We start from the raw sequence: 72,089 nt of genomic DNA, 5'->3' as shown, positions 1-72,089 counted from the left end.
GCTTTCATATATTTTGACCGCTTTACAAAGTGGGGGGGGGGGGGGTGGGGGGGGGGGGCAGAACGAAAATATAGGGAATTGAAAGTTAACAACTTAACAGTGTAATCCTACCAAATGTTTAGTTTTATATCTTGCGTAGGATTTCTTATTCTGGTAGAAAATAGTATTTCATGAAGGTACAATGTCAAACATTACGTGTATGCAAAAATAAGTGTAAAATTCGAATACTTTACAATATTTATTTTTTGTTATTTTACCAAGGGACCATACGGCACAATATGTTTTGAACGCCCATTGTTGCTCAGGTGAGCGATGTGGCCCCATGGGCCTCTTGTTTATGTTTACAGATGGTCCAGAACAACTCATTTTCACACCAAAGCCAAACGTGAATAAATATGATAAATTAACAGTAAAGGAAGGCGATGTAGTCGGTCCGATCTTTTGTTCAGCTGACTGTAATCCACCCTGCAACGTAACGTGGAAATATAAGGAATCAAACGGTCTTAAAGATGCCTTGTCACAAAATGGGATATTACTATTACAAAGCATCAACAGGAATGTAACCCAAATCATTTGCTCATCTAGATGGAAAAATGAATCAGTGGAGAAAGACTTTACACTTGACGTTCAATGTTTGTACCTCTATGCCGTAACGTTGAATTTTGGTTTTCTTTTTTAAATTTATTCGTCCAATATATTGCTTTTAGAGGTTTTTTAAAAATCTTTTTTGAATGCAGATTTTGATGACTCAATTATTTATGTAAATGACGAATGGGTGTCAGATCGAATAACGGTAGACATCCAAGAGAAAAACCCGTTACAACTATCGTGTCTCGTTAATGGAAACCCAATCCCAACTGTACGACTCGGTAAAACACAGAACGGAGGGACTGTCATTTTGTCTGAGGCTAGGGACCACTGGTCGAACTACAGCTTTGGTACAGGAGCTCAGTGTTCTGACACAGGGACATATGTTTGTTATGGACAGTCTACACATCTGAAAACCAGCACAAAGGCCATTGACGTAAACATTTTGTGTAAGAGTTTTACTTTATATGTCATCAACCCCTGTATCATTAATATTTGTTTTGCTTTATTAATACATCAATGTAATTCCTCATGCCTCTTAACGCGTCTGTTCGTCGTTTGCTTGCTGGAGTGTACATGCTAAAGAGTTGAATTCACGCTCCTTTTGTTGAATGATAGGTGAGCCAAGGTTGGATAAAGAGGTTCAAATGAAAACTATTACTGAATCGGTAAAAACCAGGATTGTAATCATACCTGTTATTGCTTATCCATCTCCTGTCCTGTCAAAGATGATATGGCTAGGACCTGATGATTTTCCGACAAACATCACCACCAGTGTTGTATTACAGCTTAATTGCGTCATCTACAAGCACCGTGTAATAAGCATCATTTCTGGTTTGGAAGACGAAACATTCGGGGAATATAAGCTTTTATACGAAGGAAAAGTACTAACAAATTTTTTCATCAGAAGAGAAGGTAAATAGTTTTAATGTTATTATTTATCATTAAATCATCTACTGAACAAACAATCACAAAGCTATACAAAACTGCCCTGAAACAGATCAGAGCGTTGATCGTGAAAAGGTTATTGCAGCCTATGAAAATATATTTTGAAGTTAACAATTTTAGCATTAATCCAACTCTTTAATTTTTTTGTTTAGAAACTTCACGTAAGTACCAATTTGAACCTTAATTGTTAATTTAGATTGAACATGCAATTACCAAAAGTACTTTGGTATTTGTTCATTGAAATATTAAATTGACAATATATAATGTTTTGTGTTTTCAGAGTATGAGATGTCAAGAGGACACAAGGTTGTTATTGCCGTTCTTTCTACAATTTTGGGAATTACGTGGCTTTTCATAATAATATATTTACTCTTTAAAAAGCAGTTTCTGCTTTTTCATAAAATTGATAAACGTAAGGACGAAAATCATCAATTAGAGACCAAAAGTATGGCACAACATTATGACGATTTGCAAGATACTGATGTAGATAAAAACTACACAGCTCTGGACCGCACAAACCAGGAATCTCCATACGAGGAGACACACTAGAATTGATACAATTCAAAACTGAGTTTATGTTATGAAACACGTGATCTAATCTTATATCTATTTGAAAGAGAACAGCAACCTTATATCTTGTCATTTTGAAAAGAATTTTATATGCTAGTATATGTAACTAATCAAAGAATTTCAAAGTCCTTGTCTGTTCAGATTCGATTTGCTTACGTTTTTTAAGCATGCCACTAGTTTTAGATCTCGATTTTAAGGGATAAATATCCAATATTTTAAAGCAATCAGTGTTTGCTTCCTTGTTGCTATTTATATAGTCTTTGTTTGAGCGTATGACATCTTGCCAAAATCTTGATTTTAATCTTTCTGTAATCAAATTCACAGTTGCTTTAGTCATGTCATTTTCATCATATAATTGCTTTCATTATTTGATAATTTATGTATTACTTGTAAATTAGATCACCTTAAATATCTTAATCTTAAGAAGAATCACCAAGTGTATATAAAGGAAAAACCAGGATTATCTTTCTCATAATCTTTATCATCATTTTATTGAGATTGATATACTTTATTATGTAAAAGCACCATTAAGGTGTAAAAAAAATTGTTGCTTTTCATTATTTATTGTTTTTCCTTGAGCTACACATTTTACTTGAGTCCATAATTTCATGGGCTGTGTTTTACAAAAGGACTTATAACCTACGACCAAATTAAAGATTGCTTTTTAATCAGAAACTAATGTTTGAATTAAAGTATTTAGAATTTAATTGTAGGAATTAAAATAAGGGCATATTATTGGTTTAATGCAAATATTGTTCGTCAAAGATCATTCTTCGAGACAGCAAATAATTGTGACTGTGTTGCCAAAAATTATTAACGCTCACTCAAAATATACGTACTACTTTCCTGGATATTCAAATAACTTAAATCACCCCGTAAAATATATCTTTATCATAAACAAAATTAAGAGTCGTGGGCATCAGAATTCAAGCTTTGTCCGACTTCCACTGAATGGAGCCTGTAACTTAAGCTAGTAAATAAGGGTTAATATTGAAAATTGGAACTATAAAATATAGTTCATATCATGAAGTGTTTGAAATAATCGTCCGTTCTTATCCAACGAAATGTCAATATTAAATAGATTGAATGGACTGGTACATGGCAGTCCAGATGGTGATAACACTTTAGTACAAAAACGTGTTCCTCTATAACACCCCTGCGAATGTGTTCGGAATGTTTTCATTATCATTGCTAAGTATGAAATAAATCTAGAGGTGCTCAAATGAAAGCTCACGATCCTTCGCCGAGATTTATTCAGTTCCTGTGAAAGTTTGGGCGGAAGTATAAGTGTTCGGATAACATTCTCAAAATACGTAAGTACTGTTCGTTTTTTGTTCATATGATATCCTACTTTGATTTGTGTAAAACATGAAAAAAATATTAGGATACATGACTTTTTTATCAGCTAGCGGTTATTTAAACTAAAGGATGAAATTCAGAATTATCGTTCGTGTTCAACTACTTTTCACGTGGTTAAAATATAAACATTATTTTTGCTCAATAAAATCATAGCCATGTTTGTTGCTTTTGGTGTGTATTACCATGCTTTCTAAAAAATAAATGGGTTTCTGTTTTGAATTAAATCAACTTGGTATTGTGTACGAGTTGGTCTGTGTACGACTTGACCGGACTCCAGTAGTACAGTCTGTTTCACTATTAATGCTATTAATACCTCAGGCGCGGATCGAAAATTATCCATTAGGAAGGATCGCTACCAAGCATATTAATTATTGCATGAGCAGAAAAACCTTTATTTTTATTATTACATTTATTTTTAGAATTCATTTTATCCACCGATTAATGAATATAAAGTTTAAAATCAATAAAAGTCTAGATTTTATATTTGACGACAAGTACCATGATTCTAGGATAGTGGATATCAGAACTTGAAAAACAAATTTTTAAAAAATTATTTTGAATGGAAAAAATGATAAGGTGTCAAAAACATTATTGATTCAGAAAAATACTGACAGGTGACTCCAAATGAAACACATAGAATTATATATTAAATCCCTCAGATTATCATAGTTCAGAAGAATTTTACATTGTACAGATGATCTACTGAAATCTCTCTTTGGTGTAATTACAAAAAGTAAAGTCTCAAAGTTTTTGGAGATAGGATCTGATTACTCAAGAATATTTCAAAAATACTCATAACTTTTTTTTGGAAAGAATTATTACTGACATTTAGTGAATACATTGACATTGTACATTGACATAGTACAAAAACCATCAAATACAGTAAGCTGCTATGACTGGATTATTGCATACTGTATTGGTCTTTATTTAGTTTCTATTTGTTGTTCAATTTTTCTCCTTAATTCATCATCTAAACACAACTAACATATATGTATTGCTAAGAATGAAAATACTTTCAAAATGATTACTAGTGTATGATTTTCTAGACTTTGTACATTTTGAATGAGTATGTGAGTGAATGAGTGTGTATATGTTTGTCTTTGTATCTTCATATTTTGTTCAATAATTAATAAAATGTGAAAAAAATGATTCTTGGATATAGACTATAAACGATTTTTACTGCAAAACTGAAAAGATCAAATAAAACCACGTGGTCTTAATTTGAATGACAATAACATTCGCAAAAACTATCGAAATATAACGAAAGCCGCCAGCCCAATGTTGTATAAAGTATCTCCGACTTCCGCACCACGATGCGCCGGTAGACAAAGCACACATCGCGACCAAGTATTTGGAGGCAGAAAAGGTCACTGTCTTACCAAAGCCCACCCCCTCCCCCATCTCTGGTGGGTTTTTTTTAGATTTAGCCAAGTGAGACTTCTGTCTGTTCCTTAAACTAAAATTCCACCTACATGGATCTGGAAAAAGAAACAAATCACGAAAATCCCTTGGGTCTGCAATTTATCAGTAAATGTTGGGAAAAACGCCTATCAAGGAGTTTGAAAAATATTTCCAGAACTAGATTGATCGCCTAAAAACTCTTGGCCAAAGGTTAGTACTTTTAATGGAAAGAAAGAATTAAAGTATCAACGATTAATAAATGTAGGTAAAAAACCAAGTGTAATTATTATTCTTTTTAAATCCCTTGTTTATAGAGGTTTTTGGTGTAAAACGACTTTTTCGGTCGACGATTTGGACGCTGTTTAAGCATTAAGAAGAAGTGAATTGTAGAAAACACTCCCCTTATTGCGTTTCCCGTAAAAGCGGAAATAATTGCATTTTACTAAAGAGAAGTAGGTGTGTACTCTCCACGTAATTTGAAGTTAGATGTCATGTGGTTTCAATATACTAAAAGTTGAGCTTTAACTATACTCTGCTTCAGTATATGAGTAAGGCAAATTTTGTGGATTTTTGATTAGTTATAAATACTTTAGGGTTTATACAATAATATGAAAAATCAAAAGAGGTCTCCTCTAGAACACTTCTTCTTGTTGCCAGGTCTCAATACATGGCTAAAAATCTACAAGGACTTTTGCATTGCTAAAATATGAATGTATCTCGGGTGTTTACTTAAAACAGTTATCTGAGATGTCCAGAGTGCCTTAGAACGGAAAAAAAATCAACATTTCCCACTTTAAAATTTATTTTCGAACTTGTGAGTTTCTTGTTAAACACAATCGACATGTCAATGAAAAATATCTTCATTTGGACAAACTTCACAAGTATGTTTAATTCTTTGTTAAGGATTTTCAACAAGTGAAGCTAACTATTACCAGACTATACAGAAACAAGCGTCTGTACTTCGTACACCCAGAACAGCATCATTTTACGTTCATCCACAGGAAACAAATTATTCTTTTTATAAGTAGGACACAAATAGGAAAGTTTTTGTCATAATCTAATTGGTTGATAAGTTAAGTAGCAGATAAGATGAATTTATATTTTTAAATGATTCACTAAAAACTGAAATTGATGTACATTTGTTATTGATGAGTTGTATATGAATCGTTTCTAAAATGCCGCTATTTATAGCTCTATATATTGTAAATTGTGGAATAATGAGTCTTATTCAAGGTAAGGTTTGATGCTTTTAATATAGGAGCTCGCAGGTCAGAGTTCTTGTAAGTATAATGTGTTTTATTGGCAGTATACAGTAACAAGAGACCCAAGGGCTACATCGTTTACCTTTGCATCTTCAGCCACAATTCTGGTCAAATCAATTTCATGGCATCAAATACCAATATATTGAAAAGGAATGTCTTGTTTAAAAATATCTTTTAATTTTTCTGAGCGTTTACTTATATAAAACATCAGACCCCATTTGTTGGAAGATTTTCATAAATCTCTATTTACTATTATATAAACATTCAATTAGCGCAATTGTGGCCAACCCTATTCCGCGGGAATCATCATTTAAATTAACTTGAATCTAAATTATCTATGACATGCTTTCAGACAGATTTCAGTTTTTTCTGGCCAAATTAAACTTGTAAAGAATATTTTTAAAGATTTTTCACTATTTATAACAATGTAAAAATGCAACCCCTACTAGTAGCTTCACTCTATTCTAGGAATCATGAGTTGAACATCCTTGAATCTACACTACTTGGGATTACTTCCATTGAGGTTTCAACTATTCTGGTCAAATTAAAAATGCCTCACAAAAATTTCAATAATTCTAAATTATCCCCCTTGAAAGATTGTGGCCCTTCAGTTTTTAGATTATATCCCCCTATATAGTATTGCTTTGTGTCAAGTTTTCTTAAATTAAGTCCTAGAAAAGTAAAAAATGTTAAAAGTCCTTGAAAAGTAAAAAATATATGAAAAGGTTTTCAAAAAAAAAAAACCAGAGAAAAAGAAAGACAAACGCCGCACAAAAAGTGAGCAGAAAAGCTCATTCGAGCTGTGAACTAAAGATCGTGAATTTTCTACCAATGACAAAAGTTATCTTTGGAATGAATTGACAATGGTATTCTAGTTTGATTTCAATATTTGACTTTACATATACTAAGTTATTTGTTGTGTTCATTATAAACATGTATTCTTCGAACTACATGGTATTTCTGATGTTCATTATTACATTTTTTTTATTTAAAGGTCAAATCCTACCAACATCAACCATGTTCATTTCGGGCAATGTGATATTTAAATGGACATCGTCAAACTGCTCTTCGTATGCGGTCTTCGTTACCAGAGACCACACAAGGGATTCCAACTGGACACTTGTGTCTGATACACAGTACACTGTGAAGGATGTGATGTTATATGAATTCATCAGAATATATATCTACACGAGAGCATCCGTATCATCTGAATACAAAATAATGTCTTACAATGGTTTGGTTTTTTTTCTTTCACATAAATTTTCCTGTACTTTTTTAACCGACACAAAGATGTTACAAGTTTGATATTTTTTTTCGCACAAATGATTTAGAACTTTAAACTAACAACCTCCCTTTTTCAAATACTCTTTTTTGATATTCATGGACCGGTGTTATCAATATTGTCATGTAAATATTCTTTTCACTGTCAGATTCCCATAAACGTATTGCTTTTAATTCAAATAAGCGATGGCTTTAGATAGTAGCGTACATTTAATAAATAAATGATGAATTTCATCAGTGCAACATTTTTAGTAGCGTTTGTTTTTCCACTTGTAAATTAAATGTTGTCATTACATGGATTGACATTTCAAGATATTATTACATATACTGGTAGCACCTTTGGTTCTACGTTCTACGCATTTACGCATGTTTGGAATTACGAATAGGAATAGGAATTTTGTGAAATATTCACTTGAATTCTAGTCAAGTCATACATGTATATTTGTCATCGTGCAGCCCATCTGGCACTATACGTATGTTTAATTTCAATCACACCCCTGCCGTTTAACATGGACATAATGCAGAGCAGGTTTTGTTTTTTCCATGAACAATAATGTTGCACCATCTTTGATGAAAATGCCTTTGCAGTTTATTGTACTATTCCGGCAGAGCTCAGTTTTTTGTTTTTAATTTTGTTGGAAAGACGAAAGGAATTGCATTTGGTGATCTCTTTTTATATTTCTGTTGACTTTACACAACAACATGTTAAACGAACCTTTATGATCACTGGCTTTATGCAGAATATATTATATATGTAAGGTTTTGGTCCTCAGCGAAAAGGATGACTGCTCTTAAGGACATGCGATATTTGCGAGAAAATAAACTTTTAAAAGAATATTTTTCCTTTACATTGCAGAAACGTTCAACATCTGAACTGCAACATTACGTAATTGCGTTAAAAAAAAGTTTCTTGTTACCAAGTATGAATTTATTTTTCAAAGGCGGGGGTCATTACGATATCTCCAATCTCCATACGATAATGAGGAGACTCACTTTTTTACCGACTTCATACATAGTCACCGCATGTTTGTTTATTGTCCTCCGTTTAACAGTAGTTATATATTTGCATTATCAAATTTATGTCAAATGGAGATTAATAGACTCTCATGCGCTCATGGCTCAAATGAGAAAAAATGCTTCTTCTTACTTTCGCTTTCTTTGTTGTAACCAAAAGCTGATACATGTTAAATATCATAATTCACTACGTGATTTCTCATCTCAGGTAACTTTGCGAATACAAAATTCTATCACATGTTATGTGCTAACGAGGACAATTTTTTTCGGCAGGGGGGGGTTTTCTTAGAACAACAATTTTTTTTTGATTTACATATAAAAAATTGAAATATCATGGAGTTGCCTCCCCCCGCCCCCTTTTTTGGGAGTATGTAAAAAATTGATATAAAAGTATGGAAATGAGGAGTGAAATTGAAGATACATACTACGCCCCCCCCCCGGATTAGGATTTTGATTTATGGAAACTAAATTTCCTTTTTTTTTCTTTTCTTTTTTTTTTTGCTTGTCAAGATTTTTTGGATGAGTCTGCCCCCCCCCCCACTTTCAAAAACGATGCTACGTGCCTGTAGAATAGAGAGGGTTATGGTGAAAGAGTGATCACATAAATTTTATACATGGCATTGTTATTCATGCTGGTCTAATTATAGTACCATTCTGATAATGCCAACTCCACCTCTTATGCATATTGATATCTATCTTTTGTTTGATCAGGGGCAGAAAAACGAATAGTCTATTGTATCGCAGTCTCAGATCTTAACTGATGTTGAAATTGTCTAGACTTTTTAAAAAATTAAACAAAAGTGATATTAGGTTAAGAAGTAAACGAATAGAGCGATCGAAAGGACTCAAAACCCGGCGCTAAGTGCAGTCTTCCTTTTAAATTTTATTTCGCCTTACTTTATATAGGATTTGATAACAAGACAACCTTTAATGTTACAACTTTCTCACAATTCCAAAACTGGTTAAAACAAACTTTTTATTTTAATTTCTTGGGATGTACTGTCATGATTGCGTAACGTTTAGACAAACATTACTTAGGCATATCAAAATCAACTATTAATCAACTTTTAATTATTTATAGCCAACTGCACTGGGTCCCTAATCTTTTTTCAGAAAAGAAGCTTGTATCAAAGTAGAGCGATTCTTGTTTTCTTGAAATCGACGTATTACATCGCTGCAAATATGTAGCAGAAAAATTCGGACCTGTTATTAACAGATAGAGCGCTCGCCAAAATTTGTGCTGCAGGTACAGGGAATTTTGGCAGCGCTCATGAGCGCTCCCTCTCTCTCTCTGTTGAATGAGCCTCAAGTCCATACTTGCAAATTATGGCGCCCAAAAAGCTATGTCGTGTTGATAAACATAATTTTCTGCTGTATTCTGTATAAATTGCAACACCATGACATTTGGGTATACTCTGTCCCAAGATATCCTGGATTCACATTTTGCCTAATTGCTTGATATATATAAATACCTCAGGGTCCAAATGATGTTCAAAAGTATGACAAATTTCCAAAATGTCTCAGTCAAAACGCCCCTGTCAGCTTATCAGGAACCAATACAATGCTAAAAATGTGATGTCTACGGGGGTTTTGTATTGCAGCAAGCCCGGATGATAACGTTGAAAAATTGCCCGATGTATTCCGAGTGTATTCCGAATGGGTAAATGCAGAATCGCTCCAAAACTACATGTATTTTGGAGAAAATTAATAAAGTTGCATTGTAAATAACAGTCAAATTGTTCAAAACAAACAATTTTGAAGCTGTAAATACCTTTCTTCGAAAAGATTAACTGTTATATTGCAGCAAAGGTATAATGAAGTTTAAGTGAATTGTACATATTCTATTAGTAATTGTTTGAACAAGAGCTACTGATATAAAGTTCTAACAGTCGTAATGTGTTTTAGTAATGTTAATATTCAGTGTGTTCCATAAAGATTTTCTGAAAAACAATTCATTTCATTCATAATATATCTAACATTATATCATATTTTTAGTTTCCAAAGTTAAAGCTCAGATAGGAGAAAGCGCGATTATGAGATGGACAGCTTCATCTTTTCCATCTATCGGACAATACCACGTCTATCACACATATAAAGAAAACAGAACAATATTGAGTATAAGCAGCAGCGGAGTAAACTTTGGAGATAAGACACAAACAAGTAAATACGCTTACACCTCCAGACAGTTTAATTCCACTAACATCGTGTTTGAGATAAGGGACATAACTCTGGACGATGCTGGATATTACAATGGTGGGATGTCTGCTGATGCTGCGTGGGCAGGTGGGGGTGTTGTATTGATTGTATCAGGTAAAATATTTTATTAACATCACTAGATATGTTTTCATCTCCCGTTAAAGCATTTTTAACACTCTTGAAGCTCACTATATGTTTCCACAAGCTACATAACCTTACTTGCAAAATGCCTATCAGGGTACTTCAAGTTCAGGTTCGTATACACTTCACTCCTTGGCATATTTTTTTTTAACATTTCTTACGTCATGTTATTTGGACATACATACTATTTTAAATGACTATTAATAACAACATTTTGAGCTAGATACATAAATTCATGTATGTGTGTATCTTATTTAAGGAACTTCCGTGTCTTCTTCAAAGCATCACTAGGGTACAAAAGATATTGAACTTGTTAATCATGAATCATGCTTATAGAATCAAAGATAACAAAATTTGAAGGTATAAAAAGGTTTATTCTGGGGGTTTTTAAAACCCTAAGTGTTATTTGTTACTATCAAATTATTAAATAATGCGATTTTGTTTTAGCCAAACCCGATAAGCCAGAAATTAAAGGAAACCTTACCACACTGGTAGATACATACTTAAAACTGTCATGTATCAGTAAATCAACTTCAACCCCTGACTATTACTATAAGTTTCGATCCTTGTCCTACACATGGTATATCAACGACACTAAAATAAAAGGGGAATTCGAGGAGACCATAAGATTAAGTGTTACTAGATGGCACAGGTACAACAGTTATTCGTGTACAGCGACAGAAGAAGGTCTGGAGTCTGATCGCAGTAATGCAGTACAGATTAATCCTTTATGTGAATATTTTTTTTTACAATTGCAGTTATATCATATTTTATTATATGGTTATTTAAAAGTTATTATGAACAAATACAGTTCATTATCTAAGTACGTTCATTATCCTATTTCTAGTATTTCATTTTGTTAACAGATGGACCAGAAAAACTCACTTTCACACCAAAGCCAACATTTGATAAAGGTTATAAATTCACAGTAAAGGAAGGCGATGAAGTCGGTCCAATCTTTTGTTCAGCTGATTGTAATCCACCCTGTAACGTTTCGTGGAAATATAAGGAATCAAACGGGCTTAAAGATGCCTTGTCAGAAAATGGGATATTACTACTACAAAGCGTCAACAGGAATGTAACCCAAATCATTTGCTTATCTAGATGGAAAACTGAATCAATGGAGAAAGACATTGCACTTGATGTTCAATGTTTGTACTTTTATGCCATAACGTTGAATTTTGGTATTCGTTTTAAATTTATTCGTGCAAAGTATTGCTTTTAATTTTTTTCATCCTTTTGTATGCAGATATTGATGACCCAATTATTAATGTAAATGGCGAATGGGTGTCAGATCGAATATCTGTAGACATCCAAGAGAGAAAACCGTTACATCTGTCTTGTTTTGTTAATGGAAACCCGACTCCTTCTGTACGACTTGGTAAATCACAGAACGGAAGGACGACCATTTTGTCTGAGGCCATGGATCACTGGTCAAACTATAGCTTTAGTACGGGGGCCAAGTGTTCCGATACACGCACATATGTTTGTTATGGAAAGTCGCAGTCTACGAATCTGAAAACCAACAAGTCAATCGGAGTTAACATTTTGTGTGAGGGTACTTCAAGTTCAGGTTTGTATACACTTCACTCCTTGGAAATTTTTTTTCAACCTTTCCTCCGTCATGTTTTTTGGACATACATTCTATTTTAAATGACTATTTATTACAACATTTAGAGCTAGATACATTAATACATGTACATGTATATGTGCATCTAATTTAAGGAGCTTCCGAGTCTTCTTGAAAGCATCATTAGGGTACAAAAGATATTTTAACTTGTTAATCATGAATCTTGCTTATAGAATCAAAGATAACAAAATCTGAAGGTATAAACAAGTTTATTCTTCTTTTTTTTAAAACAAAAACCTAGAGTGCCATTTGTTACTATCAAATTATTAAATAATGCGATTTTGTTTTAGCCAAACCCGAAAAGCCAGAAATTAAAGGAAACCTTACCACACTGGTAGATACATACTTAAAACTGTCATGTATCAGTAAATCAACTTCAACCCCTGACTATTACTATAAGTTTCGATCCTTGTCCTACACATGGTATATCAACGACACTAAAATAAAAGGGGAATTCGAGGAGACCATAAGATTAAGTGTTACTAGATGGCACAGGTACAACAGGTATTCGTGTACAGCGACAGAAGAAGAACTGGAGTCTGATCGCAGTAATGCAGTACAGATTAATCCTTTATGTAAATATTCTTTTTTTACAATTGCAGTTATATCATATTTTATTATATGGTTATTTAAAAGTTATTATGAACAAATACAGTTCATTATCTAAGTACGTTCATTATCCTATTTCTAGTATTTCATTTGTTAACAGATGGACCAGAAAAACTCACTTTCACACCAAAGCCAACATTTGATAAAGGTTATAAATTCACAGTAAAGGAAGGCGATGAAGTCGGTCCAATCTTTTGTTCAGCTGATTGTAATCCACCCTGTAACGTTTCGTGGAAATATAAGGAATCAAACGGGCTTAAAGATGCCTTGTCAGAAAATGGGATATTACTACTACAAAGCGTCAACAGGAATGTAACCCAAATCATTTGCTTATCTAGATGGAAAACTAAATCAATGGAGAAAGACATTGCACTTGATGTTCAATGTTTGTACTTTTATGCCATAACGTTGAATTTTGGTATTCGTTTTAAATTTATTCGTGCAAAGTATTGCTTTTAATTTTTTTCATCCTTTTGTATGCAGATATTGATGACCCAATTATTAATGTAAATGGCGAATGGGTGTCAGATCGAATATCTGTAGACATCCAAGAGAGAAAACCGTTTCATCTGTCTTGTTTTGTTAATGGAAACCCGACTCCTTCTGTACGACTTGGTAAATCACAGAACGGAAGGACGACCATTTTGTCTGAGGCCATGGATCACTGGTCAAACTATAGCTTAAGTACGGGGGCCAAGTGTTCCGATACACGCACATATGTTTGTTATGGAAAGTCGCAGTCTACGAATCTGAAAACCAACAAGTCCATCGGAGTTAACATTTTGTGTGAGATTTTATTTTAATTCGTGTGTTTCAAACCAGGCACCCCCTTTCTTTGAGTTAGATATCATTAACAGAACAAAACAGTAGTTTTGCATACCTTGTAAATTGTTTGTGTGTTTGTTGATTGTAACTAGGTGGCCATGAAATAGAGTTAAATAAACGTTTATATTGTTCAATTTTACAAATGCAGGCGAGCCAAGGCTGGATAAAGAGGCCCAATTAAAGACATTAACGGATCTGGGTAAAGCAAGGGTTCTGATTATTCCTGTGATTGCTTATCCGCCACCTGACCTATCGAAATTGGTATGGCTGGCACCTAACAACCTACCGTCAACCATAACTGCAAATGCAGTGATCCAGTCTAATGATATCATCTACAAGCACCGTGTTATTACCATTGTTTCTGGTTTGGAAGACGAACACTACGGGGAGTATAAACTTTTGTACAATAGAAAATTTCTTACAAGCGTTATCATCAGAAAAGAAGGTAAGAGAAACGTTTAATAATTTATAATAACAAACAAGTTTAAGTGAATTTAGCGAATAAGTAAGAATCGTAAAGTAAACAAAAAAGAAATACTTATTCACTTAATTGATTACTATTTGTTCTATAACACATCAACTGTGTAAACACATTAAATAGTGTACCATTTCCTGGTAGTTGGTGATTGCAGGACCGGCTATAAAAAGGGTTGGGTTTATAATGATTTTGTTGTTTACTTTGTATCAATTGGCTGGTATTGTAATGTTAAACTACATATAAATGTCATGTGTCAAGATTAATGAAAAAATTGAGGGCAACCATAAAAATGCTATTCAAGAAATTGTTCTTTAAAACATACCTATCGTTGACTCATGGTCTCGATTCAATTTATATAAAAAGTGAGCAAAACTTTTCTCCAAGAAAGCAGTTTAACATCAGTCTATTTGCAATTTCTTTCAACTAATTTACATATATCTCGTAAGTAATCGTTATTGTTTAAGATTAAAACCCAAGCATTTTGACATTTCTTTATTTAATTGACATTGACAATGACATATTATTTGTTTTGTATTTACAGAGGACGCAGAGGACGGACCATTAAGAGCAAATATAGTTGACGTTGCCGTCCCCTCCACACTTTTGGGAATTACATGGATTTTGTTGATAATATATGTAGTATTTCAAAAGTGGCGTAGGAATTTAAAAACAACCCATCAACATGACGAAAAAGTTAACCAATTAGAGACACCAAGCATGGAACAACATTACGACGATTTGCAAGATATTGATGTTGAGAGAAACTACTCCCATCTTGACCGTCTTGACCAAGAAACTCCTTACGAAGAAACTCTCTAAAACATACAAAAAAAACCATTCGGTCTGAAAAAGAAAAACTGCCATTTTCTGATTTTTTTCAAGTTTTGAATTTTAATGCTTAGATATGCATGGTATAGCAGAATTTTTTATATTCCTTATTGTATTGTTATGTTCCACGTTTATTTACTTATATTTTTGACATTTCAGTATTACAATATTAGCTTATGTTTGTTATGATTAAAAATATAGCTTGAAACGGCACGAACAAAAAATCACATAAATAATAGAAACAAAATTTAAAAACTACAAAGTGAGTTTTGAAAAATAAAATGTTAATGTTGGATTTACAAATAAATTTGGCCCCTCGCTTGGATGTGATTATGTTCTTTTTGAAGTTTTTATTAATTGTTTTTTTCTTTTTTTTTGTCCTAAAGAAGGGACTAGTTGTCCCAAATAATTAAACAATTTTAATTGCTTGCGTGGTTTGCTTTTTATATCTAGTTTCTAGGCTTCTAAAGGTCAATGCATAATAAAACACTTGAATCAAAGAAATGTTATAGTTCAAATTTAAGATTAATTGTGAACAATTTATGTCAGCTCGTCAGACACTTATTCAAGTAAGACTAATTCCGATAAGATCCGACATGACTGAAAGCAGTAACTGTAATTGTAAAACGTTTATTTGCACTGAATTCGTGTCTCTTGCTTGAACGCAGTTCTATGTAAATTACGTGAAAATGCACTGTTTATGCGACACAATTACCTCTGTGAAAGTCTGATCAGGTAACTCCCTATCGATTCTTAGTTTTTAGGTATAGATCAATCCACACTTTACAAAAGGTACGTCGCTTGGCTGCCATCTTTGGGGAAAACCACACAGATTTCTCACAGCAGCCTTTGTAGTTTAGAGGTTTGTTACTCTATCATTTGATGTTAAAAGTATGTTCCCGTTGTGTCTACTGATTGCCCCAGGATGGAGCAACCCACAGATCGAAGTAATATATTAAGTTTAGAGAGATTACTTCACAGGAAGTTCTACTATTTGGTAGCATAGAGAAGGGGAAATTTGGTTTTTCCCTTCTGACCTTTTGGATGATCCCGCAAACGGAAACAACTTTGTAAATTCACAAGTTATAGTAACGGACTGCATGTTCCCTATTGAGGTTCCGTATGGAATGGCCGACTACTAATCCAAGTTTCGGAAAATAAGTTGATTATAACTGGATATTTAATGAATATCAGGTAGTATGGTGGGGTTCCGTATTGATTGGCTGACTTCTAGTTCATGTTTGAATAATGAAAATGTTCTACGAGGGTCACCGCCATGTAAAAATGAATAGGTTTGCTCATACAGTACTCTCACTATACTTAGACAAAGGTTACTTTTTTGAGACCATAGCCGCTAATAGATTCTCATATCCCCAAATATCTGACGTTCTGCTAGAAGACCTTTAATGCAAAATATAAATAAAACTCTATAAGAAAAAAAAAGAAAACACCTTTTAGATACTCGAGATTACTTTTTTCACCTGTAACTGATCGTCAAAGAACGCGGCGATCTTGGCGATCGTGAAGTACGGTACGCGGTTTTTACCTGAGACACCTGTCTTAAACCGCGTAATTTGAAAAATACGAGACGTCTGTATTGTACGAAGCTGATTTTTTTTCTAAATTTAAATAATAGATTACTATTTTCGATGAATTATGCGGGATATGAATGTAACAATACTGCAAAAAAAATAAAAAATAAAAAGTAAAGTAAACTTCATAACCCGCATGAATTATCTAAGAAAGCATTTAATTGTGTACGATAACTCCTTCTTTTTTAAACAAATTAATGAATTGATCGTAAAAATTAAGTAAAAACAATTAAATTATTGCTAATGTACATCAGTACGTGAGAAAACAGAAGCATCCAATCGTCTTTCATGGGAATCTGAGTCTGAAATCGTCTTGCTTATTTCGTGCGGTCCGTGATTGTAGGTTGCTAAAGGTTTCGACGGATTGATAAACTGATCAGAACTAAATCGTTTAAATTTTAACCCTGTCAGTGTCTACAGAGAGGTGAATTTTAAACAATATTCGTAAATAAAAAAGATTAGAGGGAATCTTACTTAGTGGATGTAAATATATTACTATTAAAAAATCAAGATCTTACTTTTACTTTTCAACATTTTTAGCTCAACTGAGCTGAAAACTAAAGTAAGTTTTTCTGATCAAATTGTATCCGTCATCCTTCAGTCCGTCCTTCTGTAAACTTTCATATTTTGAAACTTTTCTCTAAAATCACCTGGTCATTTCAACAAATTTGGCAAAAAGCATCCTTATAGTAATATGAAAATAAATTGCAGTAATTAAAGACCGATCTTTATTCAAAGCGGAGAAAACCTCATAACTGTAGAAAAGTTCTTCCTCGGCTGACTTCTGGTCCAAGTTTCACCAGATACCACTGAGTATGCGTCTCCTGTTTCATATTTGGATTTTTTTTTACTGGAAATTAACATTGATGATAACCAAACAACAAAACTAAAATAATAAACGCGATGATTTCAATCTTTCTATGGTCAACTTTCCTTACTATGTCGCAATACATATATTCATCACATATTGTAAGACCATAATTAATCACCTAATTTTCTACGGACTTTATCGTTTTTCCCAATTACGACAAATACCAGACTGGGGTGTGACCGGTCAGCAGAGGATGCTCACTCCTCCTAAGCACCTTATCCTACCTCTATCTTTTTAAAGTTCCGTATTGCTCTGCTTTGTATTTGTATTTCGTTTTATTGATTTTTGGGATGGTTGGCAGTTTGTTATTGCCTTTTTTACTTTTCACAAGAACTAATAAGTAGTTGAGGAAGAAAATTTACCTTTATGCTCTAATTTATTTTGATCGCTTTTTAAAGTAGTGGGATGGGGGGCTAAATTAAAGGGAACGGGAAGTTAACCGTGAACCCCTACCACCAATTTAGTTTTATATATTGCATGTGATTATATTTTTGATGAAAATGGTATTCCATAAAGGTAAACATGTCATAGTTTAAGTATATGCAAAATACATAAGTGTAAAATTTTGATATTTTTTTTGTTAATTTACCAAGAGACCAAATGGCACAATATCCTTTGAATGCCCATATAATGCCAGTGTTCCTCAGGTGAGTGATTGGGCCCATGAGCCTCTTGTTTCCCTTTTATTTCTAAAATGGTATACTAATTTAGTAGATTTCAGATTCTGATTTTTATCATTTTAATATTTTGTTTGATATTGAAACCCGCTTACCACCCCCCCCCCAACCACCAACCAAAACAAAAAATCATAACAATTAGCTTAAATATACATCTGTAGCTACTATGTCATCTTCCTTGGGAAATATCAAATATGTTATAGTTTTATTTCTTGTGGAAACCACACCACACGACGTTTTGTGGTAGGCGTGCGTACAAACGTGCATGAGAGCGTCGGTTCGCACGAGTGTACATACATGGTTGCTACGTTGAAATTAATTTATTCGGTACCTCTAAGTAATTTGAACCTTATTTACAAATGTAAAACTTATTCTCTTTCTTTTTTATAATGACCCTTTATGAAGACTGTTCAGACACACCCATAAGAACAGATAGAAAAACAGAGAGACGGACGTCGGAGAAAACCAGATCTAGCCTAGTTCAATGGTCTCAGTGAAGTTAAAATACACTGCTAGAATATCTTTCAAATACACAGGGAAATGAAAGATAACAGTATACATTCTCAACAACGGAAATAACGAACTTAAATAATTATAAGTGTCGTTTTACTGAGAGAAAACGTGATTAATAATCCAAAAATAAATTCATAACTATTCAAAGGAAATTAGTTTTGAAAAACACATTTGAAAAATTCCAGGATTTAAGTTTCCTTAATCATGCAATTACTTGTATTACAGATGAACACTCATACACAAACAAAAGGAAGTCGCTTGTGTTGTTTTATAATCGTTGAAAAAATGGTTTATGAGCAATGGTGAATAAATTCTCATTAGTAAGCATAATCATTGGAAAGTAAAGTGCATGTACAACTTCGGGAATGCAATACATGTCATGAATGGACGGGAGAAACAGCAACATGTTAGGACAAATTACTCTTAACAATAATTATTGCTGTTCATTAATTCTACATTGAATACCAACTCATGAGACGCCTTAGAATATATGGAGGCAAAATATATTGATTTTAAATGTTAGATGATGAACGATATGAATAATGATATTCGCCAAATAATGTCAAATAAGTTTGCAAGAACATTCAGGAATAAATAAACAACTTTTGTATAAATATGCAGTGTATGAAACCAGTAAAACGTGAAAAGAAGAAAACAGGAAACAAGTACCACGTCTCTCAAGCAGGACACACATAGTACAGATTTTCTCTGAATTATAATTTTAATGAACAGGGGATAAGAGGAAGTAAATACTGATCATAATTCATCAAATAAATTGAAACAGATTGTGATAGTTTTGTGAAAATTTCAAATATGCCGCTAATGATAGCTCTGTATATTTTGAATTGTGGAATAGTGTGTCTTGTTCAAGGTGAGTGATATACATTTAACATAATCATAAGCATACGTGTACAGGTCTAAACTCTTGCAAGTAACATGTGCCTAAAAGACACAATCATAACTAAACAATATTAACGTTTTTTCATGTAGCAGATAAGTTGCAAATGACAAGACAAAATCGGCGAACTCTAAATAAAAGCAAAATTTTAAAAAAAAATGGAATATTTAGATAATTCTCTATCATACTGTGTTAAATTGAATTATTGTCTTCGCTAATGACAAATGTTTTGTTTTGTGTTCATAATGGACATGTATTCGTCGAACTATCTCTGATATTATTCTCAGATCACTCCATATGTTTTTAGGTAAATTCTTACAAATATCAACTATGTTCATTTCGGGCGAAGTGAGATTTTCTTGGAAACCGTTCTTTATATGACGTCCTTCTTACCAAAGACGACTCACGAGATGCCTGCGTGTGTGTGTCTAATTCACAGTACACTGTGAAGCATGTGTTGTTGTATGATTTCATCAGGATCAATGTGAGAGCAAATGGATCGAATGTTATCAACGTAATGACATACAACGGTTTGATTTTTTTTTCGTACATATTTTCAAACATTAATAATTTAATTAATTATTATGTGCAACTTTGTTCTTCTTTGTTTAAGCATATATGATTAAGGTTTTCAAATAATACTCTTACCTATTTAATTACTCTTTTGTATCGATGTTATAACAATTTCTATGAAATGTTCTTTAATTATAACTGTCGGATTCTTTAAGATCTTTTAACTAAATTTATAATTTGAGTCGTATATTTTGGCATATGTTTAAAGAAGGGAAATCAACTTTCCGAAATTAAAAAACGTGTACTAAATTTTGCTTATATTATATAATAGATGAGACACTCATATTTTTCACTCGTAAAGTAATATTGAGCGTCATGTAAATTTGCATATTTAGAAATTTAGAAATGCGATTTATATTTTATACAGTTTAATAAAAAAAATACTAATGTTTTCAATATAGACTAAACATTGAAAATAAATAGTTTTGTTGAATGTAGAGAAATTCTTGTTTTATTGACATCGAATCAATACAAAGCTGCAGAAATATATATATCTCTGCAGGAAAATTGTGCCTTTCCTTTTTTCTGATTAACTTATCTATAGGCTCCTACTATATTTTGTACACGTGGGAGTACTCAGAATGATTTTCAAAATACTTTTTGATTTTAAGTATTTCTTTCAAACAGCAATGCGATGTAGGCCTGTTTAGTTAATTCTCGGCCAATCTTTCAAGCTCACTAATCCTGTGTCAAAGTAATCTGTCATGAAGCTATATGCATTATAAATCGGGCTGGCGTGACTTTGTTGCAAAGATTACTTGAACAGCATTGTCCTTGAACTGTCATGAAAATGATATCACTTCTTCCAAAGACACGCGCGGGGAGGGATTCTTGCAATCTGGTACATCCCTACAAAAATAATTGGCTTAAAAACTTTTTTATTTAATTAATTTTCTAAACAATATTGTGTTTTTTACCTATTCTAGATTCTCATCGTATTTCGGCAAAATCAGATCTTAAAAATAATGAATAAATTAAAGGGATTTGGACACGATTTGACTTAAAATTTTCAATTTTTATTTTTCGATTTTCAATGTTTTTATTGATAAATATAGAAGTTTATAATGCTGTGTCAAAATTTGAAACTCAAATATCAAATTATAAGCAAGATACAGAGTTCATGATTCTTTGTTTAGTAAACAAAGCTCAAATTGTCATTTTTCACATATGTGTTGTATTGGTGTAAGTTTCAACATATGTAACTTTCTTTTGTTGATAATAGTATTTATGAAGATATAGAATTAGTTTAAATTGTTTTTTACATGACATTTTGTCTAAGAAATGGTTATTCTCTACATTACATTTTTTATAAACAACCATAAGACTCGAGCTTTGTTTACATAACTATCAATTTTTACCTCTGTATCTCGCTTGTAACTTGACTTTAACATAATAATATTTTTGTTAATCATTTAAAATGCACCAGTAAACCATTTCATACATAAAAAATAAAAATATTTTTTTTTATCTCAAATCGTGTCCAAGTCTCTTTAATAGACATTATCTAAATAATGTCTTGACAATAAATTATTAATCAAACAGAACGTCAAAAATTAGGTATATCAATCAACATATATAGTTAAGCATATTTATGCATGGCGCACACCTTTGTTTTTCCCTAACTGAAATGTCACACTTTATTGGTTTAAACATAGCACGTGACTGCCATATTCAGCTATATTTCCATGTCCGATTGGTGGGATTTACAAGTTTGTTTGGCAATATGGCTGATACTTCGTTTACTTATCTCGCATTTCATATCATGAAATGCATAAACCACGTTTCTTATGAGTTCCTTTTTAAGTTAGGTGTGTTACTTTTTAAAATTACTTTCAAATTGCAGTGGTTGCAGTTTGAATAGATGTCACTTTATCATGTATGGAGCATAATAAAAAAGCATCATCGGAATTTGATCAAACCTTTGCAGAGGAAAGAGGGAACATGTTTTGAATAAGATAGCAACAAAAAATTGAAAGTAAACAAGTAGTGCAGCTAAGATTTCAACGAATTTTTTTAAAGGTTAAAATGAGACTTTTGAAGAATTTAACTGTATAAAACTCGACAAGATGTATAAGGCCTCTTTTATATAATTGCGTAGATTATCGCTTTTCCCGAAGAAATGTCTCACTTGATACTCCTCGGGAAATCAAAACAGTCATAGGTTTGTTACTGACTGACTAAGTAAATTTATCGGGTTGACCAATCTCATAGACGTCATTGCTTCCATGAGATTGGTCAACAAGAAATCTTTGCGTACTCAGTCATTATTCATTAACAAATCTAATAGGTGACATTATCATTACTACCGTTATTACCATTTGATGAAGACAGCCAAGATTGTAAGCAAATGTTCCTTCTGTTGATCTCGTTTTAAGTGTGAAGCATTTCTAAAATAAGAAACCGATGATCATTATGACTATTGTATTTGGAAAAGGTGCAGCTTTCATTGACAAAAAATTATTACCTCGTAAGGATCACATATTTTAGTCACGTTGCAGTATTCTGGGCTGTCAATATGGTTGCATGAGGAACATTCAACTAAAATTAGAAAGAAAATAATGAAAAGGGTTTACTCACAACGACTATCCATGTAATATGCATGTAACACCGAATGGCCAAAAGTATTGCAACAAACATGGCTGGCGTCAATTTTGCTCGCTTCATATTTTTTGGTCACCTGAGTAAACTCAGGTAAAATTTCTTCTCTATTTTCACACATCCAATGAAAATATGACTAATTAAGTTTACCAGGAAGTCATCTACTGTAATTTTTAATTTCATGCCCCTTGGAGTATCGGTTTTGACTCTAGGGCAGGGCCAAAATGAATGTACAGGTGATAATGCATGTAATGTTTAAAAATTATCTTCTTTACTCCCACACACCTGTAAGGAAAACTTTATTCATTATTTTGTAGACCAGATCTTAAAGTTTTTCGTCAAAATTATAGGTTTCACAGTTCGTTTTGAAGGTGGTCTTCATTACAAATATATAATTTTTCTACTCCAGAATGAAATCTAAATAAATGCATATATGAGACTCCTCGACAAGTTTGTGTATGGGTTATATGCTACTTAGGTGACCGTTAAGGCCTCTTGGCCTCTTGTTCTTATTGCTGACGCATATCGATGGAATGAGTGAGGTATAGTATCCGGGATGTGAATAATGTTGGGTAATATGGGGTATGATTTATAAAAGGAATCGTTTGTTAAGAGTGGATTCGAAGAACTAAAATGATTGCATCATTATTCTTAAGGATAACAACAAAACAACAGTTCGGGGTACTTTGATGAATCTGAAGAAATTTTTCAAAGGGAATTGTGGCAAACTATATTTTAAAAGTATGTTAATTTATTTCTTTTATCTTTATTTATTTCTTTGAAAACCAATATTTTTTAAAGAATTATTCAAAAGTAGCCCCTTGACTTATTTTTCAAGTGTGTAATTTGAATCTATTCTTATCAACATAAATTTCTCTAAAATTTAATAAAAATATCACCAGAAAACAATTGAATAGCAAGTCTTTTTACAATGAAATAAATAGGGAAACAAGTATTCCTTTTAAATTCATGATCGACATGTAATATCATTGGTCAGCTATGTTAATGTAATGCAAATGCATTAAGGTACATGCAATAAACATGACTAATAAAATATATACAACACGGTTTTGTTCATTTCATGGATAAGCTTTACTTCAGATCAATTTGCTTACACATTATGTAAAAACAATGTTATTTGAATCATCATGTATCTAACAATATAAATGTTTTACTTTCAAGGCAAACGTATAAGAGTAACATATGCAATAATCTACGTGTACTTACAGATTTAAAATTAATGAGGTGGTCATTGCATATTAAATAAAATGATGCAAGGAGCAATTCGTGCGGAAATAGTTAAAAATCGCCGGATGACTCATATGGACACAACTGTGATCGACCGAAGCCAATTCCAAAAAGATAACAATTTACATATTACTTTTATCGCGTTAAAAAACATAAAATGTGTTGTCAACAATGCATGGTCATCATTTTCAATATCATTTGTTTAGTTTTATATATTTAAACCACTCTTCTTCAACTTCTAAGGTTTATGATTGTTCTTAATTGACTAGTATGAGGCAAACAAATTCATATAATATTGTGTATTTCAACAATTTCTAAAATCTGTCAAAACAAATTTTCCCATTGGGATACGACTTCACAACTATAGAAATGCAGCTGGATAGAATGGGGTTGAAATTTAAAATTTCCCGATTACGACAAAGAGCACACGGCGGGTGTGACCGGTCAGCAGAGGATGCTCACTCCTTCTAGGCACCTGATCCTACCTCTTTGAATTTGTATTTCGTTTTATTGGTTTTTGAGATGGCTCACGGTTATTGTCATTTTTTCATGGGAAGTCCAACTGAAGTTCGTTGCAAAGAAGCAAATAGTTCTTCCTATGAAGCTTTGTTTGTCGTAAAGTTTTGAGAGTAATACCAAGGGTAAACTGGCTGTTGTACATATTTGAAAACATAGTGTATGTTGTGAAAAAATAAATTGATGATTGTTTTCATATTCAAACATTAAATATGTCAGGCTTCAACTGAGTAATGATGTTTATAACATATCAATCTATTTATGTACTGTGATATGGAACTCACTGTTTATATACAACTATTGTTTGAATTTCATTTTGTAGCAAATAGTTTCAGTACAATGTCCACCCAGACTTGGTTTGATGTTGAAAACATTGCGATAAACTTTCAAAGAGCCAGATAGTCCTTTTGAGTTCAGAAAAGGTATTGTACTGCAGCTGGTATACTACATACAAGTCATGGTAATTATATGAAAAAGTTGACCTTATGGTTGGTAATTAAAATTTCTTTTGAATAATTAGTTACCTTAAACTTGTTTAAAATTGTTTAAAGATCTATTTGTACAAATAAGTCATGGAAAAAGGAAACAAATGCATCTATGAAAGTTCCTTTTTTAATTTTTTATTTGTTTCATGCTGATTTACAAAATTGTATGTCTGTATTTATGCTAGTATAAATATTTTAGAAAGACGTCTAAAAATCCCCTATTAATGTCAATACTGTACATTGAAAAGAATTAATTTGATGTTCGATCAATAGACGGAGGAGTAAATACTCTAAAGGTTTAAGTTTTTTTTGGACAAATTAATACTTTACGTACATTTCTCTCTCTCTCTCTCTCTCTCTCTCTCTCTCTCTCTCTCTCAGCTTGTAAATGTAAATATTCTTGTTCATAGGGGAGCGGAAGAATTTTGTAAACTTTTAAATCAGAAGAATTGTTCATGGTTAAATTTTTAAGCACTCAAGGAATAGATACATATGTAATCATTAAATTTTGCAATAATAAAAAATATTTTCCTTCAAAACACTGCTTATTTTTATGACCGAAGTTATAGATGAATAGGTAGTTCAAAATGCAAAATGAATGAAAAATTGTATAAGCGTGTTGTTAACATTCCTTTTTACTAAACATATGTAAGCTGTATTATACTCATGTGTTTTACATATTAATAAAATCCATGCAATAAACATTTTTAACATGTGTTTTAAATATCGTGTTCACTTGCACATGTTTTACAAATATTAAACACATATTCTACATGTATATAATTAAACACTGTACATGTGTGGGTTTTTTTTAAGTGTTTAACATATGTTAGATAAATATGTAAAAATATGTTTAACACGTGTTACAATGTACACACCTGTTGCCATTGTTCTGTGTATGCCTCAATTCCGCAAAGACTACGCCAAGTACATATAATCAAGAAGGGTTATGTAACAAAATGCTTAAATGAAAGTGTAATTCAATAACTTTTAGTTTAAGTTCGTTTTTCCGGATACAGTTGAATTATATTGAATGGCGTGAGCTATGTTTGTTGCATACTTTTGGCCACTCAGACGGTGTACAACAAATTTTGTTTTGTACAAAGATTCTCCTCTTTGATTAGATAATTCAACACATTTAGTTTTGTTCAAAATCTCATAAAGAAAAAAATTACTGCAAACTCCACAAGTCAAGGGACATGCTTGTTTAAAACAGGATAAGGAGCAGACATTTGTTGAATTCTTCATCAGAACACATGAGTGGGAATCGACATCTTGGCACACTGCATTATGTGTAAGAATAAACAATACAACTAATCAAGATATGGATGCGTTCGAAATATTTGCGAATGTGTTCACAATATTATCATTATCGTTGCTAAATCTGTACAATTAACATCTTTCAGTGCTTTTGTCAGTGACAACAATACCAATCAGCTATTTTGTAATGCATATTACAATATATTTCATCAATGGCCTATCATAAAGCCCTTCGGGTTTTATTGATTACCTCGACCGAATTTGATCACCTCATAATTCTCAAGCAATTATTTCTTAATTCTAAATAAATTAAGAAGTACTCGAAGAAACGTTTACGATACTTTCTTGGAGGCGAGTCAGAAATTTGTGAAGTTCCAGTGAAATTGTAAGTGAAAGTATGAGTGTTCGGATAACATTCTCAAAATACGTAGCATTTGTCGCTTGTAAGTCATATCATACTCTGATATATTTTAAAACATGAACATAGTTTGTTTTAAGCATGATTAGTATAATTAGTATATGCATAGAGCTACTTATAAAAAATCTTGATAGAAAAGTTTAGGGCGAATTTTCTTATACAGACACTGAAAAGTTTGACCAAACTAAACCAACTGCTGCTAGAAATGTTACAATATTTGTTTCCAGAGCCTCTCTCGATTTAGAAACAAGTCGGAATTTCTGAAGTACAAGACGTAAAATTACTATATATGTGCTCATCTATAATGTTTTTACTTAAGATTTGCAATTTGAATATTGTAAATACACATATGTTTCTTTAGGCGAAATACTCTTTGTAACAATGTTTTTAAAAACCTTGTCACCTTGTCATTAAAACTCAAAACGTTTTAAATTTTTAGATTTACTATATTTTGTACCTTTATATCGATTTTATAGTACCGCTATTAACTTTAGTAATGTATGCATTGTGATATACACTAAACCAAAGCTCTAAGTGTTCTCCAAATGTGTTCTCACATTTGACTGATATTAAGGTGGAATGTCGCTCTGATAAGAGAGATACTTCTGCAGAAAATATTCTTACTTTGTTTCTGTTAACTCATTTACATTATTGAGGCATGTAGTAGCAACGAAGGGGTGCTTGGCCCCATTTTATGATGGAAGGTGACATTTATTTAATTGTATTGATAAAGAAAAAAGAAATTTGAACTTAACGAAATGGACCCTAATTTTTAGCAAGGGGCAAAAAAAGTTAGAAAAAACTTTTACAAAAAATTACAAGAAAGTAATCATATTGATCAAATTTTGATGAGGTAATAACTATACCCCCCCCCTTCTCCCCTCCCCTAATGCATACTTTTTTCCCCCAAATATAACGATATTGTGTGTACATGTACTAATACAGTACATGAACAATACGTGTTTGATGTTTTGGGCCAGAGATTCGTTAGATGGAAGTTTTTTTTTATTTTTCTCTTAATAGCTCGTTCACAATGGTAAATGAATTATAATTGAGAAATTCATGACTAAGACAATTGCAAACTGTAGACTTAGTCATAATCATTTGAAACTTGTAACATTTCCAGTGTCTAAAATTGAATAAGGGTTTTCTATTCTGAGAGAGCACACATGGGGGAAAAAGAACAATATCACATTTTATTCAAGATAATATATCCCTATATTGAGATTATACCAATTACTGGAAGATCATTCATTTGATCCCCTTTTGTGTTAAAACAAAATCCTCTGTTTTACATTTTCAGCATTTCTAAAACATCTGGATCCATTTACAGAACTATTATCTTATCCAAATTTTAAAACAGAAACTCTTTTCTGAAAACTTAGAAACTATGTCAATATATCATGTAATCTCTTTAAAACCCGTATGTAAAATCCTCAATAGGTTATGAAAAAGAAAGATAACTCTTGCTGATTGAAGCACTTTTTGTTACAAATATAAACAACAAAGTGCTATTCTGAAATAAAAGTTAGCACTTCATTAAGTTTTGTTACATGAATTGACATTGTATATATCTATATATATTTTTGATAAACATTTCATATTTTTGATTTTATGTTGTGAGGTTAAAATTTTGGTTTTTTTAATCACTATGTCTAATTATCTTCATATCATGATAACACACATTACAATTTTTGAGAAGCTTCATCACGTCAACTTTGTTTCATTTAAATCTCTTGGTATTGATTTTATAAAAATCAATAAGAAATTGTTTAAAAAATTTATGGTAAAATTAGGGACGGATGTTACACCTAAAATGAGATTGACGATACACAAAGCATGTTTTGACTGGATGTTGTGTTAAGATCAGTGAGGTGCCCCATTAGACATAAACGAAAACAACCCTTGACATGACACACTCTCAAAAGAAAAAAAAGAAAAAGTCAGAAGGAATATAACAACCATGGGTCTATGGGAAGCATTCGTTTTCTTGCTGTGAGGTGGCTTATTTCCACCAATTTCTTTATGAAAAAAAAAACTTGTTTTAAATTTAACGGAATTGTTTGTTTTATTCGCAACCAGTAGAATCTAGAATCTTGCACAACTATTTCCCAAAACTTTTACACAAAGCGAAAATTTCTGTAAAAAAACCAAACTAGCAATTGTAATAATTTAACTTTCTGAAGAACTGTAATCAAACCTGGAGTATAATAGTTTTCCTTTTGTATCAAGTTATATAAAAAAAGTAATACGATTAGATGTATGTGGGTTTTTCGAGCACAAAATATAAACATAAAGCATTTAGTTTTTTTTTTACAAAGATGTATTCTTTTTGCTTCCACATGTATATGCAAAGACAAAGATAAAAGTTGAATTTTTAAAAATACTTAAAAAAATTTAACGGTTGATTTATACGATTTAGTTCGCGAAATAAATATAATATGATGTGTACGTCGTGCTTGGAGTGGTCGCTACAAAGGATGTTAGAAAGAATATTACCTACTAGTATTCCCACACGCATACTTTAACATTTTTAAAACGAATTAAGAAAGAAAAATCTTAAAATCAATAATAGTCTATCTATTCATATTTGACCACAGCCACCCCGGATCTATGGGAGATAGACTATTTCAACGAGTCACTCTTTCCTACAATTTTAATGCGAGGGGCAAATAAAATCTGGTGATCTAAATATGAATGACAATACTATTCGCAGGGTTGTTACCAGAACATTATTACCTGAATTGATCCTTTTCGTTATCCTATTTTGATCAACGTTGCCTTTCTGAGTGTGCACGTCTCGACTTGCTCTTCGTGACGGCGTGTTTCTATTACACAGATCAGATTTACAACAGTACCCTCTCTGGTCACTGCATTCTCCGACTGAATAGCAGGCTGTCCCATACAACTGGTTGCATACCTGGCCATTATCAATTCAAACCCCTGAATTAACTTGATGTTGCTATAATCAAAATGTTGAATATTCATCATACATATATATGTACTCAAACAATACAAATAGACATCACCAAACGTAAGATTGGTTCGAGATTCATTAAGTTTACAAAAGCGACTGACGCTTAATGTACATTTTCTGCATAAATCGCTGCCAACTTGGCAAAACATGACCCATCAAAATGTCCTATTGTAAGTTTTGTATTTACACATTTACACTCAAAATTCACAATATGGAATAAGCAAACATTACGTTAGTATCTAGATCATTTTACCTGATTATGGACACATCCACCTTTATAACCAAATGTAAAATTGTTTGTCAGGTATTTTTCATTTACGCATGCCTTTGGTAAAAGAAATAATATAAAAATCAGTTTTTAAAAAACATGTATTTCCTACTATATGGTTCTCATATTTATTAAATAAGTTACAACTGAAAAATACTACTAAAAATCTTTGAGTGCTCTCTCTCTCTCTCTCTCTCTCTCTCTCTCTCTCTCTCTCTCTCTCTCTCTCTCTCTCTCTCTCTCTCTCTCTCTCTCTCTCTCTTCCATAACATTGTACGAAAAAAGAGTTTCCTCTGACTGATAAAACCTATGATTTGGTTTCCTTGTAAGGTTATCGAAAAATTTGTACTTACGTGTTCCATATTTGGACATTCTATTATATCTGTACAGTCAGTTATATTTGTCGACATACAATGGTAACATTTCAAAGCTGTCAAAAGAGAAAATGCTTTAAAAAAACAAACAAGTATATAATGTTATTTTTGTAAGATATATGTTTATACATAAGTGCGATTTTGCAATTTTTTTCTCGTATGTAGTACTTACGACATTTTCCACAGTACCGTTGACACAGATTTGAGAAACACGGATCAGTACAGACGTTCATAACTCGGTCAAGCTGACCACAGGCCACGGTGTTGACGTCATCACAGGTACGGACGACAGACCAGACCGCAAATAACACAGACACATTCAATAGCATAGCAAGAACGAAAGATAGTATTTTGCCTACATACAGAACATGACCGGTAGTTAAATATAGTCGTCTACGTAATGTATCTTTACTTAGGTATGATAAGCGATATCAAGCGTTACAGATAATCAAGGTCCATTCCACCCCTAAGGAATGGTTCCTTATTTGCAACACCTTCTTTGGAAAATAATAATAATTCTAGATATGCAATGAATAAACAGTATAAAACCTTGCTTACACCAATTAAGAAAACGTTAAAATTTTGTTTTGAAAATTGTTTGATATGCTAGTATTTTTTATAAGAGTCTTTTTCGTGGTGTTTGTTTTATTTCTATTACGGTACCCTTTGATTATGCAGATTTCTTGTCGTTGTCATGTTATTGATAAAATTCCATATATTTTGTGTTTAAGTGCTTTGCAACAATGTCTTTACCACTTTTATCAAATTATATGGACAAGGTACGATAGTCTTTATTAATCACTTTACAAACACATTATTGTTTCACACTAATAATTTTGTGCTTGTATATGTTTTTGAATCGTGCACCAAGAAATAATACTCACTGTTACAATGTCTGTTATTTCCATTGAGTTCAATGAATATGGTGATCAAGAGTTTAACCTATTAAATCATGAAATATTTCATTGTTCAGTAACATGTTATTGTTTTCTATATGCATTAAATTTTCGTAGTCATACATTCATTACCTTTGGACAAATAATACGGTATGTTAAAACCGCAAAATACTTTATATGAAAAATTTAGATATAGGAAATTAGGCCTAAAAGATCTACCTAAATACATGTATTGAGATTTGATTTGTTTTGCTATCAACTAGTAATCAGCAAAGAAAACATGTGAATCTTAGATTTGGGCATTTTCATATAACTTTTTACATAGCTCTTTTCTAAAAAATGATTTATACAGTCTGCAATTTGTCACGACCATCCAAACCTCGTAAAAGAGAAGGTGTGCAACAGATTTAATCCAATTTTTTTCTCTTTGTCGCTGTGAATTGGCAGAACAATTGGTGTATAATCTGCAAACATTGTTTATCCATAGGTTAAAATTAATGTATATGATCTGTCTTAGTGTTTTCTTATTTTAACTGTCAATATCGTATCAACTTAATACTAGTAGTATGCATTGGTACTTCACGGTTAAGTTGATATGTAACTCTCCAGTAAATTTAGGATTGATTAAAAAAAAAGGAAAATTTAATACATGGATTTTGACTGATTATCTAGGGAGCTTAACAGAACATAATTCCTTTTAAAATATGAAAGTAGACTGTAGAGAGGCAATGAACTACCTCTTGTTGACATAACTTCGTAAAGTTTTTCTAATATAGGCTCAAGAGAATAGTTTTTAAAAGAATTTCGTAAAGATTCAAATGAATGCTTTTTAAATACAATGTCAATAATATCCCGGCTTTACATAAGAATTTATAGAGCCTTACCATAACATTTAATTTCTGACATTGTAGTCATAGATTCCAAACTCTTAGTAGAAGATTTCCTGCACATCATATTTATAAGCTTATAGTTTGTTTGCGGAATGTTTAGTCGAAGAGGAGACTATTTTTAAAGATAATATCAATTCTTTCTATTTTTTCTTCTATTTTTACTTTCAAACTTTAGCCACTTGGGATATGGTCATATTATGTTTGTTTTCTTTTATAATTACTACACATTGCGTTTGACCAAGATAATTATAGGAAGTTAATAGATGATGTTGATGTCGAATGTTAACACTGGCAAAACGGACAACGGTGACTCAAGTGAACTTGAAATCCGCTATTGGGGCTTCTAGTAATTTTATCACGCGGATATTTATTGTTTACGTTTAATTTGAAATTTCTAGTATATAAAAGTACATAAAAAGGCAGAGCACTCAACGTTTTAGATCAATCTTGTACCACAAAGAAGGAAATTTAATTTGTGAAGACTTCAAGACAACAGACTTTGGGGTTTGAGACTTCATTCATCGATTCATATATAAACAAACTTTCTTATAAGAAAGAAGTCCATTGTTTACCGAAAATTGTAATATCATATGTACATCCATATATATTTCTCGCAAAGTAAGGCCGATTATTTGAGATATTTCCAGAAATAAAGTTAAACAAAATTAAAACAATCAAAGGCAAAGTCGGCCGCTGGGACTTTATTCTCGTTAATCTTATGAGTTATTCTATCCAGGTATTCATATACTTGACTATTTGAAGGAAAGGAAACATGCATAAACTGGAACAAGGTCAAGGAAGTCTGGAACAATTTTTAAACAAAATCACATCGAGAAGAAAAAAATATGGTGATCTGCTAAACGGGATGTCCGGTCATTTTTACATTTAAGGACCAAAACGTAAACATTTCTTGAACCTACTTGTTTCTGCCAAAAACTTGCCAAACATTTTGTCAAAAGATAAAAGAACAATAATAATGAGGTTTTACATATTGTTTTGCATGCATACAAGATCAAAACAATGACTTTGTAATCATTTAAAACTGTGCAGCTTCAGACTTATTCTGAAGATTTAAAAATCTTACCAATATCAAAAAGGAGGTCATCAGTGTCCAGTCTACAACCATTTGTTGAGAAAAAGGTCTAAGCTTGTCCATTTAAGATGTAACTTTATCTCAAATAGGGTACCCTATTCTTAAAATGGGTCTAAGAGATATTTTCCTGTGTATATGAAGGTACAATTTATACGTTCATCGAAAAATATATGTAACCAGTAATATTTTGATATTAAATTACACCGCTGGCGAACTTGTTTGATATGTATACGTGTGTAGAGTGACTGTTTGTGTATGAAAGTTGAAATTCTAAATTTTATAGTGAACAATGACAAGACTAGACAACAGGGTCAGATGACTAACTCTGCATGAACTCTTCCCCGCCAAAATCTTACGCAAGACTGCACTCTCCGCCTAGTCCGTGTACTGGTCAGAACGAATGATCCAGTATAGCATATTTTCAAAGCACTTAGAGTGTTTGTCGCGGTAAGAATAATGTAATAAATTAATGTTAATTCTAAATTGTAATATTACTACTAGTATGTCATTTCAGTGACTAAGTTTGTGTGTCTAAGCGTCTTGTCATTTCTGTCTATTCTGTTTTACTCGTATGATAAAATGTACTAAATTTTATAGCTTTTTTAGTATAATAAATATTTATGAACGACTTGATTTGAATTGACATTTACTTTTTTTTTCAAAATATATTTTACTTTCAAAATATATCGTCGATGTACATGTACCTCCATAGAGATAGAATATCTAGGTACATGTATTTACTGGATTTTTACTTTTAAATATAGTTCCCTAGCTGATTATGAGACAAAGGAACAATATTAATGTGCATGATTCAACCTTTTCCCTAACAAATGTTGTACAGCTGACACCAATGAACCCTTTCACATTTTAACAGATTTTCAAATTCTTCAAGAATTCTTTTCCTTCGCTTGGGTAAGGAGGTCAAATCCAATGACCAGTGGGTGTCCACAAAGGTTTCCGTTTTGGAGGAAATATTCGAAAAGAAGTGCTTTCAAGTACCAGTTTGCCGAGATAAGCTTGTAACCAGGGTTTTCAGAAGGAACTAGGTTGTTTGCTGCCAAACAACCTAGTTCCTTCTGAAAACCCTGTTGTTGAAAATGTGGAAAATTTTTACCTTCTTAAAATTGCCTATAGATTCGATTGTACACAACCTTTTCAAAAAAGTTTAAAGAAGCATGGTAATAAAGCTTCATGCTCTTTTTCAGCTATAATTTTTGGGTGCGGCCTAATTATGGAGCAGGTGAGGTTTTCAGCGAAGGGTCATCTGCCTGCTCCGGTTCCCTACATGCTTCGCTAATACTAACGTTACTCCCTCTTCTGTCTTTGATTGTATCTTTAATAGTACTCGCGTAGTTTTGCTTGGACTTAACGCGCTGGGTTTTTGTTTTTTTTAAATTGGTGCTTACTTTCGAGAGCCTTCGTTCGTTTTGTTTTTTTTTCATCAAATATTTCATTTCTTCTGTGTCCAAAATTTTAAAGTTATCGCACGTGAGCTTTTGGGAAGCGTCATATTTAGTAAACCTTGACATCGATTCTCCCTTGATCGAACTGAAGTTGTTCGAAATCTGATTTAAGTGTGTTGAAATCAGATATTAGAGAGATAATTGTCTTATCTTTAGAATTAACTAAGTTCTCTAATCTCTAATCTTGCTACTTTTTGTACGAGTAATTGAATTGTAGTCTTTATTTCTAAGGCGTTGATTTTGTTCAGGTCTGACACATATGACGAACTCTTGTTCTTATAAAAAATCTCGTTGACGCAAAACTTATCACCCATGAGAAACATATACAAAATATAGCAGTCTTTAGCATATTTTGTGACGCTTGAACCGCCTTTTGTGGAATTTCTACTCAAAAGTTTACCTGATGGACAGTCTGGTAGAATTTTTGCACGCAAGCACAAAGCATTTCGATACCAGCAGATAAGTGTTTCATCATTCGAACACAAGTTTAGCAGTTTAGTCATGCAAGATTATTTTGGTAAGTTTTGAAGCTGAGTATCTAAAGTCTCAATATCAATCGTATCTACTGCAGTATGAAATTCATTAACACTCTAACAGGTCTGTGACACAAAGTTACTAAGCATACTCGGGTGACCTTCTTCATACTCACAGTTTGCAGAGTAAACAATGTCGTAAAATCATCGTTATCCATCGAATTTTCACAATTCAACACATCTGTCAAAAGATTATTTCTAGAATCATTTGCTGTGCCAATTTGGCGATAATTGGCGCTCTCGGAAAGGTTTAAAATTGTTTGGTTTTGGTAAAGCGAGTTGACGCGCACGCTACGACTGGCTGCATTTTTTTTTTTCATTTTCGTCTGTTCTTGTCGAGAAACTTAAGGAAACCTGAATATTGATGACTGATAGGTTATATGGGTTTTATTCAAAAACTATTCAACATGACTACGATGTCACTTTAGCCTTGAAAAATACTTCTTATTTAAGTGTTACAAAAAAGACTGTTGAAGAGTTCTGTAAACACGCTGGATCAAAAGTAAATATAAACAAAACGCAATGTATACTACTGGGTAGTTTAAAAGACAAATATAATAATATAAGCGGCATCGATGTAACCAATGATGCTGTTAGATGTTTGGGTATTTACATTGGACATAATAAAATCAATACTATGATCATAATTGGTTACACTCTTTCCTAAATATGGACAAATTATTCGAGTCCAGGAAAAAAGAAAATTAATTAGATTTGGAGAAGCATGCGTTGTTAATTCACTAGCTATATCGAAAATAATTTACGTGGGTTCTATATTACAGTACCTATGCCAGACCCTGAATATATTAAACAACTCAAAAGTAGCATCTTTAATTTCATTTGGAGTACAAGAGATAGAAGAAAAAGAGATACTGTGATTGGAAGGTAAGAAGATGGTGGTATAGGAGTTGTTGATATTGAATCGAAGTTTAAGGCCTTGACAGTTGCATGGTGTAGAATCTTGATTTACAAACCATGCATAATTAACAGGATAGCAGATAGTTTTTTCAAGAGTTTTAAATGTATTAAACGTAACGGAGACTAATAACTCTAATTTTAAAATAATTTCTAAACTCCCTATTTTTTTTCTATGAAGAAGTATTTTGTAGTTTCAATGATTGTAAAAAAAAACCATTGACATTACTTAATTATCTGATATAAATTTTGCTAAACAACTAATTTAGAACAACATTTTGTTTTAATTTGATAATAAAACAATTTGTCATAAAAGTTGGATTCAAAGCGGCATATTGTATGTAAAGGATCTTTTTAACGCTGATGGACAATTCAAAACATTTCAAGAATTGTCATCTTCTCTGAAACAAAAAGCAAAAAGCTAGAACAGTTAGAAATGCAATATATAGACAAAAATCACTAAAATTAAATATGAAATGTTGTCAATATATACAAAAAATATCCACTTGTGATTTTCATTTTGTTAATGATGTATTGTAGACAAAAAATGAAAAAAAAATTACGAAAATTTTTTGTACAAAAAATTTAAGCCCCCCTGTCACCTGGTATTGTTTAAAAGATTGTTTTCAGTGGAAAAGGAATATTGGTATGACATATACAAAAACAAAGTAAAAGATATATTTGACAAACGAATATGTGAATTTAATTATAAATTGCTGAACATTACAGTGTGGTGTTACAACTTTCTTTTTAAATGCGAATACAGGGCTTCTGCTTCTTGTAATATGTGTAGCGAAATTGAAGATTTAAAACATTTGATTTTTAAGTGTCAACAATTTAAGATTACATGATCAACTTCAAGCTTAGTTATAAGATATAATATACAGTGGAACCATATTATTTTGGGTTTTTACTTTGAAAGAAATGCAAAAATACGTTTTTTAATACTTTGTCTTTCATGGCCTACTAGATATCTAAATATAAAATGTGTTGTATATCTCAAAACAATACAGAGACATATAATGCATTAGTTTTATATTTAAAAAACAATAGAAGATACAGTATTGATACACTTGTAAATATGTCAAAAATACAAAAGTTTAGAATTAATATTGGGAAATTTGTAGATATGTTGTAATTGTTATAATACATGTCATATTACTTTATTTCTTACTATCTTGGCCCGAGATAGTTGGGTATTGTTAACTGGCTCTTATGTGAAATAAATTGTTAAAACATCAAAAAAAAATTCTTTGAGATATTTCTGCAACTGCACAGTTCTTGGGTTGTTTTATAGGATTTAAATAGTCATTATCCATCACTTGTGCGGAATCTGCATGCAAATCAGTATGCTTAACATCATATTATTTAATATTTTGTAATTTTTGACTACAAATTTATTCGGGTTTTCGTAAAGTTCAAGAAATGTTCAAATTTTTGTCAACGTTGTACAAAATGGCCGGGCATCTTCTTAATGTCGTTTATGATACCTCCATATTGTTGCGTACTTCTGATCGAAATAAAAAATAAAACAATGAAATCAAGTATTATTTTATAAATGTTTCCTTTTTAAATTGTTACCCAATAGCGTAGCGCAATTAGATAGACCATTATTTACAATCTGTAAGTCATGAGTTCAAAGCCCGCTGGGGACTTTTAAAATATTTCCCTTTCCAAAAACTTTAAAAACATTCTTTTTGGGTCAAATATTGTAAATTTATATCAATATTAAATTACATGTATATAATGGTGTCCCATACTACTCCAACTTGCATCTGAGCTTATGCTCTGGAATCCTTTAGTGGCCTAGACATTAATACCGAGGAAGACAAACAAGATATCGAAAAATTAAAACACGGACAAGCCTGAGTCGTTGTGACCTGGACAGACAAATGAGACGTATGAAGAATGCACTATGTATGTGAAATTCTTAATATCCGTATGAAAACCATACACATGTGTATATACATATATACGTTTACAATGTTGCCGTCTAAATTTTGTTACTCGCCGTCTACTAAAATGTAGACCGCAATCTCATGACTCGTAATTACCAATGACAGAACGTTGTTTATGTCAAAAGTAAAACATCAGAAACTATTTACTTTATAGCTGATTTTCAGACAAAAATTGCTTAAGGCAGAGCAATGATGTTTACGTATAAAGATTTTTATTTATTTTAGTCTCTTTCGGGGGTTTGGGTTTGCTAATTATATGAAATAAGATATTGTTTTACAAATGAATCTATGAAATTTTACTGATTTTAGCTTTATAATATCCTTGAGAGGGTAGCTAGAAAATAATATAATGCAGCTTATATAAATGCAGTTTATACAAAATGGAGATTTCAAATCAAAATCAAATACACTGAAAGCTTCTAAAATTCAAAGGACATGCTTACAAGCAATCTATTTTATAATGAAAAGCTGTTCTTTAATCACTATAACTTATTTATTGCATACATTTTTAGAGGGATATTTAAAAGTACCTGTATAATCTATCACTTCGTTGCGTGCATAAAGTAGAAATGATTTTCCTCCAAGAAATTCTGCCTGAAATGGAAGAAAAATAACGTTTTATATAAGAAATACAACTCTGTTTAACACATTTATAGTAAAAATGATTGTAGTTTTGGTAAAACAGTTCAACGTAATGAGCAGTGTTTGATATTTTAAACCAGCTGTAACATATTTTGTTTTAATTAATTAAAGGTACATTATTGTTAAAATTGTAATGTTTAATTCAATTTTATTACACCACTTTATTAGCCAAAGTTGTCCTTTGATATGACCTTCGGTGTCTGTCATCTGTCATTTATATCTTAGTTAATTAATTTGGATAACAGATAGAGGAAATAGTATAAATATGTTTGGTCTTTTATTTCCACCTTCCCAAAACACAATAGCATACAATGCTTGAGCAGTCGATAGACCCGAATATTTTTGCCGAGGTGCAGGGAACAGCTCAGTATGATCTATTGCCCTCGGCCGTTGGCCTCGGGCAATAGATCATACTGAGCTGTTCCCTGCAACAAATGAAAAAATTCGGGTCTATCGACTGTTCAGGCATTATATAATTGTTTTGATACTTAATTCCGTTTTTGGTATTTTGTGTTCACAATTATAATTTACAGAAGGTTTTCATACCATGAAGATAACTTTTAAGAACAATGTAGCAATTTTACTTTTTCTTAAAGGAAGTGAACATGAAAAAATTATCAAGGGCTCAAATTTGTGTGTTTGATGTGTATAATGATATCTGAAAACCGTTTAGACAGAGCTTTCCTCAGTAAAAAGATATACCACTTAGAATAACTTATTCTTGCAATCCATGAGCGCTGCCATATTGTTAAAATCATTACCTCCCTGCTGGGTTATCTCTAAGCATCTAAGAGAGGGCAGCACTGATGCTGCCGTCAGTGGGACACATTGCATTTTTACACACGTTTAGTAACAGAGATAAAATGCCATACAAAATGTGAATGGAAACTTGAAAGGAATGTAAAGAGTTGTCATTTTAAACGGTGTTTATGGAGGAAGATTTTGGATCTCAGAATGATGCATTCCCACCAGCAGTTAATGTGACATGTAACTAGAATGGAATGTCCGTGGATCAGTGTTATTGTGACCTATTTTTTCTTGCACTCGGGAATTTCTTGTTTATGAGTTTGAACATTATGTGTGCTACATCAATGAGCACACAAGGTGCATTGCACAGCATCCTGACTTTTAAAAAGTGTCTTAGTCCTGTTATTCTTCTGACAGCATAAACAGAGCCGGCGTACATATCATCAAGATCTTATGTATAAAAAAAAAACAAATCAGAAAAATTTCCAGGGCATTTAAATAAAAAGTAACGGTAAGAAATCCCACAAAGAAAATAAAATTACAATTTTTATATTAATTCAAATTGAAATCTAAAAACAGCATTTTATTTATGTAAACACTGACTGCCACATCTCCTTACAAACATCTGGAATGTGATGGTCTTAGATTTTACAAATTAATTTATCTACCGGTATTCATTTTTTGTACAAATCATAAATAGTTATCTGAGGTTCATTTATAGAAATGTACTAAATCCTTGTCTTCTCATGACAGTACACAAAATTTTTCTTCACATCAAGGCATATTTTTTCTTCGTAACTTTTATCAACTCTGTACATAAACACTGGCATAGTTCCAACATTGACCCAGTCACCAGCAGCAATGTGGCTGATCTACGTCAGAGAACAGATGCATGCTGGGGAATAATGGATTACCTCCATAAACCTTTCACTGAGAGTGTTAAATTGATAAAATCTCTTGATAGAAATAAACAAAAAGGTAACAGACCTCATTTTTAAGTTTCAAAAGGCTATTAAAATTTATCAAGCTACAATTATTTTTTTCATGTTCACTCCCTTTAAATACGTTGCCGGTCTATTATATCGCAGTCTATTGACCGGCAGTTCAATAGATCACTTTCAAATCTGAATTCACATACAAAATAGACGAAAATGTTTAATTTGTAATGAAACAACAGTTTACCTTTGATTAGGTAATAATCAGTAATATTAGATTCTTTAAAATAAGAACATATTTGTTTTTGCTTCAAAATATGGTCCAGATGAATCAAGAGGCCATGCCTGGACCACCCATTGGATGGTAATCCTATACAGAGCCAGCCAAAAAACGTTACATATTGTTGTACAATTACATCTGAAAGTCAGATAGAAACCAGTATAGATATAACTCGAAAAACTTGTGTACTTTAAAACCTGTGTAAAGAAATTGTAGTCTATTTCAATTATGACATATTAGGAAAATGACGTAACATCGTGATTAACACATTAAAAAACCACTAGATCATTAAACCTATTAAAGTTTTGTAAAAATGTGAGCAACACTTATTATTAAAGCAACCTAGCAATATGTTTGTCAATACGATTTTTCAACTGAAAAGGATCTAAGTTTTTGGTAAAGTTTGACATTGCAATGTAGTTCGAATGCTGGAGAAAACGTACCCAGGAGAAAACGTACCCAATTTATAGGGTACGTTTTCTCCAAGAGAAAACGTACCCTTTGAAAATAATAACTAATGGTTTTCATAGATATTCTTAAATGAAACAAAATAAAATATACAATGAACATTTGTATCATTTGTTGTTGTTGTTTTTGAATGCATAGTAACCATGGTCACGTACTGAAATTATTAAGACAATAATTTGTAACATACACGAACATGGCCTGAGCAGTTTAATTAGTCGACAAATAATACACCATAACAGGCACGTAGCATCAGGGGGGATCCCCCCCCCCCCCCCCACTTTTTCTCGCAGCAACAACTTTTTTTAAAATTAACATATAAAAAATGGAATTATCATGGAGTTGCCCCCCCCCCCCCACTTTTTTGGGAGTATGTTAAAAATTGATATGAGTGAAATTGAAGTTATATAGTACGCCAGTCCCCCCCCCCCCCCCCACGGATTAGGATTTTGAAGATTTTGGGAAAATTAAAAATTTCCTTTTTTTTTTTATTTTGCTTGTTAAGATTTTTTGGATGAGTCTGCCCCCCCCCCCCCCCCCCACTTTCAAAAACGATGCTACGTGCCTGCATAAACGAAACCGTTAAATAATAAGTTTTTCTTGCAATCTCATTTGGAGAACTAAATGATGAGTATGTCAAGAAGTCGATATCGCGTTATTTTTAACATTTTTTTAAAAATTTATCTATAGAACAAAGTTGCTTAATAAAACCAAGTCAACTGAAGTTTTTAAATATTTGTTTGATTCATATATATGGAAACTACTACGAAATGTAACATTGAACAGTCAATTTGCTTCCGACGCCACTGACATGTATAATGTGTGGAGACTGGAGAGTGAATATTTCTACCTCCTGTGCGGGGGGGGGGGGGGGGCAATACATAATATTACATAATAATAAATTAACTGCTCAGGTATTCAATTGATTATCACTATAATTAAAATCAGGGGATCTCGCATAGAGAAACTCAAATTGGTAAGGCTACTGATAAATGGATAATAAGAAGAAGTAGACTGATAACTGTACTTTGACAGGTAATTATTTCGTACTAAAATAAAAGTTGCTACAATTATTATAAAGATCATAAAATGAATATATTTCTATACATCTATGCATTGAAATATGCATAAAAGTAGCATTTGAAAATTATTCAATATGTCCAACCCCTTTAAAATTATAAAGTATTAAATTCATATATATCTATAAAACTCTTACATTTCTGTATATTTATTATAAAAATAGTATTTAAAAGTATTAAAAACTATTAAGTAGTATAGTTATGATTTTCATAGGGTACGTTTTCTCTTGGAGAAAACGTACCCGGGTACGTTTTCTCCAGGAGAAAACGTACCCTCGAGATTGGGTACGTTTTCTCCTGGGTACGTTTTCTCTTGGGTACGTTTTCTCCTGATACCTGTAGTTCATGGGCTCCTTTGCTTCTGAGCTGTCATTCTACTATATAGAATCAGCTTGATATAGTAACAATATGAAAGGAAAAAACTGTCAATAAAAAGAGAAACCTTGTTATTTTCTCCGCATTCAATATTATTTTTTCACTTACTTCAAAGATAAAAGTTATGAGGATCCTGAAGAGGAAAGTCATCGCTTTGGAATTTTCAGAGAGAACGTCCAGAAGATTGAGGAACACAACAAACTTTACCACTTGGGCAAGAAATCCTACTACCTGGGAGTGAACCAATTCACTGATCTGGTAAGAAACATACCTCCAGATTTAAGGGGTTCACGCTTCTTTCGCTCACCCCTTGTTTTGTATCGTAAAAGGGTTTTTTGTTGCATATAGCTCTAAGGTATTGTAGATGGAAAGGGACTACGTTGATATTTTTACACCAAAATAAACGTAAAGGTTTATCAGACAAATGAGCATCTCATCTGCACACTTATAATAAGAATCCGAGCAAGTTAACTTTACATTTTTGTTCACAATTCAATGTTGGCTCGGACGCGAACATTTATCTTTGCAATTGTTTAAATATCTTTATTTGTCTCAAGGCTAGTGACCACAAGGAAATATCTCACTTTTTTTTATTTTAATACAATATGCTGATCAAAAAATGAAATATTTTCACAGTTTTTCTCAAGGAAGAAGTCTTCTCGTTATCAAACATACCTCTTATGATAAGAAATTTATGAAATTTTGAGACAGTCAAACAAATCATACCTCTATCTATTTGGAGGTCATTGTTGCTATGAATTTGTATTTCGTTTTATGGATTTTTGAGATAATTCACGGTTTGTTATTGTCATTTTTTCATAATTAAATGTTTCCATCAGTTGAATGAAATTTGACCTCCTTGTTTTCCTATAAAGGTCTTTGTCCTCAACTTAAAGTATGATAAAAATAAATGTAGTTCATTGCAGCTATGAAGGCATCTGTTTAAAATATGAAGGTTCTATTCTTCAATGAAATGATATAATATCAGAATGTGTTTCAGATTTTAATACTTAATTGGAATAAATATTTCAAATATAATTGATATCGCTCTAAAATCCAAGATTAATATGTTATTGTTTTAAAAATGCTAAAAACAGACTCATTAATCTACAGCAATTCTGAATTGTGAAACGTGATATTTTCCTACGCCAATATTCCGCCAAAACTAAAGTCCTTGTTAGATTCAAAACCTTATTTATTATTTCTAAGCCAAGTTGTATGACAAGTCTAAAACCAGAAAAGACTCCTTCCTTAATATTGAAACGTGTTTCGGTTATTATTTGCTAATTCTGTCATAATGTATGGTATTTAATGCAAACTTTTTAATTCTTGGTACATACAATTAGTTTTTTATTAGCAATTCAATGGGATATAGATATGGATACAACGAATGCTGCACATGAAAATATTGTTACATTTGTATATGTCTATCAATCCATTGTATACTGAAATGGTTGGATGCCTAAACAAATATGGATCATCAATGTTTCAATGTAATAATTGATATATTAAATGAAAAAAAAATTCATAAGAAAGGCAAACACGTATACTTTAAAGTGTTTCCATGGTAACTAAACATAATTCAAAATATGATTTCCTTCTTTTAATTTGAATTTTTTTACCCATAATTATAAGTGCGCAATAAAGAATTTAAAAACGAAAATTGTGAACCGCTACTGTGGAAACAAGCTAATAATTAAGGAAAATAAAAATTGTTGAGGCATTTTTGCAGGTGTATAATCCAGATATTATTATTTGATATTAATCGTTGAGAAAATTATCAAGTATGTCAAGTATGTCCTCATCTTTAGTATTCGAGGGTTGTTCGGAAATTATTGAGACAACATGGATATTTTCCTTCCTAAGTGACGAATTAGGGTGAAAATTGACATGAACATTTAAGAAACCTTAATAAATAATTAAACAAAAAATATGTAAAAAATGTTTAATATTTTGTTTACAACGGTAGATAAACAAATCGGTGGTCGGGGTACCCGGCGCAAGCATAAACTCGAAGAATAATAAAGCTAAAACATCGTCTATCTAAGTGTTCGGAAAGTAACAGTTCATAATAAAATAAATCAGATTATATATGTTAATTTTGCTATTTATTGTGACAATTTTTTTTATCAAGTTTCACTTCTGTTCGAGTTGAAATACGGATATGGTACAGATATATTTACCAAGCAATAGAAATCTGACAACGACGGTATATTGAATTTTGACGTCAAGGCGGCGCAGCAAATATACATCAAACTGGTGGAAATTTCGCAAAAAACCCTTTTAAGGGCACCCAATTGCTTTAACAAAAAATATACGATGGCAAGGGATAGAGGGCTTCAGTTTATCGTCTTCTATTACTAATTGTTTAGCTAGAAGTCAGACAAAGTGACTAAATATCAAGTACTTTTCGCACACTTAATGATGTCAACAGTTCTAAAATATGTACACAGAATGACTGTAGGAGACATTTCACAGTTATTTGACTTTTGATTAGAAATAACCCGATTTTTCCCCCAAAAAATCAAGAATGGAGAGAATATGTAAATGTTGTAAATGTTGACATCTTGTAATGTAAACAAAAGATGAGAAATGAAGAATTAATTCTAATATCCTTTTGTTTGTTTAGTGTTTAAAACTTAGAATCAATGAGAAGCGTTAAAATGACGTTGCGGTAAGTTTGCGGTTGCGCCAGGTTACTGGACGAAGGCAAGATGATCCGTTCACCAGGAATGATCTAATCATGCTATGGACACGAAACTTTTCACATTGATAAACTCTATCCTGTTGTACGTTTAGGTGAAATTTCAAGGGTTTCTTTTTTTCCCCATGGAAATAAGAGTAAATGTCTCAATAATTTCCGAACAACCCTCGTAACATGTGTTTTGATTCTTGTTATAATTTTATTTATGACTTTTGTAATTTTTTTTCATAGGAATATGTGGAGCTTGTAAATGTCAATGGTCTGAAAATGACTAATCTTAACAATAATAAGTGTTCAAGCCACCTTTCAGCCACAACATAGTTGTTCCTGACTCTGTGGACTGGAGATCAAAGGGATACGTCACAAAAGTAAAAGACCAGGTAATTGTCAGGATATAAAGAACCCAAATCACTATTGGTACCTTCTGATAATAATAAAATCAGGTGGACAGTGTATGATTAGGATCGAGTCAAAATGAAGCCAAAGGGTAGATTTCCCTACTTGGAATATCAAAGACCAAATAATGGCAGCTAAATATAGCAATTTTAAAAAAATATGTATTTTGGCTTCTGTGTTGATTTTTTTTTTTGGTTTTGTTTTGGGGTTTTTTTCTTATTTTATTTTTATCTATGTATTTTTTTTGGGGGGGGGGTATAATATTGATTAAAACATGAGTTAAACTAGTTCATTAAACTTTAATTATTGATCGGTTATATTTTTTTATGTTTTCTCATGCTGCACAACCTCACCGCAGCTCCGTTTTTGCTGTCTGATAAATGAACTCAACACTTGTACATGATGAAATATGACATTTATTAAAAAATGACGAAAGTAAAGAAAAATATAAACAACATAGTAGGGGATCAGACCCAAAACTGTTCACACAAAATGTTAAATAACTTATCAATATGCTGATCCCCTTAAAATACAGAAAAACATTTTGTTCAAAATTATATACAATATATACAAAACCAGCAAAAAAATGGCACCTCAAAAATAAAATATGCCATATGCAAAATAACAATATTTTGTACATGTATGCAACTTTCGAATATTGGAGTGGTGAAACGGTGATGGTGGTGGGTGTATCAAAACATTACTCGTGCTAACACTCTCAGAGATGAAGACAGAATGACCCTACTCTCACTGGTCAGATACTGACCGCATCAAACCACGTGACCGTATCGCTTAATTTGATTGGCTATTAAATTAGAATTGGGGAGAATTACACCATGGAAGTTTTAACAATTACATAATAGGTCACTGGGAGGTTTTTATACTAGGAATTTGGGCTAAAAATAGACATGGACAGTGACCACTGCAGGGAAATTATATAATATGGCCAACGACCTCTACAAGGCTTGGGAAAGAAATGCAACTTATCAAACATAAACATGAAAAATACAATAAATAAGCAAATAAAATTATAGCATTCAACACATAAATACAATTATTAACATAATTGTTGTTTTCCTTTTATACAGGGTGCATGCGGGTCATATTGGGCCTTCAGCGCGGTAAGTATATAAAAAGTCTCAATATAAACCATGAAATTATATATGTCTAATTTGTCATCCATAAAATTTCATTTCTTTCTCAATATGTTTGATTAACAATTATCTATGTTTGTAGACTGGTTCTCTTGAGGGTCAATACTTTCGAAAAAATGGAAAACTAGTTCCCCTCAGTGAGTCACGACTTGTGGACTTGTGGACTGCTCTGGATCATTTGGCAATGAGGGTTGTAATGGAGGGTTTATGGAGAATGCATTCAAATATGTCAAGTCGGTTGGAGGCATTGAGAGTGAAAGCGATTATCCATACAAAGCGAAGGTACATTTATGTGAATTAAGCTCATAAAACTGAAGAGTATCTATATTTTATATTTAGACTATTTCATACATTATTTATTTAATCAAAAACAAAAATACCGAATATTCAGTCTTTCTGTGATGACATTAAAAGCATATTTATTGTTTTGCGTTTTGAAATAGTTGCATTGTGAAGGTGATCACAAACGTGACCATTATACGATGCATTTTTGTACATTTTTCTTTGGGGGGGGGGTTATAGTTTATATGAATTCAATGAAATGAGATGATTCGTGGCAAATCGAGATCAGAGCATTATTTTATTGCAGCAACGAACCTGTGCATTTGACAAAACCAAAGTTGTTGCCACTGTGAGTGGGTGTGTGGATGTAGAGAGCGGAAGTGAATCGTCCCTGAAGGAGGTCGTGTCAGAGGTCGGTCCTGTATCCGTGGCGATCGATGCCGGCCACTCCTCGTTCCAATTTTAGGCTGGAGGTTCGCCTGGCGTTCATCATTTAATGTATCTTTCTTCTAGGCGAATTACGTAGGATATGATACGTATACACTGAATTAACAAGTCGTTGATGATGTGTATGTTTTTGGTTTTTAGGTGTGTATGATGAACCACTCTGCAGCACAAGCAGGTTGAATCATGGTGTTTTGTGTGTGGGTTATGGGACTAGTTTGCAGGGAAAGGATTACTGCATTGTTAAAAACAGGCAAGCTTATTGATAACGATCACAAAGATCTGTAAAATTGAAGAATTTGTAATAAAGGTCTCCCGTTTCCAACGGATAACCCTATTGTTTTTGTTATGTTTCTTTTTCTCTATTTTTCACTATTATTATTCTTTTTTTTCTTAACATTTTTCTTAAAACTCAAATATCTCATATATGCTACAATGGATTTTTATGAAAATTCCACGAATAATACAAAATATCAAGGTCTTTTATCATGTACATTTTTGTTGATGACGTCACTTCCGGTCGGCCGTTTTATTCGTTTTTCTTTTTGTAAAAAGTAATCTTGTCTTCCCTTTTTCGCGAAAACGATTAAAGATAGAAAATTGAAAGTTTCAGGAATGATAGATTTTTGAATTTCTAGGGCCGATCAGGTTAAACTACGATCGTCCGTCAATTCCGGTCCGCTCAAACAGCATTTTTGGAAAATTGTGTTTTAAAATTTTTTTAAATCAAATAATCTACAATTTTTTTTCCATCAGAATATGTTTTAAACTTATCAAATTTTAATATGAGCAGGTTGTCCGTCACTTCCGGTCGTCACAGGAAGTGATTCTAATATTTCGCTTTTTTGGAATTTTGAAAGGTTTTGTTGACATTTTTGTACTGAATACAAAACTGAAAACCGTTTTAAAATCGGACTACGCATTGCAGAGATATTGAAGTTTAAAAATGACGTTTTCCGGAAATCTGCATTTCGCAGAGTAGGTTGAAAAATTAGTTTAAAAGGAAGTTAATGTGATAGTAAATCGTACCAAATGTCAACAGTTTAATTGAACCCTATCAATTTAAAATCAAACGAAAGACCCACTTGTTGCTCGCAACAAGGTGCTTTCAGGTAATTCAGGCATTCTCTAGAAATTAAGCGTCAAAGTTCTGAAGCGAGAGTCTGAGTAACTCAGTCGATAGAGTCGTGGACATGGCACAGGTGACCCGGGTTCAAGCCCCGATTGCCGCAATTTTTTTTTTTTTACTATTTTTCGCTTAGATCTACGATTTTATCTTTGAAGTGATAAGTTTAATCTAATCTATTAAAAATCGGACGGAAGACCCACTCGTTGCTCGCAACGAGATCGTGTCTAGTTTCTTTGTATTATTGAATTTGTAATACCAGGTTTTATAATTATGTTGTAGTTGGGGTGTCCGATGGGGAGTAGAAGGATATATTAAAATGTCCAGAAACAAGAACAACCAGTGTGGAATCGCTTCACAGGCCAGCTACCCTCTGGTGCCCTAAAACATTCACGTGAGTATGATTATACACTAAAACAAATTAAGATAAGATAGAGACAGGTTAGGATTCAATACTTCCACACCATTTCTTTACTTTTTTGATCGTAGACTTGATTTCATTTACAATTATTAAAATTCAGAGAACATTAATCGTTTTCCATCGATAAACGGGAATCTTTAAAAAGATACATTATATATGTTGATTGTATTATTGTTTGGTTTAGTTTTAATTTATTATTTCACTTTTGCAGGTTTTTGAAACAAACGAAAAAGAATGAATCAGAAAGGTCTAAAGCGGTTTGGCTTAAAATACAGTTTAAGTAGATTTAAACTCTATATTCTTTTTGAAGTTTCGCATAAATAACCTATATATATTGTTCATGTAATTTGGTTTCCTTCAAGTATTTATTTAGCAGAACTATATTCACACCTACGGATATTTCCGACGTTTGACAGATTTTGACCTTTTTTGTTTTCCTTTTATAAAAAAGAAATCTAATTCCTTAGTTTTAGTGCAATTGAGATAGATAGATAGATGGATAGATAGATAGATAGATAGATAGATAGATAGATAGATAGATAGATAGATAGATAGATAGATAGATAGATAGATAGATAGATAGATAGATAGATAATGAGGTGTCTATTTCTTATCATTGTTGAAGAGAAATGAAGACACTTTTTTTATTGTCAATTTTACGTTATGAATCAGCTTAGCTTTTTTATATAGCGTAATTTTTATTATGCATGCAGTAATAAGATGCATGTAATGTTTATACATATATAGCTGTTTTTAAGGAATATTAACCCTAATTAGGTGCTTTTTTATTAATTATTATTTGAAATGATTTTTTGGTGTGGAATAAAACGTATTATAAGATTTTTTTTACGATAACAATAAACACCACCAATATGAATGTTTTTGAGTTTTATTTCTCTATAATTTGTTAAGAGTAATACAATGCATAAATGATATTTTTGCGTTCAATTTAAACAGAGATTTGTCTAAAATGTAAAGTTTAGACAATTATTTGTGCATGTGCAATTTTATAATCTTAAGTTCATCTCCTTATACTGAATTTGGAAAGGCCTTGTATCAGGAAAATGATGTACTTTATTTCAATTATCCAAAATGTTCCTACATAAAGACGATGTAGTAATTTTTATGTCGGAAAATTCAAGAGGATTGCAGAGAGAAACTGAAAAAGTTTAAATATCAATTATATGTAAAAACCAAAATTTTACATAGGGTTTCGGTACGCATTGTGACTAACTTTCCTCATGATACAAAGATTATCTTAGCAACTTTAAAGTAAAAGTAAATCAGAATAAAAAGTATTACGACTTTTAAAAATTATGAGATATAGAATCTTTAATTAACTATACAGTCAATGGTCATATAAAGAAAAACATCGGCTGGCAAATTAAAATCTAATGAACGATACAATGAAAACCGATTCTAAATTTCAAAACATTATTTTTCGTATTTTTTTTTTTAAATAATTCAAAAGTTTTTATTTAACCAAACTAAGCTAATTGATTCTGAAAGGCAAAAATACTTGATTTAAACCCAATTTAAAAAAAATATTTGTTGATATTTGTGGAAAACAGGTGGAGATATCAGTTAAGTGTATTATTCAGAAACATAAAACTGTCGTAGATTGAGAATGATATAGACTTATGAAATCAATCAGAAACTCTTACTTGTTAAAAAGTCATAGCAACGGCCATTCCTTTTGCTAAAATACGGCTTCAATTGATATAAGACGTAAGAGGGGGAAATGGTTTGGTCATTTCGGTAATTTATTTAAGTATCATGAAGCAGGTAGATTATGAATAAAATTTCTCAAAAAAGAGCCTCAAAATCGCAGATTTTCATAATTTAGCATTTTTAATCAATGGATTTTAATTTCGGTATATATTATCTTATCGCCAATCCATTATAACATACTAATAGTTTTCCAATAAATTTATGCATTTTAAATAAACTGAAAAGAAATGTTATTTTTTAAGTGCTGTTCAGTTGGATGTACTTTAAATCTACTTATAAGCCCATAGACACATTTTCTAAAGTTTAAAAATACACATGGTTATTTTATTCCGGTTGCTCATATTGTCAGTTATCTTCAAACTAGCGTAAATTGACATTTTATTCTTCTGATTCTGTTAACACTGCAACCAGTTCCAATAGGAACCTTAAATGTCTTTTATCTTTTTTAAAAGTAGCATAACAAATAATGGATTATAAAGAAAATCGGCAGCTATGCTTGGTTAACGAGTTTTGAAAACTTCAGGATTATATCTTCCTTCCATGTTATAACCTGAAGAATTGACTTTTTACAATTCACCAATTTGAACGCACGAAAGTTGGTTACGCTCTTAGGATATAACAATTTGTGAAGGAAAAGACAGAAATTAAAAAGAATAAAAATAAATTCTACAATGGAAGCCATCGTACAATTGATCTTTTTCTTTTTAATTTCTGTCACATTAAGCCTGGTCATCATGCTTAACCATATCATTCCTTTATCTTTCATGGTAATATGATAATTTTATTCAATCAGCAAACAAATAAATGAAACTATTGTATATAATATCTAGTAATAGTATTTTATCGGATAAAATTAATTATTTAAATTATTAAACAATACACCTTTGTAACAATGATACACAGTAAAAATAGCAATCTTTAGAGATCTTCAGGAACAGTTGCACACGGTATACATAGGAGTCTTTTTCTAATAACGATTTTTCAGAATTGTTTGATCTATGAATGAAACGTTAAAATTCAGCATCATAATGAATTACGGAAGTGTATCCATCATAACCTGCCTGATTTCCTTTCACTTGATAATCTGTGAGAGAACAAGTATGTGAATGACTTCGTTCCCTACATTAGAGGGTAGCTGGCCTCTGATGCGATTCCACACTGATTGTCCTTGTTCCTGGACATTTTGATATAACCCTCGTCTCCCCACTCGACACCCCAGCTACAACAGAGAAAGAATCATACGTAATACTGTAGAATACTTGTTGGCATTAAGCCTAGACTCACCTTAATCGAAGAATACACAACATATGCTACTAAACTCATAAAAAAGTGATTACCTTAATGAAATAAATGCAATGTATCAAGGAGAATCAGACCTGTTTTTGACAATCCAATAATCTTGCCCCTCATCATCAGTATCATACCCAACACACAGCACGGCATGGTCCAGCTGCCTTGAGCTGCAATCAGGTTCATCATACACACCTAAAACCAAACCAACACAAAGGTAAATTAGACGCTGATTTAATTCTATATAAATCAATCTGATGGTTGAGTTCAATCGCATGTTTGCCTCAAAATGCAATGAATATCCCCTACACAGTAATTTTTTTATATTACTCAACGATGACGACACACTGGATCTTATCTAAATGATGTTATTTTCTTTTGCATCTCAATATTTAGTTGGAATTTACATACATAGGGGTTTAAAACAAAGGTCGAAAATTTATCATTAATTTTGATGATACATACTTTTCATCCAACTTGTTTAGTAAATTATTTTTCATTGTCCCTCGTTAATGTTGGACAATAAAATACCGGTAAACAGTCAGCTGGGTCAAAAGTTTATATCATCGGAACCTATGAGATATGATTTATCTATCAAACGATGTGCTAGAGTACCTCCGGAGTAGGATTGGAATGAGGAGTGACTGGCATCAATCGCCACGGATACAGGGCCGACCTCTGACACAGCTTTCTTCAGTGCTGACTCACTTCCGCTCTCTACATCCACACATCCACTGACTGTGGTAGCAACTTTGGTATCGTCAAATTCACAGGGTCTTTCCTGCAAAACACGATTTTTCTGTTATCATTTAACTTTTAAATATATTTTAGATTGATTCAAATATATAAATGGAATGATACCGTGAATAGACTTCTGATGGTGGGTGTCATCCGGACTTACTAGCTACAATGGTTTTGATTGCTATAAAATCAAACAAATCTATTCTGCAGCTTATAAAACATAAATCCTATAATACCTTTGGCTTATATGGGTAATCGTCTTCACTCTCAATACCTCCCACAGACTTGATGTATTTGAATGCACTGTCCACAAGTCCTCCATCACAACCTTCATTGCCAAATGATCCGGAACAATCCACGAGTTGTGATTCGCTGAAGGATACTAGATTCCCAGTTTTACGATAATGTTGTCCCTCAAGAGAACCCGTCTACAACCAAAAGGGAAGATAATGGAGTTAAAAAGAAATAAATGTCAACGTGGAGAAAAAAATGACTTAAAAATGAAAAAGTTGAGATATGGAATATACGTACCGTACTAAAGGACCAACAGGAACCACACTGACCCTAATGAAAAAAGAAAAGAAAACGCCACTTTTTAATTGTAAATCCATTTATAAGTGATGCGTGTTCTAAGAAAAAGGCAATGTTTCTCTGTCATATATAGTGTGTTCGTAAATCTCACACGAAAACACTTTTACAGAAATAATGCTTTTAGTCTTTTATTCTTAAATGAAATTGACATCCCCGGAAAAAAAAATATTGTCAACAAACGCGAAGCGGAAGTTGGTACTACTCTTAGAGGGTTGTCAATTTCAACTGTCATGCTCCCTAACAGGCACAATTTATTTTATTATACTGAATTTCTTAATTTAAAAAAACTTTACAGCTTTCATTCTTATTATTTATTCGCTTTATTTCAAAATGCATAACTAACTTCTTTAGGAATGACGTGGATTCTACAGAGAACCGTATGCGCATGATTTACGCGCATGTAACAATTATTACCCATTACAAGTGTCTTGCTTACGCTGATGGTAATAGAGCGGATTATAAACTGCGTCTAAACCAATCAGATTTCACTATTCAACATGAAAGTATAAAACGAATGTAATAATTAGTCATAGCGAGGGGAGACATTTTTAATCATAACAACTGATTAAGTTTTAATATTCCTAAAGGTTTAGAAATTGGTGGTATTTATTGAATGCACCACAATTATTACCTGATCTTTGACATCTGTAACGTATCCCTTTGTTCTCCAGTCTACAGAGTCAGGTACCACCAAGTTGTTGGCAGAAAGGTAACTTGAACATCCCTCATTTTTGAGAGAGGTCTTTTTCAGACCATTGAATTTCAAGAACTCTTCGTGTTTCTACAAACAAACAGATTTTAGCTCTAAATTACATAAATGCCCATAAATTTCTAAAGACTTCAAAGGATAAAAATAACAAATTTTAACATTGAATTTGCTGATCTTAAATATAAGGTTACACATGTATGAATAGTACGTTTAGAGTCAATGTTAAAAAATATATTTACGAATGAGGAAACACAAAGAAATATTCAACGTTACAAGGAAATACATAATGCACTGAAAATTGTTCACTTCAACTATGAATCTAAACAAACTTTTCTTTTGAGTTGAAAAGTAGATAATAAAAGTGAATGAATTATTTTTCATTATTTTAAATCAGACTATAATCTTTAATACGCTACATATGTGGCAAATAAGCAATAAACATTAACATTAAACAAAGAAGCTATGTATCTCGATGCAGAAGGTAAAGTTGCTTATCATTATATCATACATGTTGAAATTCATATGTTTTCCATGACTATTATAGATATGTAGTATGAGGATATTTTATACTTAATTTATAATTAATTTTACTAACCAAAATAAAACAAAATTGAAGAGTCTACAATTAATAAACAGTTATAATAAAAACTCATAGTATTTCACACATAGGAAGATGTTGAGAAATGCCTGAACTCGTTTAAATCAGAACGAATGTGTCCTTTACCAGATCAGAGAATTGGTTTACTCCCAGGAAGTATGATTTCTTGCCTAGATGGTACAGTTTGTTGTGTTCCTCAATCTTCTGAACGTTCTCTCTGAAAATCTCAAAGCGCCGAACATCTTCCTCTAAAGTTTTGTAGGTTTTATCTAAAGAATACGGCGAAACACTTTTGTTAAAAAACCTGAGCAAAATTATCACAGTACTGACCTTTTAAACATAGTTTGTTCTAAATTGATTCAATGAATCGGACATTTTTTTAAATCTGATATTGATCAGGTTTTCTCTCTGTGTCTTAAGAAAAAATAAGAAATAGCTAACGAATAAATTTCCTAATAAAAAAATAATTCGAAGATAGAAACTGAAATCCAATAACACAGTACTAAATAATATTCGGAATTCCTTCCATGCTTGTTCGTATGGCTGGTAGTTGATCCCTGCCTTGGCCTTCAGGATATGTAACTGCTCTGGGTGTTTCTGTGCGGCCTCCAAATCAAACCACTGGACGTTCCCCATCTGTACGGTGGCTCCCCTCGCCACAGCTAGTATACTCACGATCCACAAAACGTTCATCTTCTAGTCCGAGTCCTATAAAGATATGATGCAAACTTAAACCGGAATAAAGTCACCAGCAAATATTGGTTTTTAACATTTCCTTGCAATTTTTGAAAAACTGAGTCAATTAATATACAATCAGTACCCAATCTCTCTCTCCATTTGTATCACGGGAAAAGGAGGAAGCAGAATATTAAACCCGATATACCAATATACCTCACTCTCAAACTCAACTGTCACACTTACAGTTAAGTGTCTTTTATTGCCAAATATAAAATAATCAAATTAATTTTGACAAATAATTGCTAAAACTTTTCCCATCAATCGTCCAAATAAACTGATGGTTTTAAAAGTACAACATGAAGAATCTTTTTAATGCAGTTTTTCATAAATCGTCATCTTGAAACACAGTTACATATACAGAGCAAGACTGTTCTAAAATTTACGAGAATACTAGCGTAAAACATTATAAATCATTCAATCAATTATTTTATATCAAATCAGGACATTTTCAATTTTCAACTTTTGTTTGGTTTTTAGAATTAAGATAAAGTTAAAATTGTAAAATGTGTCTTACCTTATATGTTTTATCTAGGATTACATGTAATCAGTAACTCTTCGGAAAATTCAAATTCTAATTTTTATTTAAATAAAAAATCATTACCTGTCGTCTGTCTCTGTTGAGTAAATGACTATATCGGGCAAGGAAACACCTCCTTTTAATGATTTTGGGTGTAATAAATAGTTCCTTAATTATGACTTCTCCTTCAAAAACTTGTGTCTGTAAGCACGTACTCGATTAGCTTAACAAGAGACTCTTTATTGGTCGTACCCAAAGCGTGTGTATGATAAAGATGAAACAGATCAGGATGATTATTCACACTTTGACTTTGAACATTACAAAAATAATATTTGCACCGAAAAAATCACAAATGTTTGTATTAGTATTAATTTTAGGAGGACTCGATGGTCGTGGGTATACTGATTTCCATGAGAAGAAGATCTCTGTGTCTTTAAGCATGTACTCGATTAGCTTCACAAGAGACAATGGTTGTTATGATAACCTTAAGTCACTTAACATACCTTTAACATACCTTTAAATGACGCTTAAATAAAATCGTTTGAACAATACTAAAGACAATATGTAATTTATAAAAAAAAAAAAGACAAGCAATTTAATGATCAGGTTAAAATTATAACTGTATTATTTTTTAAAATCAATTTTGAGAATCACCTTTTTTTTATTTTTATTATTTCCATATATAAATGTACTTAATTTGCTTATTAGATGCCCATTTGTAGGGAAGATTTGTTTATCTCGACAATTTTTTGTTAAATTTTCAAAAGTTGTTTCCTTAAATATCCAAGTGGTCATTTTTAAAGGACGTTAGAGTCTTCAATTACAATGAATATGACGCTTCGCCATATCTTTTTATGATAATCTAATTTGTTAGATCATGTAGCTATCTGAAAACACACCTGCTTCTCTGTTTGGGGCATTGTGTTCCTCAATTACGTGGTATTCCCGAGGATATTAATTAATTTAGGGAAATACCATGTTTGAAAATTTGCATTGCAATAAAGGATCGAGGAATGTGTGAAACAGGTTAGCCAAATACAGGGAAAGACTGTGCTTGAAGTTTTCTTATTTAATGTTTCTAAATTTTATTGAGCACTTTTTGTTAAATAGTTTGACCCATTTACAAATATCCATTTATCAATGGATATGTATTCAATTGATTATAAGTAGATTAAGAGCTATGCAGTGTCGTTTCGTAAATTGATTTCAATTATAAATAACAAAATGACGACATTTCTGTTAGTGACAAAAATCACATGTAAAATTTTTAAACATTAAACATTAACATTTAACCTATATTAAATCAAATCTTGGTAGTTTTCTATAACATGCTTATACTTACTAAATGGACATATATTTCACACCATTACAGATTAAATGTATAAAATAGGTTTTGAAGTAAAAAAATAATTTTCTGTGATTTTTGGTTTAGATTTGGCAATACCTGAACTAATTTGAAGATTCTGTTTTCTATAAGATTGAATTCAAAAAATGTTCTCTGAAAATTTCATAAACATCCGTGTACCAAATTAAGATATATCATTTTAAGTACTAAAACTAATACATACAAAATATGACATTTCCAATCGCACTGAATGGTTGCCACAACCCCACCCAAACACGCATTTTACATGGCACGACTAGAAATATACGATGACATTTTAGTTCCCTTTAATTTGTTGTATATGAGTTATTAAAGTTGCTTTGGAACGAAACATTTTGAACGAAAATTGACTAATAGCAGTTGTGACGCTTTCATGAGATAATCAAGGGTTTACCAATGATAAGGAGGAACAGTCTTTGACCGCGATTTACCAAATTGAAAGTCAAAGTTTAAATCAAAGTGGATACCTGGTTGATAGAGTCTGTAAAGTTGTTTTATACAAGCATATCCATATGACAAATCTGTTTTCAGTTAAACCATACTAGGTAAATAGATTAAAATTCATACGAACACATTAGAGAAAGTATCAAAATACTGTAATTATTTATAAATACTGTAATATTGTGTCTCTGATGTGGAAAGTTTTCAGGAGCCCTTTATATAAAAGTGCGTTTTAAAAATATTTTGTATTCTTTTCAATAAATGTTTTTAATGTCAACTCATTAGCCTCGCGAAATTGTGGATCATTAAATATTATTTGTTTCCTTAATAAATGATTTTTCGCTCGTCATGCCTACAGATCTCTTTATTGAAAGGATGTACTTACTTCTCACACGGATATGAACTTAAAGCTGAACACCGCTCGTAAATAGGAACCGTCACACAGGTACCTGGTATATAAACCCTTCGATTTCGTTACACCCGATTGCACATCTGAAACTCATGGCCGACGTGTAGTGTTCCTTTCGTTGTCTTTGGATTTTTATGCATTTAATTGTTATTTATGTGCACATTATGTCTGTAAATAATGCAATGACCAGTTCATTTGATGTTAGTACTCTCCTGGTTTGAAAAAAGTGCGTAAAACTTGACAATTTCATCGCGACCGAGTAACATGGTGAGGCAAGATGTACGTCCACACAGGTGAGACCTCTACAGCGATATACTTTGAACTGTTAAGAGGTCTATGGCTTATATAGGGGTGTAGGAAGAGCGGTGCTGAAAGAGAAATATGGCGGACAGTGCCTATTTACGAGCGGTGTTCAGCTTTAAGGCCAGTTGTCAAGTTTGTTTATCAAAGTCTAACTTTAAACATGACTATGGTTTCCCGAAAAGAGTGCCTATATTTTCTCGTCGAATGCTTATCGTTCATTAGAAACTAATTGTTGAATTGCTTATAAAAATATACAACCTTACACAAGTATTAGGTTATGTGTCTTTTTATATGGTTACTAGACAGTTTCTTTTGGCTTTACTTTAAAAAAAATCTAAATCTAATTTTTGCTTTATATTAACATAAGTTTTCGATAAATGCCAATGTGAGATACCAATTTAGTAGGTTTATAATTCTTATCATTATATGTATTATTTCTTCATATTTTAGCTTGAAATTCACCTAAAATTAAAAGTCATAACAATAAAGGTGCATATTTGGCTTCTAGTGCATTTTCTTAAGATAATAATATGTTTTACGGTGCAACTGTTGGGGCGAGCCAGCATGGGATCAAACCATGAATTTTGATAAATCAATAAAAATAAAATAAACGTAAATGAATTTGATTAAAACATACCAATTTTTCAGTAAATTTTCATTATTCATAGTTGATAAGATTTGATATAATTTATCTATCTATCAGTAGAAAAATAGTTTAATCTCAGATACAATATTGTTGAATAATAAAGATTTTAACATAAATGTTCATTGCACCGTATCTCCTCTTTTAAAGTGACTGTAACGTCCATCCCTCCATGTTAAATTTTTTTTTCAATTTACACAATTCTCCACTTTTTAAAAAAAAATGTATTTTTTTTTAAAATTTACGCTTAAAAATATTGAAAATACATGGAGTTGCCCGCCCCCTTTGGGATTTGGAGCATGTAATAAATAAATGGAAGTGAAAATAAAGAAATCATTGAACTGCTAAAAATCTGAAGGATTAGAATTTGCATGAAATTTTTTTTTGTTTTGCTTGTAAAGAAATATTTTTTGGATTAGGCTGCCACCCACCCACCCAAACCCTTTAAAAAAAGGCGATGATATTTGTTCGTTCCAGGACATTATCGTAATTATAGTGAATAAAACACATGTGAGCATTCATCCAAATGAGTGCAAGTTACAACTGTTTCTTGTATCTGAAGAAATGTCCTCATTTCTTAGCTTTGCAAGATTTTGAGAGGATTTTGGTAATTTCAGCAATAATAAATTTAACATTGTCAAAAGGAAATTAACAACAATTTACATACCTCAAGGATTTAGGTTTTCCCTAATCATGTAGTTAACTTTATTAAAAGAATTTGAACATATTCAACAACATACACCTTAAAAAAAGAAGAAACATGTGTTGTGAATATTTGCAAAGCAAATATGACTGTGAGCAATGATAATTATTTTCTTCATTACTTTGAACAAGACACACGAAAGTAAGTTGTAAATACCACTTCGAGAATGCTATAAATGTATATGAATGGACGCGAGAGAAACGGCCAAATATCGTTTATTTGCATTAAATACAAAATCATGAGCCACATTAAACTTTGGAAAAACAAATTTAATTTGATTGGTTTAAACTGTTAAACAGTAAAAGTTTGTCAAATAATGCTATAAAAAATTGCAAGGACATTAAGAAAATTAACATTGATGATGTTATTTTGTAGTTACGTGAAAATCGATCACTTTCTTATTTTGTTTTATAATGTTAATGATTAATAAGAATTAAAAGAACTCATCTAAATCTCTACATCTCTTATATGTTTTATCTAGGATTACATGTAATCAGTAACTCTTCGGAAAATTCAAATTCTAAGTTTTATTTGAATTAAAAATCATTACCTGTCGTCTGTCTCTGTTGAGTAAATGACTATATCGGGCACGGAAACACCTCCTTTTAATGATTTTGGGTGTAATAAATAGTTCCTTATGACTTCTCCTTCAAAACTTGTGTCTGTAAGCATGTACTCGATTAGCTTAACAAGAGACTCTTTATTGGTCGTACCCAAAGCGTGTGTATGATGATGAAACAGATCAGGATGATTTATTCACACTTTGACTTTAAAAATTACAAAAATAATATTTGCACCTAAAAAATCACAAGTGTTTGCATTAGTATTAATTTTAGGAGGACTTGATGGTCGTGGGTATATTTAGACTATATTGATTTCCATGAAAAGAAGATCTCTGTGTCTTTAAATATGTACTCGATTAGCTTCACAAGAGACAAGGGTTGTTATGATAACCTCAAGTCACTTTACATACCTTTAAATGACGCTTAAATAAAATAATTTGAACAATACTAAAGACAATATGTAATTTATAAAAAAAAAAAGACAAGCAATTTAATGATCAGGTTAAAATTATAACTCTTTATCTAGGGGATTTTTTAAAATCAATTTTAAAGAAGCGCCCCTTTTTAATTATTTCCATATACAAATGTACGTAATTTGCTCATTAGATGCCCATATGTAGGGAATTTTTGTTCATCTCGACAATTTTTGGTTAAATGTTAAAATGTTGTTTCCTTAAATATCCAAGTGATCATTTTTTAAAAGGACGTTAGAGTCTTGAATTACAATGAATATGACTCTTCACCATATCTAGTTATGATAATTAAATTTAATTTGTTAGATCATGTAACTGTCTAACAACATACCTGCTTTTCTGTTTTGGGGCATTGTGTTCCTCAATTACGTGGTATTCCCGAGTATATTGAATAATTTAGGGAAATATCATGTTTTAAAATTTGCATTGCAATAAAGGATCGAGGAATGTGTGAAACAGGTTAGCCAAATACAGGGAAAGACTGTGTTTGAAGTTTTCTGATTAATTTGTCTTGAAAAAACGATTAATGTTTCTAAATTTTATTGAGCACTTTTTGTTGAATAGTTTGACCCATTTACAAAAGTGCATTTATCAAAAGATATGTATTCAATTGTTATAAGAAATTTAAAAGCTACGCAGTATCGTTTCGTTAATTGAATTCAATTATAAATAACAAAATGACGACATTTCTGTAAGTGACAAAAAACACTAATCAATTAATAATAACAAAAGACGACATTTCTTTAAGTGACAAAAAACACTAATCACGTGTAAAATTTTTAAACATTAACATTTAACCCGTATTAAATCAAATCTTGGTAGTTTTCTTTAACATGCGTATACTTACTAAATGGACATATATTTCACACCATTACAGATTAAATTTTAATCACTCTATGGATAAAATAGGTTTTGAAATAAAAATAAGTTTCTGTAATATATGTTTTAGATTTGGCAATACCTGAACTAATTTGAAGATTCTGTTTTCTATTAGATTGAATTCAAAAAATGTTCTCTGAAAATTTCATAAACATCCGTGTACCAAAGTAAGATATATCATTTTAAGTACTAAAACTAATACATACAAAATATGACATTTCCAATTGCACTGAATAGTTGCCCCCACCCCACCCAGACACGCATTTTACATGGCACGGCTAGAGATATACGATGACATTTTAGTTCCCTTTAATTTGTTTTATATGAGTTATTAAAATTTTGAAAGCAAATTGACTAATAACAGGTGTGACTCTTTCTTGTGATCATCAAAGGTTTACCAGTGATCAGGAGGAACAGTCTTTGACTGGGAATTACCAAATTAAAAATCAAAGTATAAATCAAAGTGGTTGAAACAGTCTATAAAGTTGTTTTATACAAGCAAATCCATACGACAAAAATGTTTTCAGTTAAACCATACTTGGTAAATAGATCAAAATGCATACGAAAAAATTATAGAAAGTATCAATATACTGTAATTATTACTGTAATTTTGTGTCACTGATGTGCAAAGTCTCCAATTGCCCTTTATATCAAAGTACGTTTCACATTTTCTATTCGTTTCAACTGAATTCCTTGATATCGAATTATTAGCCCAACTTAAAATCTAAATCATTATGAATTATTTATTTCCTTTATATATGAATTTTCGCTCGTCATACCTTCAAATCTATTTATTGAAAGGATGTACTTACTTCACACAAGGATATGGACTGAAGGCCGGTGGTCAAGTTTGTTTATCAAAGTCTAAATTTAAACATGACTATGGTTTCCCGGAAAGAGTGACTATTTTTTCTCGTCGAATGCTTATCGTTCATTAGAAACTAATCGTTGAATTGCTTATAAAAATATACAAACCCATACTAGTATTAGGTGATGTGTCTTCTTATATGGTTTTTAGACTGCTTCTTTTGGCTTTACTTTAATAAAATGTCAAAATCTTAATTTTGCTTTATAATATCTTAAGTATTCAATAAATTCCAATGTAAGATACCCATTCAGTAGATTTATAATTTTTTTATTATATGCATTATTTCGTCATATTTTAGCTCGACTTCCACTTAAAACTAAAATTCATAACAATAAAGGTGGATATTCGGCTTCTAGTGCCTTTTCTTAAAAAAATATCAAATAAGCTAAATTTTCATTTTCTGTGGACAAAACACGTGTGTTCTTGCGTGCAAACAATTGTGCGCATATGTGGGAGTGTGCATGAATATTTTGCTAATTTTCGAACAGTTTAATAATTCAAAACCTTTAAACAAATTTACACTTATACTAGTATTATTAGAAAAAACTTGTTTTCCTTTTTCATTTTAATGAGTACCTTTGTACCCTGTTTATAACTCTCTTTTGGAACTTTGGTTGTCCTGGTTTGTTACTTAGATGATATCAGAAAGCTTATATAATTGTTTTTATTTAACCAAATTTAATGCCATTTGCTAAAGATTACGGAAGCCCTGGGAGGACATTGACTTACTTTTTAATTGTTATGAGCCCTGGAAGGACATATTGACATACTTCTTAATTGTTATGACTTCTTCATTTCAATACATCTCATTTGGATACAGAAAAAAACTCTCTCTCCTGTACAAGCCAACTTGTGCATGTAAGCATAGTAAAAAATATATATATATATATATTTTCTAAAGTACAGCCTATTACAATTTTACCCAAAATTATGCTTGGAAGAATTTTTTTTCTGGAGGCTGGCGTGGGGTCAAATGTCTTTTCTCAGTTAAACTATGCGAATTTGATATTTTTAAATAAATTCTCCAAAAGGGAAGGGAGCTTATAATTTTAAAAAGTTTTCTGGACCTACAACCCTCTAGATACATGCATGCAAAGTGCTGAAATAATGAAAAAAAAAAGATTTATATATGATAACTATATAAACTTTTGCCCTTCTAATATTGTTCTTCCTTGTTTAAGTACTTTCCAAAATATTCAAATGAATAACTGTTAGTCAGTGTAAATTACTATTCCAGATTTGAAAATACATACATGTACAGGTAAATGAAATTGTCATGATATATAGCACAATAGTTACTGCTTTTTTTATTCTGAGAAAGTTAGCAAACCTAGATTTTTAAAAATTTAAAAGAATTATAAATGAATTTGTTTTCAACACGATAAATTCACATATGTACTTGGATTAACACATGAAAATTTTTTTGTAATCTTATCCATTAAAATTCATGTAGAGAATATTTTTTCCCTCAAAATGGGCAAGAATAAAGACCGGTGTAAAAATATTTCAGTTTTCATACAAAATTTTACTGTATAGTTATTCTAAAAGAAAGTTTGTTGGCACATGGCAGTGACAGGTTCAATATTCAAAACCAATATATGTCCCCTATATAATAAATTCGATCTCGGGTGCAAAAAATAATATTCTTGATATTTATAAAAACCAATCTTCTACGCTAAAAACTAATATTGCCAGTGCCCATGTCGAACGGTACGCCACCGCCACGTGTTATATTTATTCATTATAGTCTTATCAAATGATAATTAAGTCATAATAAATAAGTCAAACAATTAACAAGTAATTCAATATCTTCTTCCAGGGCTCATAACAATTAAGAAGTAAGTCAATAGCCTCCCAGGGCTTCTGTAAAAGATGCTTTGGGCCCAGTGAGTTTAAAAAGGTTCAGTAACTCTAAAGAAGTTGAACTTTCAAGATACAGAGATATAAACAGACAGAGACACAGACAGAAGGAAACTAGATCTAGCGAAGATTTGGTTCAAAAGTTTTAAAGAAGTTAAAAATGCAATGTTAGAATATCTTTCAGATACATATGGGATTAAAGTAGGCGGGATACATTCACAAGGACGGAAATAATCTACTTCAAGTAACTATGTGCTAGTTTCCATTAAAGGAAATTTGTAAAATTTGATTACTAAATTATTCCATAATAAATTTAACATTGTCAAAAGGAAATTAACAACATGCAATAAACTTTACTAAAGGACTTTGAACATATTCAATAATATACACCTTCAAAACAGGAAGGGGTATGTGTTGTATATTGTTGTAAAGAAACATGACTGACCCATGATAATTTTTTTCTCAACTCATTAAACAAAGCATAGGAAATAAAGTTGTATAATCCACTTTAAGAATGTTATGAATGTATAAAAATGAACGAGAGGAACGGCCAAATATTAATGACAAATTTCTTTATATATAAACTTATTGATGCTCATTAACTTGGCATTAAATACAAAATCCTTTGCCGCTTTAAACTGTAGAAAAACAAAGTCCCTTGATTTAAAATGTTAAACAGTAAAAGTTTGTCAAATAATTCTAGAAAATTTGCAATGGCATTACGAAAAGTAAACTTTGATGATGTTATTAATTACGTGAAATAAGATCACTTACTTATTTTTTTTTATAATATTAATAAATAACAAGAATTAAAAGAACTCATTTAAGTCTAAAGAAAACACGAATACATTAAGTAAAGCTTGAATGCTTTCATTCAAAATTTTTAGAAGCTTTACAATTTAACCTTTCCGACCTTTTGTGAAATTCACTCGCATAAAGCACCACCTCCATCTTTGCCGGGTTTAGTAAGCTAAAGCTGCATATGTATAATCATATTACGTATACTATTTAACTGAATGAGTCAAGTGTTCTACAATAAAATTGAACACTATAGTATACATCAAGATATGCTTAGGTTTGTTTAACTATCTTCCTTACAAAGCGACATAATATGTTTAATGTTAGACAGGTTGATCTTTGTAACATTATCTGTAACATGATCTTTTAAACTAAAAAAGATTATTGTAGGAAAAGGGAAACCACATAGAACTAGTGTTTAATTCCATTGTAATAATATTACAATAAAATTAGTTCACTTCAAATGAAAAAACCAATGCAAGTGTCAATAGTTGCACAATAATAAACACAGGAAAGTGGTATTTAAGTGACAAAACCATCAAAGTACCACCCTACCTCATCGCTGATCTATATTTTGTGGACAGATACATCATCAAGCGGTTTATTTCAATCAGTCGTAAAAATTTCTAGATTGAAATATCTAAATAATTAAAGGACAAAGATCATTGAATGAAAAATCATGTTTTTAACTGTTTATATCTATGTATAAAGAAGTTCTTGAAACTTAGACTTCTGTCCATTTTAATTATATATGACAAAATACAATGTAGCTCTACAAATAAATGTTATACATTGTAATCTGTCTGAGAAGCCATCGTCTGAGTAGAGTCCATTACCTTTAAATAAGGATTTACTGATGAGCGAGGACTACATCGATCATTGCGGATGATCATAAAACATTACTGTGAAAACGTAACACCTTCTTATATCTCAAGAGAATATTATGGAGGGAGCATTATACGTGTCGACTAGTCAGAGACTACTCAGCTCTAACAAATCTTAAATTTACTGAATCTAAATCGGTCAACTTATTGGAGCGATAAATGAAATACGAATTGGTACATCCAATTGATAAAGATATTTTTAAATGTCACAAAAATATATCTGAATCTGATTTGTTTGAAATTATTCTATACTTACAAATCCAGTGTAGTTTTGTTCCATAATTACTGTAAATAAGCAAGATAACATGTGGCGATTACTAAAAATGTTCAAAATCAAAAGTTCAAAGGATAAATACAAAACAGGAGCAGGCAAAAAACAAAGAGGGGTGCGCTATCTTTTTTTTCCTTTTCTAGTCTATTCTTATATACAAAGTAAGTCATACAACAGGCATCTTTTTATATGGGTATAGTAATTACGGTTCTACAAAATGGTGCATATAATGTAACTCATATTTAAAGTGTCATTTATCACATCTTTGATTGACATCTTGGGTTTTTGTACTTTCACGTTCTCAATTTCAGTATATTTTTTTGCTTTGTTTATGAATTAATTAAAACAGAATATTTTTGAATTCGTTGGTTTGATTTAAAGGATGCTAGGCGGTCAAAAAATCAATAACCAGGGGCCCGTTTCTCAAGAAGGTCTACGTCCAGGCGTAAGCTTAGTCCGGACTAAATCAGGGACTAAACCTCAAAACCAGACTAAGCTGCGTTTCACAAAAAGGCGGAAACTTAGTCGGGACTAAATTTGGGTTTAAATCTACGCCTGCTAATGGGTGGGCGTAAGTCCTTAGTCTGTGCACAAAAATGGCGAATGTTTTGTTTCTAAGGCAAAATATACAGAGAATTTTATTTTTTGGTTTGTTGTATGTGTTATTAAAGAAAACATTCACATTCATTTAAATATTTGTACATGTACGTATAACTTAAAAAAAAACCTATTGTTCGATAACTGTTTCTATTTCCAAATAAATTAAGATTAAATCAATTTGATAAATAATGGGCTCACCTTATTCAACGTATGTAATATACATTACTACTCGTAATGAAATTTACCTAAAGTGTGAAGAATTGGTATACCCCGATAAATGATATAAACACAATAATAAAAGAGATGCTTTATTTTTAAATTAAATATGTATTCCCCAACAAGATTGATGTACATGTATATAAGTACGAATATATTATTGATTTTTTAATCAATACTCAGTAAGCATGAACTAGAATTTAATGTTTCTAATCAAATTTGAACCTGTGAAACGAAACTGATTTCAAAAATTATGAATAGGAGCAACTCAAAACGTTTACATTTGTAATTTCTCCTTGTGTGTGGTTGTTTGTTCTTTACCTATACATGTATTACTGAAAACTTTACAACACGTATGCATTCTCATTTTCATTTTTTTACCCCTAGTATCTTTACAAAACCGTATGAAAGCTACATGTATTTTGGAATGTTTATGAACTCACATTTAGATACAATCAATTTTTGTTTGTTAAAATATTACTTAAAAATATGTTTTAGAAGCGTGCAGAGTGTGCATAAATTTTAGATTTGTTGACAAGCGTTTGTCAAGGTTATCGAATATTATAAAATTTCACATGCACACCTTGAATTTTTGGAAATCAAATTCATTAATCTTATTAATTCTAGGAAGAAGTAATCAATTGCGTTCATATTTAACAACATTTGTGGCCGGGGTAATTCTTTTAAAATAGGTCTGGGGCACATGTACTATCGATGATCTTCGTGCATATTCATATGCATTGTTTATTTGTACTCATTTAACTAAATTGATCTTTAATTACTTGAATTTATGATAGTTTTGTTTCATCATATTTATATTTATATATATCAAGGGATTTTTGTTTATTTCGAAGTTGTCAACTTGCAATACAAAAGCGTTGTTTTAGCAGTTTTACAACAGTGTGCATTATTTACAAATTTAACTAGCCTGCATTTGTCATACTTATTATATAAACAATTGTATACATCCCCTCCCATATAACGTTTCTGAAAAAGGCGTAAATCTGGGCTGAAGTTAGTCCGACTAACAAAGTTACGCCAATATTTAGTCGGGTCTAAGTTGCGTTTCTGAAAGAGGCGTAAGTTAGGGTTTAAATGTCGAAAAACTAAGACATCTCCGCTGAGTACTAAGCATGCGCATATCGTATTTTGTTTTGCTTTGAGGCTATGATTAAATGTGGTGGATCAATTTTCCAATTCATAGTACATGTAGTACCCGAAAGAACGCATGTTATACTTTACCACTGAATGTGTATAGTTCAAGCTGTTCATGACATTTTATATTAATAAAAGTAGAACAAATGCCTATACACTTCTTAACATAATGAAATTTTAGAGAAAAACAGTTGATATGAAAGCGGCATATATAAGAGGTTTCAGAAACCAAATATGAGACAATTAAATGCATTGTAGATGATATTGAGGCACAATCTTACATATTGATTGAACGAAACAATACATAGAAATTAACTTCAATGTTCGTGTAAACTTCAAATGTTTATAGAATACATGGACAAGGTACAGTGGATATGCCCCAATACGTCTGCAGAATGAGAAGTATGCTTCATAGACACTGTAGATCTTTAGACATTTTCAGATGCTGGGATAAGGCTTGATTCTTTTTTATCAATTCACTATATTATTTATAGAAAATAATATGACCATGAGTATAACAGCAACCAACTGAAATCGAAAATATCTACTGTATAAATAATATTACATGAACCTTGTCCATCTTCTGTTCCAATATTGAAAGAATGTAGACAATGACATGGAAACGATTTTTGATTTTCTGCGATTCAAATGATAATAGTTTTGAAAGATATTAATATCAACAATTAAGAAGACAGGAATTATCAACATTTGAGGCCGGGGTCTCCCCAACTCCCTTTCCTGTTTTGGTTTAAATCGATCGATTGTTTTGTTTTTTCGGGGGGGGGGGGGTTGAAAGTAATATACACCATCCATAAACAGGGAATAATTCGCCCTGTTTAATTTTCAATCATTTCACCCTCGTTGTCAGCGGGCAAATTTATGTTGATTTTCAGTATCTAATATCAAGTAACTTAGGTAACAGCTGTGACTTGGCGAAGTCACGACCGAGTGAAACTGTTTGCAAGTGTAGAAGGACGGAAATATAACCCTGTATACAGTATCTTGATTAAAATTAAGATATAGAAGCAGTTATCTAAAACACCCTTCCTATTTAAAGTAAGGTTTATAAATAAAAGGTTTTTACAAGTTTAATGGAAAAGGCATCTAAAAATTCCCCTATCCCCTTCCGGATAAGACATTTTGCATCTTTGCGATTTTAACAAGTGCATGTAAGTTTTACTTCTTCCTTTTTAAAGAAAGTTTTATAAATAAAAGGTTTTTACAAGTTTAATGGAAAATGCAAAATGTCTTATCCGGAAGGGGATAGGGGATTTTTTTTAGATGCCTTATCTAAAAAAAATCCCCTAACCCCTTCCGGATAAGATATTTTGCATCTTTGCGGTTTGAATAAGTGCATGTGAGTTTTACTTTTTTCCCTATCTGCTTTTGGTTATTGTGATGGGGGTGTATACAATTGTTTATATAATAAGTATGACAAATGCAAGCTAGTTAAATTTGTAAATAATGCACACTGTTGTAAAACTGCTAAAACAACGCTTTTGTATTGCAAGTCGACAACTTCGAAATAAAGAAAAATCCCTTGATATACGTACATCTTAAATGTGATGAAACAAAACTATCATGAATTCAAGTAATTAACGATCAATTCAATGAAATGAGTACAAATAAACAATGCATATGAGTATGCACGGAGATCATTGATAGTACATGTGCCCCATACTTTTTTTTTAAAAAGAATTACCATCGATGTTAAATATGAACGCAATTGATCACTTCATTCTAGAATTAATAAGATTAATGAATTTGATTTCCAAAAATTCAAGGTGTGCATGTGAAATTTTATAATAATCGATAACCTTGACAAACGCTTGTCAACAGATCTAAAATTGATGCACACTCTGCACGCTTCTTAAACATATTTTTAAAGTAATATTTTAACAAACAAAAATTGATTGTATCTAAATGCGAGTTCATAAACATTCCAAAATACATGTAGCTTTCATACGGTTTTGTAAAGATACTAGGAGCCAAAAAAAAAAAATGAAAATGATAATGCATACGTGTTGTAAAGTTTTCAGTAATACATGTATATGTAAAGAACAAACAACCACACACCAGGACAAATTACAAATGTAAACGTTTTGAGTTGCTCCTATTCTTAATTTTGAAATCAGTTTCGTTTCACAGGTTCAAATTTGATTAGAAACATTAAATTCTAGTTCATGCTTACTGAGAATTGATAAAAAAATCAATAATCTATTCGTACTTATATACATCTATCTTCTTGGGGAATAAATGTTTAATTTAGAAATAAAGCATTTTTTAATAATTGTGTTTATATCATTTATTGGGGTATACCCATTCTTTACACTTTAGGTAAATTTCATTACGAGTAGTAATGTATATTACATACGTTTAATAAGGTGAGCCCATTATTTATCAAATTGATTTAATCTTAATTTATTTAGAAATAGAGACAGTTATCGAACAATAGGTATTTTATAAAGTTATACGTACATGTACAAATAACACATAAAACAAACCAAAAAATAAAATTATCTGTATATTTTGCCTTAGAAACAAAACACTCGCCATTTTTGTGCACAGACTAAGGACTTACGCCTACCCATTAGCAGGCGTAGATTTAAACCCAAATTTAGTCCCGACTAAGTATACGCCTTTTTGTGAAACGCAACTTAGTCTGGTTTTGAGGTTTAGTCCCTGATTTAGTCCGAACTAAGCTTACGCCTGGACGTAGGCCTTTTTGAGAAACGGGCCCCTGATCTTTGAAAATGATAGGCCTAAGTTCCTTCTTCTAATGCTTGAATTAACAAGCATTCTGAGAGTACTGCATAAGCAATACACGTCCCCTACCAATTTGTATTATTCTATGAAAGCTTCGAAGCATACATCTATGTCAAAACTATTATAAACAAGATGTTAATCTTTCATCAGAGATTAAAAAAAAACAGAGGAAATTCAAACTGCATAGTTGATATAGAAATTAAATAAACAATGGGTAAAATGATACTTTTTATTTTATCTCATGTAATTCTGCCAAGTCAAGTAAGTATTTGCTGGTAGAAATTTGTGAAAACAATGCACTGTTATGCAAAATATCATTTCTTACCGTCTTCTAGCAATTCCATCTCTAATTTAAAAATATGAAGATAGAAAATATTTCTCTGTTTTTTTAACAATAATTAGGCAAAAACTTGTTGATGATATGTTAAAAACAATATTTTCATAAATAAAATGATCAGAAATTAATTTTATTATATAAGTGTAATAAATAGTAGTTCTTCACAAAGGGAAGTAATCCAAAGAGAAATTTGAAACTTTTGGTTAAAAGGAAGGACAACTCAATTTATGGAAAAGATCACTCTACCTTTATAGTCTATATCAAGGTTTGCCGTAGCAGTGGTCTTGTTATGTGTTATCAAAAATTATTTTAGAAATATGAATTACATTACAATATTTTATATATAGAAGCAATTTCGAAAAGTTGCAAATAAAAACTTATTCAGTTCATCATTGGTTTGTTTCACTTACTTATTCTGAATAAAT

General features: G+C 31.7%; 4 protein-coding genes, 1 long non-coding RNA gene and 1 pseudogene across 6 annotated transcripts in view; 3 read left to right on the top strand and 3 right to left on the bottom strand.

Annotated features, from left to right (window-relative positions):
- LOC128184925 (uncharacterized) overlaps nt 1–2,882 on the top strand; it is a 10,472-nt gene extending 7,590 nt beyond the window's left edge. Inside the window, exons 5-8 of the mRNA XM_052854565.1 lie at nt 348–632; nt 738–1,037; nt 1,207–1,503; nt 1,817–2,882. Of these exons, the coding sequence (XP_052710525.1) occupies nt 348–632; nt 738–1,037; nt 1,207–1,503; nt 1,817–2,085 (1,151 nt within the window). The 3' untranslated portion in view covers nt 2,086–2,882. The remainder of the gene's footprint in view (nt 1–347; nt 633–737; nt 1,038–1,206; nt 1,504–1,816) is intronic.
- A 7,662-nt stretch (nt 2,883–10,544) lies between these two features.
- On the top strand, nt 10,545–15,612 carry LOC128184924 (uncharacterized). The gene is made up of 8 exons (XM_052854564.1): nt 10,545–10,733; nt 11,627–11,911; nt 12,010–12,333; nt 12,681–12,965; nt 13,100–13,384; nt 13,483–13,785; nt 13,973–14,269; nt 14,844–15,612. The coding sequence occupies exons 1-8, from the start codon at nt 10,682–10,684 to the stop codon at nt 15,119–15,121; spliced, it is 2,109 nt and encodes a 702-aa protein (XP_052710524.1). The 5' UTR covers nt 10,545–10,681; the 3' UTR covers nt 15,122–15,612.
- A 4,772-nt stretch (nt 15,613–20,384) lies between these two features.
- Nucleotides 20,385–29,744, bottom strand: LOC128184932 (uncharacterized). 2 transcript variants are annotated; one of them, XM_052854577.1, is made up of 4 exons: nt 26,277–26,372; nt 22,719–22,792; nt 22,570–22,641; nt 20,385–21,103 (listed from the first exon to the last, which is right to left on the bottom strand). In XM_052854577.1, the coding sequence occupies exons 1-4, from the start codon at nt 26,347–26,349 to the stop codon at nt 20,957–20,959; spliced, it is 366 nt and encodes a 121-aa protein (XP_052710537.1). In that variant the 5' UTR covers nt 26,350–26,372; the 3' UTR covers nt 20,385–20,956. The 2 variants fall into 2 exon arrangements, 1 of the variants encoding a protein (XP_052710537.1); XR_008243793.1 differs by lacking the exon at nt 26,277–26,372 and adding an exon at nt 29,519–29,744 and having other exon boundaries at nt 20,749–21,103.
- Nucleotides 29,745–30,008: 264 nt separating this feature from the next.
- On the bottom strand, nt 30,009–30,932 carry LOC128184935 (uncharacterized). The gene is made up of 3 exons (XR_008243795.1): nt 30,571–30,932; nt 30,378–30,454; nt 30,009–30,081 (listed from the first exon to the last, which is right to left on the bottom strand). It is a non-coding gene; the product is annotated as an uncharacterized LOC128184935 (long non-coding RNA).
- A 10,910-nt stretch (nt 30,933–41,842) lies between these two features.
- Nucleotides 41,843–49,160, top strand: LOC128185523 (procathepsin L-like; annotated as a pseudogene).
- A 2,638-nt stretch (nt 49,161–51,798) lies between these two features.
- Nucleotides 51,799–55,669, bottom strand: LOC128184929 (procathepsin L-like). The gene is made up of 8 exons (XM_052854572.1): nt 55,360–55,669; nt 54,983–55,125; nt 54,181–54,330; nt 53,490–53,522; nt 53,195–53,386; nt 52,833–52,998; nt 52,304–52,412; nt 51,799–52,146 (listed from the first exon to the last, which is right to left on the bottom strand). Exons 1-8 carry the CDS (start codon nt 55,547–55,549, stop codon nt 52,047–52,049), a joined length of 1,083 nt encoding a protein of 360 aa, XP_052710532.1. The 5' UTR covers nt 55,550–55,669; the 3' UTR covers nt 51,799–52,046.
- Nucleotides 55,670–72,089: the final 16,420 nt, after the last annotated feature.

This window comes from Crassostrea angulata, chromosome 5, assembly GCF_025612915.1.
Source record: "Crassostrea angulata isolate pt1a10 chromosome 5, ASM2561291v2, whole genome shotgun sequence".
In the NCBI taxonomy this organism is placed as follows: Eukaryota; Metazoa; Mollusca; class Bivalvia; order Ostreida; family Ostreidae; genus Magallana; species Magallana angulata.
This window is presented reverse-complemented; position numbering and strand designations above follow the sequence as displayed.

Excerpts from the sequence above, each read along its gene's own strand:
- LOC128184924 (XM_052854564.1), top strand. The coding sequence starts at position 10,682 with ATGTCTGCTGATGCTGCGTGGGCAGGTGGGGGTGTTGTATTGATTGTA. Across the intron at positions 10,734-11,626 it reads TGTTGTATTGATTGTATCAG|ATGGACCAGAAAAACTCACT; the intron begins GTAAAATATTTT and ends TTTTGTTAACAG. Across the intron at positions 12,966-13,099 it reads AGTACAGATTAATCCTTTAT|ATGGACCAGAAAAACTCACT; the intron begins GTAAATATTCTT and ends ATTTGTTAACAG.
- LOC128184932 (XM_052854577.1), bottom strand. The coding sequence starts at position 26,349 with ATGAAGAATTCAACAAATGTCTGCTCCTTATCCTGTTTTAAACAAGCA. Across the intron at positions 22,642-22,718 it reads AAATATGTGATCCTTACGAG|AAATGCTTCACACTTAAAAC; the intron begins GTAATAATTTTT and ends TTCTTATTTTAG. Across the intron at positions 21,104-22,569 it reads TTGGCTGTCTTCATCAAATG|GGATGTACCAGATTGCAAGA; the intron begins GTAATAACGGTA and ends TTATTTTTGTAG.
- LOC128184929 (XM_052854572.1), bottom strand. The coding sequence starts at position 55,549 with ATGAACGTTTTGTGGATCGTGAGTATACTAGCTGTGGCGAGGGGAGCC. Across the intron at positions 55,126-55,359 it reads GGAATTCCGAATATTATTTA|ATAAAACCTACAAAACTTTA; the intron begins GTACTGTGTTAT and ends CGTATTCTTTAG. Across the intron at positions 53,523-54,180 it reads TTACAGATGTCAAAGATCAG|GGTCAGTGTGGTTCCTGTTG; the intron begins GTAATAATTGTG and ends TTTTTTCATTAG.